The sequence below is a fragment of the Nicotiana sylvestris genome, chromosome 9 (assembly GCF_000393655.2).
Source record: "Nicotiana sylvestris chromosome 9, ASM39365v2, whole genome shotgun sequence".
In the NCBI taxonomy this organism is placed as follows: Eukaryota; Viridiplantae; Streptophyta; class Magnoliopsida; order Solanales; family Solanaceae; genus Nicotiana; species Nicotiana sylvestris.
This window is the reverse complement of record NC_091065.1, coordinates 55629834-55701922: the sequence shown is the minus strand read 5'-3', so window position 1 is coordinate 55701922 and position 72089 is coordinate 55629834. Positions and strand designations below refer to the sequence as shown.

The following is a 72089-nucleotide window of genomic DNA, read 5'->3' as shown; positions in this document are numbered from 1 at the left end:
GGAAAAAGATCATTTGTCAGACCAATGTTTGTTGGGTACGAATGAGAAGAAAAGAGGGTCAAGTATAAAAATGAAGCAAGTAGGGCCCATTTTGTTTTTCTTTCACAATTTTTTCAAAAAAAAATGAAAAATTAAAGAAAATTTCCAAAAAGATTTTACATCTTCACACCATTTTTACAAAAAAAATTAATAAAGAAGCAACTCATTTTTCAAATATAATTGACCATTTTATAAGTCTTTTCAATTTTGGCCAATCTTCCCGAACTACGCAAACCTGATTCTCGTCTTTCGGGGGAAATACATAGGCAGCTCATATAGGGTCCGATCTTCCTAGTAAGTCTTAAGTTCTTGGCTTCGGGTGTCGTTGCCAAATCTTGCATGTCTAGCCGCATTTGGCCACATTGGTCATTTTGCAAAATAGGGATATTTTCTCAAAGTGGCTTGTTATCCCATGTCTTAGAGCCATAAGTCCACAACAAGGTGTCCACTCAGTTTTAAGGTCCATCCCTATTGAATTTGCATGTCTAGCCACTTTTGGCCACATCGGTCATGCTTGCAAAATGGGGGTCATTTTCGTGAAAGTGGTTCAGTAACTCATGTCATAGAATCTTGAGTCCTAAACTAGGTATAATATTACTTTAAGGCTCGTCCTTGTTGAATATGCATCTCTAGTCGCGTTTGGCCTTATCGGCCATTTTTGTGAAATGGGTCATTTTTGCGAATTAATTTATAGGGCCATAATTATTGGCAGTTTGAAGCCATATAAGCCTTAGTGAGGTATTTCTATATCTTTGAGGTCACCTTTGTTGAGTTTGCACTAATATCCACCCTTGGCCACGTAAGCCATTTTGCAAAAATAGCCCGATCATGTCTTGCATGTGTCTAATAGGAGGTGTTGTGGTCTCACATAGTGTCTCGAGTCACTAATCTATTTGGTTTTATTTTTTTCATTCAGGTATGGATTCATTTACCAGAGCTCGAACATGACAGATACCCGAGGACCATCGCATTTGGGAGCTTGTTTGAGGAAACTTTTCGTGTTTGGAGTCTACTTTTGTGGTGTTTTTCTTTTTACTTTCTAGTCTTGTCTAGTAGTATTCTTGCTTTTAGTTGGTGTCAGATTTTGTCGTAGTATAGTTGAGATTGTCGAGTCTCTCGTTATTCCTGTTTTGTATTTGAAAATTAAAAAAAAAGTTATAAATGAAAAATCCAAAAAGATTTTGTTTTTAGTTTATTTTGTTCATTACTTTTCCAGAACTACGCTTGGTCTGATTCATGTGGAACATGATACGTAGACAACCTACATTGGGTTCGATCGAATCATTTTTAAAATTAAAACAAAAAAGAATGAAGTTGTGGGATGTAAGAAATGAGAGGAAAGGAAAGAGTAATAATCAGAAAGAAAAAGAGAGGAAAGAAAATAAAAAATCAAGGAATGCTAAAAAGGAAAATAAAGAGGAAAAGGGCAAGGAGAGTAAAATTGGGATGATGCCAAGATGACTTTCGTATCCTCGAAGTCATTTTAGAATCGATAATTGTGATTAGGTGCATTGCATATAATATGATATTATTTGCTATTAAATTCCCTAACGCTAACGCGATGACTTCATTTTGTTCTTCTTTGTTATTTTCATTACAGCAGAATGGTGGTTGGTTTGCGGTTCTTAAACTGGTAACTCTTCCCTACAACATAAAGTCGAAAAGCAATGGCAGAAGACAACGGAATTGAGTTGGTTGATATTGGTGCCCAAAAGCAATTGGTTGAACGAGAAACTTGGTTGGTTGAAGAGGTAAGGATGTTAAGACAACACATGGTGGACATGTATCAGTCTTGGATGACTGGTAAGGCACCACCCCCGCCACCACCTAGCTTCCTAGATGCTACCACACCCAAGCTCCGGTTGTAGTGTCAGATGATCCACCATATTCTCCAGATTTCCCTGCTTATCATAACTTTCTTAACCTCTCTAGTAACTCCATCTGAGGGGTTATTACAGTGAATGAGAAGTGTTGGTAGGAAAGATGAGTTGTTGATGGCGTATTTCAGTGAGAGCTTGAGTGGGACAACCTTAGAATGGTATACTCGTCAAAATATCAGTAAGTGATATGTATAAGATGACATGGCTCAAAATTTTGTTCGACACTCAGTACAATATAGACATTATCCCAGACCGCTCCTCCCTATCTAAGATGGAAAAGAAACCCGAGGAAAGTTTTTAGGGAGTTTGGGCTCAGATGGAGGGAACAAGCTGCTCGGGTCAGTCCCCCGATTGATGAAGAAGAGATGGTTAAGCTTTTCCTACAAGCTTAGGGACCCACCTACTTCAGTTATTTGATCCCAGTTTTACGTAAACCTTTCAATGATGTAGTAAAAATGGGGGAGATGGTAGAAGAAGGAATCAAGTCAGGAAAAATCATGAGCTATTCTGCATTGAAAGATACTGCGAAAGACATTCAGAACATCTTAGTAAATTTTGGGGGGAAGAAAGAGAAATAGAAAGACGTTGTTGAGCCCCAAAAACAACAAGATCCAGTGGGCATTCTTACTCAACGCTTTCAGCCTCAATATCGACTCCATGAATATCCTCGTACTCCAGATAATCCTCCCCAATGCTATTTCTCTCCAAAGAATCCCCAAAGTTATACATCACCTTCCTAGTACTCTGTCCATAATGCACCACCATATGCTCCATCTCATCAAGACCCGCAATGGCCTGTACCACTTCCATAAATTCTTACCCACCTCTACAAGCATATCAACTACCTACCCGCAAGAGGTTCCAACCGAGGTCCGCGTACAAAAGGAAAAGTCTTCACTCCTATTGGAGAATCATATGCTAGTTTGTTCCAAAAGTTGAGGCAATCAGACATGTTGAAGCCGATTCAGATAAAAATATCGAACCCACCTCCAAAGAATTTTAATTATTCTCAAAGGTGCGCATATTGTTCTAATGCCACAGGGCATAGCATAGAAGGATGTTGGAATTTGAAAAGAGCAGTCCAGAAACTTATTGATGCAGGTGATATTATCATGCAAAATCCAGATGCGACGAATACTAGCCAACGTTCATTGCTTGTTTATCATGAGACACATATGGTGGGCATGATTTGTGTTGAAAAGGAATATGAGAACTCTTCTGAGTTCCATGGAGGGACACTTGTCGCAAAGTTTTCAGCGCTATCAGTCTCGATTCCAGAAGTTGATCTTAACAATGAGTTGGCAAAAGGGACCCAAAAACTATTTGCTAAGGTCGATGTGATGGAGACTTGCGAAGGTCCTGGTAATGTCGATGTGCGACTTAGTGGCTAAGATGTCGAGCTTAGTAATTGGAAAGACATTCATTCTTTGCTAGCTAGGGAGGAGTTTTGGTGGTTTATTTTATTATCATTTTTGTTGTCCGGATTATTTCAGGGTTTAAATCCGGATATTGTCTTGTGGCTCAAATCCTTCTTTCTTTTATTTTGCCTAGTTCGTTTAGTCGTAATAACTCGTCTAGTGTTATCTAGAATTGTTCCAGGGTTGTAACCGAAGTTTATTTTTCTTGTTTTGTTTTTCAAACTCCTTCACCATCTGTCTAATGCAATCTCCTGTTTTCTATTATTTCTAGTCAGTTTTTGTTTAGTTCTCTTTTCCTTTTTACAGTTCTTTTCACTGTAACTCTAGTGACATGACATGCACGTGAAATTCTTATTCTGGTCTTAAAAGTTAGTCTAATCATGAAACAATGAAACGAGGTTTGAACATGACAGGGACATTTGGAGGAAATAAATAAAGATTTGGACATTTTGTGATTATTTAAAGCCCGAATTGTGTGAAACTGGGCCAAATATTTTGTGAAGTTAATAGGACGACAAGAATTTGTTACAAGAGAGCGCTTCCCAGACAATTTGAAGCAAGCAACTTTGAGTTTAAGTACATCTCAAGTTACAAGATAAAGCCAAGGGAGTTTGTCCCAAACTGACAGAGGACATCCATTGTGAAGAAGAAATCACCCAACAATAGCTCTGTACTTGACAAGGCACTAAATAAAAGGTGGAAGGCATATCTGTGATATCGATGTCGATGCTGCAAAAGAAATGTTATGCATGATCTTCATTTTTCATCTTCAAGTTGCATGTGTTATAATTGGCATTTTCAGAGATTGGGAGGTCCTCTTTCAGCTATCCAAACACTTTATACCCTTCGGTACCCTTTTGAGCCTCTGTTGATTTCTTTGACCTCCCCTCTTTCGAAATTAAGTTAGAGTCATTTTTAAAAAAAATCATGTTCCCATAAGGTTTGTTTTAGAAGGTTTACCACAAAAGAAAAATAGAAAAAAATGAAAAGAAAAGCAAAAGAGATAAAAGAAGTCAAAAAGAAAAAAAGACGAAAAAGAAAAAAAGAAGAAAAATAAAAAATAGCAAAAACAAATAATATTCCTTTGAACTATGTTCAACCTGATTCTTGTCACCACAAGATACGTAGGCTGCCTTACGGTTCGGTCGCACCAAATAAAATATTTCATAACCCCACGAAGTCAAGAGTGGGGCAATGTTTCTTAGAAATTCCATCTAAAAATACAGAATCAAATTCTCTTGTTTTAGAAAATGGGGTAGAGTTTTAAATTAGATTCCAAAAGTTGTAAATAAATTAACCTTGTTGTCTTAGTTATTTTGAGCCTTTATGATATCCTTTCTTTCTAACCCTGTCCAAAAGCCACATTACAATCCAAAAAAGACTTCCAGATAATCTTTGAAAGTACTGAGTTAGACATGCCAGGAGTATATGATATTTCTACCATGGTTAATGCCTTGTCATCTGCAGAATCAGAGGAAAAAAGAAGAAAAGAACAAAATAAGAGAGTCTTAATGGTGAAAACGCTCATGGGCACCATAAGGCGACGGTGAGTTGAGAGAAAGAACAAGGAGAGTCTTGATGTTGAAAATATTTTCGGGCACTACAAGTCGAATAAGGATCGTGAATCAGATAGGATAGGTGGAGCATTGAAGCCTAGTCTCACAGCTTGGAGGTATAACAAGAGTTGAACATTAGACTTACTTGACAAATTAGGCCACTTAATCCAAAAATGCATGTCATGGTCATTAGAGTTGATATCCACATTTGATAAGTTCCACTTCGTAATTTTCTTGTTAGATATCATCTCTTTCCATTGTCCCCTTACTAGGCTCATCTTGCTTTGTTTAAGTCCACTTTTTGAGTCTGTTTGGTCAGAACAAGTGAGAAATGACTTCAAAATTTGCTATCAGCTTTCCAATAAAGTGAAGTCTGACTAGCACATCAAAGTGGCATAAGTTAGAGAAGAGTAGTATGCGAACTGAGTTAGTAACAATTGACGTGCTTTGGAATTCATGCAAAATGCAAAGGTTCGGTAAATGTCACACAATGCAACAGATAGAGCGTATTGGGCTTAAACGGATCAAAAATGTTTTCTATGATAAGGGTTGACAGAAAAGTGGTTAGCCAATAACAAGCAAGATCTTCCAAGTTGAAATCAAAGTTATCATGGCAAGTGAAGGAGAAATCGCCCTCAAGATCCAGGCCACAAACCAACTACCATGTTTTAAACTCACAAGTTTTCTTTGTTTGAAACAGGTACGAAGACTATGTCCGAATCAAAGTTTGGAAGCTTGAATTTTTTTAGGTGTCGTGCCCAAATTTTGTTAGCACAAAGGCTGTTTGAGAAGGTTTTTACTTGCTAGGTATTCCCCTATTTGAGAAGATCATTACCTCTCAATAATTTTCCTTATTTGAAAAGGCCATTACCTTCTAGGCATTTTTCCTAGTGGAGAAGAACCGTACCTCCTAGGCATTCTCCCTAGTCGGAAGAGTCTTTAGTTTTCCTTAAGTTCAAGGGTCCCACCTGGAAAATAGGGTCAGTTTTTTTCTTAAGTTGTTAGTCTTTAGTTTTTCTTGAGTTCAGGGGTCCCATCTGGAAAATAGGGTTAGTTTATAGTTCCTTAAGTCGTTAATCTTTAGTTTTCCTTAAGTTCAGGGGTCCCACCTGAAAATAAGGCCAGTTTTTAGTTTTCTTAAGTCGTTAATCTTTAGTTTTCCTTAAGTTCAGGTGTCCCACCTGGAGAATAGGGTCAATTTTAGTTTCCTTAAGTTTTTAACCTTTAGCTTTCCTTGAGTTCAAGGGTCCCTCTTGGAAAATAGGGTCAGTTTTTAGTTCTTTTTAGCTTTCCTTAAGTTCGTTTAACGACCCAACTGGTCATTTTGAACATTTGCACTTCGCTCGCCAGTGCTGAGGCATGAATAGCCCCGTATGATGTATTATGACTTATATAAATTGTTGATTTTGGTTTTCAGGATAATCGGAATAGATTTGGAAGAACAATTGTTAGCTTGAAGTTTTAAATTTGAAAGGTTTGACCAAGTCTTGACTTTTTAGTATTTGATCTCTGATTTGAATTTTTATGATTTGGTTAGCTCCGTTAGGTGATTTTGGACTTGGGAGCGCATCCGGAATGTATTTTGGAGGTCCGTGGAAGAATTAAGCTTGAATTGACGAAGTTGGAAATTTGGCATTTTTCGGTCGGCAGTGGAAATCTTGATATCGGGATTGGAATGGAATTCCAAAAATTAGAGTAGGTCTGTTGTGTCATTTGGGACGTGTGTGCAAAATTTCAGGTCATTCGGATGAGGTTTGATAGACTTTTTGATCGAATTCGGAAGTTTTGAAATCCTTAGGCTTGAATCCGAGGGTGATTTGATATTTTGATGTTGTTTTGAGCATTCCGAAGGTTGGAACAAGTTTGAATGATGTTATGGGATATGTCGGCATGTTTGGTTGAGGTCCCAAGGGCCTCGGGTGAGTTTCGGGTGGTTAACGGACCAATTCTTGGTTTTGAGTGTTAGGAGATTTTGCTGGTTTTCTATTGCAGAAAGGTTGTTCATCGCGTTCGCGGAAGGGCCTCGCGTTCGCAAAAAGTGTTTTATGAGATGGTAAATTTTATTCTTCGTGTTCGCGAAGGTTGATCTGAGTATACATCACGTTCGCGAGTGGGTTATCGCGTTCACGTAGAAGGATTTCTGGGTCAGAGGCAATTTTGCTTCGCGAACGCGAGGGAGCTACCGCGTTCGCAAAGGGTTAAATCTGGGCAGTTGTGTTAAATATTAAAATCGAGGGTTTGAACCCATTTATCATATTTTGGGCTAGAGACCACGAAATTGGGCGATTGTTTAAGGAAATTTTAGAGAGGTGGTTGAGGTAAGTGATTTTCACTTGTTTTTGGTTAAATTCCATGATTATGTCTTGATTTTCATCATCTAAATTGGAAATTGGGGTGTAAAATTGGGAGAAAATGGAAGAGAATTAAAGAGTTTGATTTGAAGATTTGAGGGACCATTTGATGTCGGATTTTGATGAATTTTGTATGTATAGACTTGTGAGTGAATGTGTTTTCTATTTTTGTGATTTTTGTCAGATTTCGAGACATGGGCCCGGGGGACGGGTTTGGCCAATTTCGAGATTTTGAGTTTAATTTGATAATTTTCGCGTGAGCTTTGTCCCTTTAGCTTCTATTGATGCTATAATATTGATTTTGGATAGATTCGGGGCGATTTATGGCCGAGTCGAGCGGTAAGGGCATTGCGAAGTTGATTTTTCGTCAGGTTCAAGGTAAGTAATGATTGTAAATGTTGACCTGAGGGTATGAAACCCCGAATTTCACATCGTTGTGCAACTTTGAGGTGATGCACACGCTAGATGACGAGCGTGAGGGCATGCATCATTGGGGATTGTGACTTGGTCCGTCCCGTATGACTATTAAGTCACGTATTTGATACTATTGTGTTTTGGAAAGTATTATTATGTTTGAGCTGAATGCCATATTTGGGCCTCGTGCCAACTGTTTGGACCCTTAGGGGCTTTTTACTACTATTCCTTATTGTTTTGACTTAATATTTGTATTCAATCATGCTGTGTTTTACTGATTTCATAAATGAGCCTTATTTACCTAGTTTTGATGCTATAAATGATATTTTGGGGTGAATGCCCTATTTATGGATCGGGCTGCACGCCGCAGCGATATAGCGCTTGGGCTGTAGGAGCCCCTCTGGAATCTGCACACCCCAGTGAGCACAGTCGACTATATATATATGGATTGGGTTGCACGCCGCAACGGTTATTATAAGGTACCTATTGAGCGTGAGTGTTGAGTGTGAGCGTTGATTAATGGGAGTTGAGTCATGAGTGACCGAGAGACTTGCCGATGGGCTATATATACATATATGCGAGTGATGCTTTGCTTGAGAGGCTTGTTATGAAATTACTATTTTCACTCCTCCTTAAAGTGAGTCTCTATTGAATATGTTGATTAAATTACTGATTTCACTCATCTTTATATTGAGCCTCTATTGAAAATGTTAAACAAATATTTTGAACAACTTTCATTTAAACTGCAGTTTTTACGAGATGTTCGGAATTTAATTATTGATTTGATTTTGTTATTTCCACTGAGATTTTCATGTTATGAGATGTATATGAGTACCTGAGAGGTTTGCCCGAGGGGCTGTTTATGATTTATGTTTGCCTGAGAACTATATACGAACTATGTTTTGCCTAGGGGCCGATTATGATTTTCATCACTTTCACTATAAATTACATTGAACCTCTACTGAAATGGTTAGAAAGACATTTTTCAAAGGATTTTTACTGAAATTGGAATTTAACAAGATGATTTGATTTGTATGCTATTTGGGAAACATACTGTACTCACTGTGGTGCTATGACATTGTTTACGTGATTTCTTACTGCTCAGTCTTTATTTACTTTTATTATTTACTGAGTTGGTGTACTCACCTTACTCCCTGCACCTTGTGTGCAGATTCAGGTATTTCTGAACCCGGTGGCGGGTGTTGATTACTCAGTGGCAGGGTCATCGATGTTAGCAAGGTAGCTGCCCGGCGTTCCCAGCCCTGCTGTTCTCCCTCTTATCTTCCTTAGACTGTTTTAGTATATTTTTAGACTCTTCGTTGTATTCAGGCCTTAGTAGATGCTCGTGACTTGTGACACCTCGATGTCGGACTTGTGTTATATTTTTGCACTGGTTCTTTAGACTCATATTATGAGATTTTGTTAATTAATGGCTTAAAAATGACTTTCATAGAATAATAGTTTGATTTGGGAATTGTGTCGGCTGGCCTAGTTTCACGATAGGCGCCATCACGACTGGGTCGTTTTTAGGGTCGTGACAGTTCAGGGGTCCCGATTGGAAAATAGGATTAGCTTTTAGTTTTCTTAAGTTGTTAGTCTTTAGTTTTTATTGATTTCAGGTGTCCCGCCTGGAGAATAGGGTCAGTTTTAGTTTCCTTAAGTTTTAATCTCTAGTTTTTCTCGAGTTCAGGGGTCCCGCCTGGAGAATAGGGTCAGTTTTTACTTTAATCAAGCTTAGTTTATAGTTTTCCTCAAGCTCAGTCTCACACCTAGGAGACGCACTTCCTAGTCTGGGTCTTTCAGGATATACTTTTAGGAGACGCACTGCCAAAATTGAGATTTCACCCCTAGGAGATGCACTTCCTAGTTTGGTTTATTAATGTTTCACCCATAGGAGACGTACTTCCTAATTTGGGTCGTTCAGGTTATTCTTTTAGGAGACGCACTTCCTAAATTGAGATTTCACTCCTAGGAGATGCACTTCCTAGTTTGGGTCATTTAAGTTCATCCCTCGGAGACATACTTCCTAGTTTGAGTCATTAAAGTTTCACACCTAGGAGATGCACTTCCTAGTGTGGGTCTTTCAGGATATACCTTTAGGAGACGCACTTCCTAAATTGAGATTTAACCCCTAGGAGACGCATTTCCTAGTTTGGTTCATTCAAATTTCACCCGTAGGAGATGCACTTCCTAATCTGGGTCTTTCAGGTTATTATTTTAGGAGACACACTACCTAAATTGAGATTTCACTCCTAGGAGATGCACTTCCTAGTTTTGGGTCGTTTGAGTTCATCCCTAGGAGACACACTTCCTAGTTTGGGTCATTCAGGTTTTATTTTTAGCAGACGCATTTGCTAGTCAAAATTTTCTTGGTTTTACTCGCATGAGACGCATATCCTAGTCGAATCTTTAGTTTTACTCTCATCATTGCATCAATAGCATAGGTGATTTACAGTTTTGCTAACAACTCACAAATCCTCCTAATGCAAACTGTGGCAGAAAATTTTGTTCGTCTTACTTGTTTTGATTGCAGGCACCCACTTGGAGAACGAGGGTCAATGTTTCAGAAATAAGTTTCAGGTTCAAATCAGAGAAATGCCAGGAGCCCGCTTGAAGAGCAGGGTCAACTTTCAGTTTCTTTCAAGATCAAGCAGGAGGATCTCGCCTGAAGAACAAGGTCAACTTTCATTTTTCAAGTTCGAGTCAGAGGCACCAGGAGCCCGCCTAAAGAACAGGGTCAACTTTAAGTTTTAAAGTTAAAGTTAGAGGAGCATCAGGAGCCCGCCTGAAGAACAATGTCAATTTTCAGTTTTCAAGTTCAAGTCAAAGGCAGGAGGATCCCTCCTGAAGAATAGGGTTAACCTCCAATTTTTTCAATTCAAATCAGAAGTAGCACGAGCTGCTTGAAGAACAAGGTTTGCAAGCTCAAGTCCACTCCAAGTTCAAGTTAATTTCATGTGCTAGCAGCAGGATGCCTGCCTGAAGAATAGGGTCAACTCTCAATTTTCTTCAAGTTCAAGTCAGCAGGAGCCCATATAAAGAATAGGGTTGATTTTCAGTTTCATGTTAAAGGATCAAGTGGAGACTCAAGGAAGATGCAAGACAAGGAATAGATAGGATTTTGAATTATTTTTTTTGGCTGTAAATTTTGCTTTTAATTTTGATGTAATGACAGGAACCGCAGACCGGAGCCTCGAACGGTACCTCGCTTGACTCTTTTATCCTCTCCATATACTCCATCACTTCATTCACTTCTGAGCTACCTGTCATCTAATTTTTTTTTATAGCCAAGGATATGTAGGCAGCTCAGATACTAGGGCTCGGTCATAATCTTTTGCCCATCTTTGTTTCGTTTTGAATAAGCGTCGAGTCATAAATCAATTACGTTGCTTATTGTTCTTTGCTACGAAAACTCTTTGTGTTTTCAAGCAAAGAGAGGCAGTTGTAAGCACGTAATTTTTGACCCACATAACTTTTAAAAGTAGTAATTTAAAAATATTTACTTATTTTCATTTTAATAGGATTTCAGTCAACTTTATTTTTTAATTTTCTAACATACGTTTAAAAATACAAAAATAGTTTTATAATATTTCTTCTCTTATTATATATCATTTTATTTATATTTTTTATTTATTTAAGCTTATTAGTATTTTATAATGATAATAATTTAATTTTACCATTACTTTAGCATAGTTTTCTTTACCTTTTTATAACATTTAAAAAGATACCAAAAATATGTTCATTTTAATATATAGTTCACTTTAATAGTTTATTCTTATTAAAAGATTAATTAGTATATTTTGGTGGTATTTTTATTTTTATTTTTGTTCAATGATAAAGAATTGAATTTGGGCCAATTGGGAACTCATTGCCCAGCAAGACAAAGGCCCATTCTTCCAAATCCCTTTTAACCCAAACCCTTTTCTGACCCATCAAACCCCTTCCTTAATCATATCCATTAATATACTTTGATCCAATGGCCTATGTCAATTCTCCTAACCACATAAAATTTTAATATACATCAAACCCTAAATCCATATTCGAACCCAGCGACCCTCCTCCAATTCCAGCCGCCACCCATACCTAGCGACCCTCCTCCAATTCCAGTCGCCAGACTTCACAACTGACCAAGCTTTCAGCGGCCTTCAGCCTCCACTCCAAACAGAAACGAAAAACTAGGAGAGCTTCAGCTGCAAATCACCCAAAAAAAGAGGGACTCGGACTCTTTCATCTTCTTCCTCGTGAAAAGCAGCTCCAAGCACCCAACTCTCCAGACCCAGCCGCAACACACACACAAAAAAAGGGACGGGCAAAGAGAAAATAACGGGAAATAAGGGTTAGAATTTTAGAAGGATTAACTCTTTTTCCATAGATGGAGTCCAAGAAATAGAGAGGAGTTTAGACAGAGTAATTGGGTTGAAAGCTAGATTTTCTATAAAGGTTTTGGGTTTCATCCGTGGCTTCGAAATTTAGAGAAGTTTTCCAAACTCCCTTCAAAGTTTTTGTTCTCTTTTGGATTTCAAAAGAAGAGAAATACATAAAAAAACGTCTCTGTTTTAGGATGAATTAGATTTCTGATTGGCTTTCAGAAAATATGCAAAAATATTTTGTTTCTTCTTTTAATTTTTAATTTCAAAGTAAGAGTTAGTGTTTGAGTTTAAGGAGAAGAATTATCAAAAATATATCTTAGTTACTTCCACTTTGGTTTTCGGTTTCAAACCATGAATTTTGATCAAGATTGAAGTCTATTTGAGTTCGTTCAGTCGAGGTGTCGTTCGAGGTTGAAAGTCGTAGTTTCCATTGGCATTTTCATTCCCGGTCCTTCGAGGTCATTAAAAGGTCCATCTCTTTTCCTTTATTTCATTAATCCATAGATATACTTCATGTATTCGTAAGTTTGAACCTGCTATGATTTTAATCTTGGTTAGTGATGTTCGGCCAAAAATACATATATTTAACCATTATTGCATCATATTATAGCACCTTTTAATCGTCTTTTGAGTCTTAATTATAGTACTTTGTGCTTAATATTTTATTTTAACTGTGTAGGAATAAAGCGGTATAAAAATAAAGAGATTTTGGAGCAAAATTAAAAAAACACGGAAGAAAAAAAATTAAAATAGGGGGACACCCTTTGGGTTTTGTCCCCCAAGTGGAAGACAAGAAAAAATGATATATAATTGAATTGTGTTATAAATAGAATTTTATTTATGGTGAATGTCTTTATTTAGAGAGATTTTAGGACTTGTTACTTGGTGGCTAAGTCACTTTTTCCTATAAATAGAGGGTTTTATTCCATTGTAATTGATCCCAAATCAATAAGAATTCTCTCTCCCTACTTTTCTCCGCAATACTCTTCTTCTTCTTTTATTATTTTATAATACGTTATCAGCACGAGACTCTAACCAATTGAGTAGAAGTTTTGGAATTGAGTATAATGATGTCAATTGTTCCATGAACTTCCTTGATAATTAAATTTTGGATTTAAGGTAAGTATTTTACTTTATTTTCTCTTTTAAATTCTTGAAATTCTATAACTTGATTTTAAACACAAGCAAAGACGATAAATTTTGATTGTAACTCTAATGAAGTTTGAAAGAAATTATAACCACCCAAAGTGGTAAAAATTTCTATGTCTTGCCATGATCAAATTCATGTATGATTGTGGGCAAAGAATTGAAAACATGTCCCATTGAATTTGCTTCATTCTCATTTCCTTAGGAGAATATGATAGCAATATGTGATAAGTCTGAAAGAAGACAAAATTATTACTATGAATGTATAAATGGATGTGGATGTGGCAATAGACGAAATTATAATCGTCTCATTGTGGTAATAAGAACAATAAGGATTCTCAAAATAATTTTTCACTTTGTGAAAGTAATATTTTTCATCAATTTGGCATGAGATGTTGTAAAGCACATATAGATGATTATGGTCCATTCATGATGTGAATGTGACAACATGTGATTTATGAATACATATTCATTCTTGGAAGTGAACGTGCTAGTGGTAGTGAATATACTACACTCACCTCTAGAATGAGGTTTTAGGGGATATAAGAAAATAATGTCATTACAATGGTATGAATGGTCATTGGTCACATACCTATTGTACGCCAAAATATTTTGGCGATGTGATTATTAAAGGGCAACAATAATGCAAGGAACAGATCTTGTATAAAATTCTGACCATGACCATAGTGGTATAACTTTCTCTTTAAAAGAGATATTCACCATATGGATGTTGATGAATATGTGATAGTACCAAATTAATTGAGAGCTCTGGAAGAGCCAATTATTATTATTTTGGAGGAATAAAATTGATTATCAATAAGGCATTATGTTGTAGTAAGTCTCAAAGAAACTTAATTGAGTTTCTAAAGTATTCGCGAAAGCGGTTGGTCATACTGAGACTATAAATAAAGGAAAGATTTAATATCTTCTATTACTACAACTTGCAGCGGGTAATATGTATGTGAAAAGCTACCCGTTTTATTCTCCAATTTTTACTACACAAACAAAAGAATGCCACAATAAAGTAGAAGTTTATTAATATAAAACCTCATATCATAATAAACTTAGAGTTTATTCATACTTGCACACGCCATGATGTAAACGTGAAGTTTATCAATACTGATAATTTATTCAGTTGGCATAATTGGTTTAGCCATGTTAATTTAAGTATGATGTGCAAAAAATAAAAGAGAATTCACATGGGTAAATATTAAAGAACTAGAAAGTTCTTTACAAATTCTCTTACATTGCTTGTTCTCATTAATTAATTGACCAACTAAAATTAGGATTGAATCCCATGAATGCTGGAAATATCAAAGGTGAATATGGGCCCATTCACCTGCCATGTATACCACATAAGATGCATCTATGAGATGGTTACATGTGTTATTAACCTGCAACATGGTGTTTTGCGAGGTAACTTTCTCAATAATTTAATTTCGAGCATAATTTTCAGAATTTCTATTCAAAAAGGTCATCTTGATAAGTTGGTTTACATCACAGTTGGTTTAGCAAAATAATTTATTGAGTGCATCCACTTGATAGCTAAATTATTGCTTATGAGAACAAAGTTATCTATATCAGTTTGATATAGGTTATATACGAAAGTATATTACATTCTCCCCTCACAAGTGGTTCAGGGTCAGGAACCAAATAATTTCATCTTATTATTATTGATGTGCGGTGCATATTTTGATTAAAACCATAACACACAAAGGTGAGTTTCCAAAATTGAAGAAGAAAGTTAGTTTTTCTAACATGAGGGGGAGACATGATAAACAGTTGAGAAAACGTTACGTGGAATGAATTATCATGTGTACATCTAAATCCTCGAATGAAATAATATGAACTTGAAGTTCATAAAAGGATAATTCATTTGCAATATATTGCAAAGCATGTCAGACGTATTTGCTGACCCAAAGAAAGTAATTATATTCTCATTGCAAATGCTCATATTAAGTCCTAGAATGACAAAGTCTATGATACGCTTAATGCGTATAGACAGATCGGTTTCAAATAAACTTCTTGATAAAGAAGATGAGAAAATGATCATAATAAAGGAGGCAAGTGATCTAGAAGATCACATGACATAAAACTACATAAAATCTCAGGAGAGATTCAGGTGCCTGAAAACATGAATGAAGAGATCTCCATGTTATGTCTTTATGAAAAGAATATTGGAACCGATATAAAATGTTCGTCGACGACATCTATGATAACGCTAAATATATGAGGATCTTAAGTCTGGAGAAACAATTTGAATAGAATTGGTTTCATATGAAAGACATGTCGATTTGAACATGTAGTTCAAACACTTGAAAGTATAAAGTCAATGATATGTGCAATAAGTTTTCGACATCTTATTTGTCTAACATGACATGAAAACTTGATATGCATCTAATTAAAGTCCATTCATATGACTTATATGACTTAACTTATATGACAATCCTTGAAGGATTTAAATCGCTTGAAGCATATACAATTTTTGGTCCCGAAGCACCATATGATAAGTGTAATTTATGCACATATGTATCTTGCTATAACTATAAGCATGACAATGTGATAGCGGGAATTTTTACCTCTATGGAGATATTGAAAAGTCATTCCACAATATTATATGAAGACATTATATATCTATCGAGAAGGATGATTTCAAGATGCAATATATTCATTGAAGTTAATATGGCTGATTTGTTTATCAAATCTCTACCAACGATCTTTTGAAGATGGTGCACAAGATTGGAATGCAAAAGCTTAAAGATGTGAATTGATGCTCTCATTAGGGGGAGTTAATACGCGTTATACTCTTTTTCCCTTACAAGGTTTTGTCCCACTGGGTTTTCCTTCCAATGTGTTTTTAACGAGGCAACCAAAAGGCGTATTGTTAGATATGTGTACTCTTTTTCCTTCTCTAGAATTTTTTTCCCACTGGATTTTATTTAGTTAAGGTTTTAACGAGGCACATTATCTGTTGAATAGACATTCAAGGGGAAGCGTTATAAATAGAATTTTATTTATGGTGAATGTCTATAGTTAGAGAGATTTAGGGCTTGTTACTTGGTGGCTAAGTCACTTTTCCCCTATAAATATAGGGTTCTATTTCATTGTAATTGATCCCAAATCAATAAGAATTCTCTCTCCTACGTTTCTCTGTAATACACTTCTTCTTCTTTTATTATTTTCTAACAAATTGCATTTAGAATGCAATATATGGATGAAAGTGACGCATCCAAGCAAGTAATGTAAAACTTACTGGTTTCAGCGCCAGGTCCAACGCTAGGCGCTACCCTGGACGCTGTGTGTGACGGAATTTTTCCTATTTCATTCAGGACAAGGTTATTTCAGCCCAAGACCCTCCCAACTCGTATATAAAGAGTTATAAACCTAATTTGGAGGAGATCAAACTTACTTTGAAGGAGAACTCATGTGGAGGAACACACACCACGCTTGGAGGAGGCTTCTAACTAGTGTTTCTTCTCTTCTCTTCTTTTAGTTTCATAGTTTAGTTCTAGAGTTGTGGGGTGCAACATGAGCGTTGTGGTTTAAAGCTTGAAATGTTCTTATTATTTTATCATATTGTTTATTTATTCAATCTTGCGCTTAATTATTTGATTGCTTGATCACCAATTGAATACCATCTACGAATCTAGGATTGAACTCGGGAGAGGGAATTCAAGATTACATATAAGATTGAGTAGAGCAACATCTTAACTCTGAGTAGGGGCGGATTAGCGGTTAGGATAGGAATATACATAATCGCGTTGCTTGGTTATTATACGGGAATTATAAATGTGTTCTCGTTAATCCTAATTCCATAGGAATATATGCGTTAGGTTAGCTTAAATAGGCGAGTTGTACTTCAGGAGAAGGTTACGAACAATATTAACCTTGTCAACCAATAAACCAGATAATTAATTAGACGATTTAAGTGAAAAACTCAACGAGATTGTTAGCTAACCCATAGCTCTAGAATATTCACTCACATTGAATTCGTCTCTATGATTCGCCAACTTGTTTTCTTTAATCTCTTAATTTATTACTCTAGAGTAATTTTAGTTAAATATCCATACGTTAGGATTCGCTTGAATAGATTAATTGTTTGGTTTAATTTAGTTGATAGTTAATTACAAGTCTCTGTGGGTACGATATCTGGACTTACAATCCTATATTACTTATCGACCATATATACTTGCGTGTGCATTTGGGAGCAACAAGTTGCTTCACTATTACTTTGCTTAATTTGTTCTTTGAATGATTGAATTAATCTGTTATGATTTTGATCTTGGTTAGCTTCACTGAATTATGTTTTATAAGATCTGTTCTATACATTTTTAGAATGAAGACATAGAAAGAATTTTGAATGAAAATGGCGACATTTTGAAGGGTTGGGTCGGGGAAATAATCTATGAAAATAAAAAATGGCTCTTGGTCATAAACTGTGAATCAAACTTAATATCATTTTATTTTATTCTTATTATTTTTAATCGCTAGGATTATGTTTAGGCCGTTATCACTTGGGTAGGCAAGCCTTTGGATTTTGTTTGAGCTTTGAGACAAGAGGTTGTTCCCTTTAGTTCATTATTTTATCTAGGGAATGCCACGTAGACTTTGTGCGGGACTCGCGGAATGTCTAACACCTTCTCCCCGAGTCAAATGAACCCCTTTATCTAGAATCTCCGGTGCAGTCAGTTTTAGAGTCAAACATGTTTTGAAGGAAAACTATTTTTAAAACGGTGACCTAGCACATCGAATCCAAATGCCAGGTGGCGACTCTGAAAAATCCTTCGAAACACAATTTTTTTATCACTTTGAATTTGAAAATCCGTTTGAGCTTCAAAAAATCACTTTTTATTATTTTAAAGGGGTCAGTGAAGTAAAAAAAAAGGGTGTGACACTTGTATCTTTTGACATGAAAGATGATCATTGCATTACACAATGAAATGAGTTTCAAGTTTCCTCAATTATTCTTGCCCTCTAACCCCTCTCTCTAAAAGCTCAATTCAAAACACATCAATTATCCAGTATCATTAGTACGAAATAAATGAAATAAATTTTGATGGTAATGTGGTTTGCGACACATGAAAGAAGCGCAGAAGCTTAATGCATGATCATCAGCATAATCCAACAGCGATTATGATTTTTTAACTATCACAATAAAATGGTCCCTTGCTCAAAAACTTGAGCATTGTACTCAAAACGTTCATTTACTAAGTTTAGTCGAGTTTGATAACTCAAAAGAAAATGAAATGTCGATTGTATTACTAACAAATTGTGGTATAAGCGAAGAATTATTGCCATATCCATAGCATCAGTAAATATGCAGGACACACGAATTAGAAGTTTCACCCCTTTGCCACGATGAGATTCAGGAGGCACACGAAATGTTGAATACTAATGCTTGAATTTTCTGCTCGTCTTTAACCTGAAGGGCATGGAAATGGAAGTAGACCCTTTCCTTCTCAACTTCTGGCAGCGCCTCTTGCAAAAAGGTACTTAAATATCAGGACTCCTCCTTGTTCAGATTGTGGACACTTCTGTATAGTTGCTCTTCCCGGGCACGTTTTGCTGCAAGAGCTTCCTCATCAAGCACTTTGATTGGCGACCACTCAGACAATTTTAACCAATCATCTTTCCTATTGACAATAGAGTCATAGAAACTTCTCAAGGCTGGTTTTATTTTGATGGTAGCATAATCAACTGTCGTTCCAGCAACTGCAAAAATGACTGAATAACGAACAGCACCAAGTTGACCACCTAACAATTTCATCAAGAAGCACAGGTAAGGCAATTATCGGGTTCATAAACATCAACCATGATGAATAGCATGGCTTTAAGACAGAGGCATAGGATATCTTAGATTAAGAAATCAGAACCCATAGATGAAAGGCGGTCATCTCATTTTCAAATTGCTTCGAAACACAAAGGATTTTAAATAGCGGCATGACCATGGAAAAATGGAAGTGATGAAAAATGAAATCAGATATTGGTAGCAGAACTTTTACTTTCACATTGAAAGGGCGGCGATCTGGAACAAAATTGGAGAGTCAAAGGGAAATACACAAAGCTTCAGATCAGCACTGAGTTTTGTCACTTCAAGATCAATGATTGAGAAACAAAAAATACTAAAGATGACCCATTATAGCCTTTTCAAGATTTTAGGGCCCAATCTTCTAATATCAATGGTCTTTTTGCACAAGCATATATCAAATCTCGAAATGAATGAAGCTTTTTACTGGGTAGTAACAACTTCACCAGCAATGTGGTTGTTTGCATAAGCGCCTTCATCATTACATAATAACCTAGTACTTAAGTGTCACGACCCAATCCCCGAACCGGATCGTAATGGCGCCTCTCGTGAAGACAAGGCCAGCCAGACCAAAATGGAACACCTCTTTTAAACAGTTTATCATCATAACGGTAATAACATATAATATAATGCTCATAAATTGCGGAATTTAACGATAATAACAGTAGGAACCATCCCGACACAGCCCAAATCGGGGTGTCACAAGTCATGAGCTACTACAGAATCTGCTATAGGTCTACAAAGTACGGAATCTGATACAACAGTCTGAAGAAAACATAAATGATAGAGGATAAGAGAGACAAGGGGCTGCGGACGTCAACAGCTACCTCGTAACTACAAATCCCTGCCTAGCCTGGAAGGAATCAGCGCTCAAGTGCGGACTCTGATATACCTGAATCAGCACACATGGTGCAGGGAGTAATGTGAGTACTCCGACTCAGTGAGTAATAATTACAAATAATGGCTGAAAGTATGAAAACACGTAAAGGCACAAAGCAATTCCATATCAAGCAGTAAAATCACTTAAAGCAGTAAATCAGTGAAGAAATCAAATGATATTCCTTTTTAAAACAAGTAAAACATGTAATTTAACAGGTAATTGACAAGAAGAAATCCGCCCCTCGGGCACAGTATCAATCGCTCAACATAGTATCAGCCCATCAGGCTCACTCTTAGTACAGTATCGGCCCCTCGAGCTACCTCACAATCACTCAACATAATGGTCAGTCATTGTTACCTGACCAAATTGCATCATACAGTGTCATTGTTACCACTATTTTCGAATCACATAGGTAACCGCGCTCACTGTGGGTGTGCAGACTCCGGAGGGGCCCCTTACGGCCCAAGCTCTATATCAAGCCACCTCGTGGCATCATCACTCAGCATATCCTCACATCACTCAAGTCACCGCATGGCATAAATAGTATCTCAGGCCCTCGGCCTCATATCACTCAGCATATCCTCACATATGGCCCTCGGCCTCACTCAGTCCAGAAATCATCATAAGCCCCTTGGGCATTAGTAAAACAGTAGTTCTCAGCAAAAAACATGATGTAAAAATATCATTTAACTTTCAAATCTGAATAAAAGTGGCTGAGTTTGTAAAACAGTAGATATCAACAGGAATGAGTTCAAATAATAAGTCAAGTAATGAGGAAACAGTGATAAAAATCCCCGAAGGGTTCAAATAGTTGGCACGAAGCCCAAATATGGCAATTAGCCCAAATCATGATGGTAACGAATGAATTTCAGTCAAATATTCGGTAAAATCATCAATCGAGATGGACCAAGTCACAATCCCCAGTAGTGAAAGACCCTACGCTCATCATCCAGCGTGTATCTTGCCTCAATATAGCACTACGATGTGCAATCCGGGGTTTCAAACCCTCAGGACATCATTTACAACCATTACTCACCTCGAAATGGCTAATTATCTAGCTCGCGACGCCTTTGCCCCTCGAATTGGCCTCCACGCACGTCGAATCTACCCAAAATCAGAACGAATACGTCACAATATGCTAAGGGAACAAAGCCCAAGCGAAAACATTCGAAAAATATCAAAAATCTCGAAATTAGTAAAACCCGAGCCCCGGGCCCACGTCTCAGAATCGGGTAAAATTTACATTTTCAGAATCCTCATACCTTCACGAGTCTAACCATACCAAAATTATCCAATTCTGATACCATTTGGTCCTTCAAATCATCATTTTACATTTTTGAAATGTTTCACAATTTTCTTCCCAAATTCCATCTCAAATCACGAATTAAATGATGATTTCAGTGATAGATTCATGTATCCTAGCCAAATCTGAGTTAAAATCACTTACCCCGATGAATTTCTTGAAAAACCTTCGAAAAATCGCCAAAATCCGAGTTCTCTAGGTCAAAATATTAAATAAAACCCAAAACCTCGTATTTATAGGTACCCCTCAGGTTTCAGCTCACGCGGGCCGCACCAAAATGCACGTGGTCCGCGCAAGCCAGTGCGATCCGCGCAAAGGCGACGAGCGGCAGCACAGGCCTCCCTCTACAGTGACAGGCTTTAGTATTTTGGCCATAACGTTTTCTACAGATGTCCAAATTGCGATATCTTTACCTTTTTGGAAACTAGACACGAGGGCTACAACTTTCGTTTTTGAATCACCTCAAAATTCCTTGTGGATCAAAAGATATGAGCTTCCGAAGTAGGACCAGCGGATCGTTCCCCACCGCGGCCGCACACCACTTTGTGCGGTCCGCATGACACCTACCGCGGCCGCATCCGACTTTGTGCGGTCCGCACGGAACTCACCGCGGGCGCACTCATTTTTGTGCGGACCGCATGGTTGAGTTCTGGGGCCTGCTACAACTATAATTTTTGCACTAAAACATCCCAGAACCTACCCGGAACTTCAAACCAATTGTACCAACGCATCTCATGACATCGTTCAAACTTGCTCAAAACTTAGGAACGCTCACAACAACATCAAATCACCAAATTAATATAGGATTCAGGCCTAAGAACTCCAAGAACTCTTAAATTATGCTTTCGATCAAAAGGTCTATCAAATCCCGTCCGAATGACCTAAAATTTTGCACACACATCCCAAATGACACAATGAAGCTACTGCAACTCTCGAAATTCCATTCCGACCCCTATATCAAAATCTCGCCTATCAACCGAAATTTGCCAAAATATCAATTTCGTCAATTCAAGCCTAAATCTTCTCTGCAACTCCAAAACCCATTCCGATCGCGCTCCTAAGTCACAAGTCACCTCCCGAAGCTAACCGAACCCTCAGAACTCACTTCCGAGCCTCCTAACACATAAGTCAACATCCGATTGACTTTTCCAATTTAAGCCTTCTTAAAAGAGACTAAGTGTCTCATTTCTTACCAAATCCTCTCCGAACTCGAACTAATAAACTCGATCACATAAAACACGGATAACGAAGCGTAAAGAAGCTGAAATGGGGAAATGGAGCGGTAACTCATGAGACGACTGGCCGGGTCGTCACATCTTCCCCAACTTAAACAAACGTTCGTCCTCGAACGAGTCAAGAAACATACCTGAAGCCTCAAATAGATGAGGATATCTGCTCCGTATCTCCCGCTCGGTCTCCCAGGTAGCCTCCTCTACGGGCCGACCTCTCCACTGCACCTTCACTGAAGCTATATCCTTTGACCTCAACTTCCGAACCTGGCGACCCAAAATAGCTACTGGCTCCACATCAAAGGTCAAATCGTCATCCAACTGAACCGTGTTGAAGTCCAAAACATGAGACGGATCCCCAATATACTTTCGGAGCATAGAAACATAAAATACCGGATGCACACTCGACAGGCTGGATGGCAAAGCAAGCTCATAAGCCACCTCCCCAATCCTCCGAAGCACCTCAAAAGGCCCAATGAACCGAGGACTCAACTTGCCTTTCTTCCCAAATCTCATAACACCCTTCATGGGCGAAACCTTCAGCAAGACCTTCTCACCGACCATGTAGGACACATCTCGAACCTTCCGGTCCGCATAACTCTTCTGACGTGACTGCATTGTACGAAGCCTCTCCTGAATCACCTTCACCTTCTCTAAGGCATCCTGAACCAAATCTGTCCCCAATAGTCTAGCCTCACCGGGCTCGAACCAACCAACCGGAGATCTACACCGCCTCCCGTACAAAGCCTCATATGGAGCCATCTGAATACTCGACTGGTAGTTGTTGTTGTAAGCAAACTCTGCAAGTGGTAGAAACTTATCCATGGACCTCCAAAGTCAATAACACAAGCACGCAACATGTCCTCCAATATTTGAATAGTACGCTCGGACTGTCCGTCCGTCTGAGGATGGAACGTTGTGCTCAACTCTACCTGAGTACCCAACTCTCTCTGCACGGCTCTCCAAAACTGCGAAGTAAACTAAGTACCTCTATCTGAGATGATGGAAACAGAAACACCATGCAACCGAACAATCTCCCGGATATAAATCCCTGCCAACCGCTCTGAAGAATAGGTAGTACACACAGGAATGAAGTGCGCAGACTTGGTCAGCCGATCCACAATCACCCAAATAGCATCGAACTTCTTCAAAGTCCGAGGAAGTCCAACCACAAAGTCCATAGTGATTCTCTCCCACTTCCACTCGGGAATAACCATTTGCTGAAACAAGCCACCCAGTCTCTGATGCTCATACTTCACCTGCTGACAGTTGAGACACCGAGCTACAAATCCCACAATATCTTTCTTCATTCTTCTCCACCAATAGTGCTGCCTCAAATCCTGATACATCTTCGCGGCACCCGGATGAATGGAATACCGCGAGCTATGGGCCTCCTCCAGAATCAGCTCTCTAAGCCCATCCACATTGAGCACACAAATTCGGCCCTGCATCCTCAACATACCATCATCACCGACGGTCACATCTCTGGCATCATCATGCTGGACTCTGTCCCTAAGGACAACCAAATGCGGATCATCATACTGGCGCTCTCTGATGCGATCATATAAAGAAGACCGAGAAACCACACAAGCCAACACTCGACTGGGCTCCGAAATATCCAACCTCACGAACCGATTGGCCAAGGCCTGAACAACAACCGCAAGAGGTCTCTCCCCAACTGGAATATATGCCAAACTCCCCATACTCACTGCCTTTCGGCTCAAAGCATCGGTCACCACATTGGCCTTTCCCGGATGGTACAATATAGTGATATCATAATCCTTAAGCAACTCCAATCATCTCCGCTGCCTCAAATTAAGATCCTTTTGCTTGAACAAATGCTGAAGACTGCGATGATCAGTGAACATCTCACAAGATACACCATACAAGTAATGCCTCCAAATCTTCAATGCGTGAACTATGGCAGCCAACTCCAAATCATGAACGGGGTAGTTCTTCTCATGGGGCTTCAACTGCCGAGAAGCATAAGCAATAACTCTACCCTCCTGCATCAACACACAACCAATCCCAACTCTTGAAGCATCATAATACACAGTATATGAACCTGAGGCTGATGGCAAAACCAACACTGGAGTTGTGATCAAGGCTGTCTTGAGCTTCTGAAAGCTCTCCTCACACTCGTCCGACCATACGAATGGAGCACCCTTCTGAGTCAACTTGGTCAAGGGCGATGCTATGGATGAAAATCTCTAAACAAACCGGCGATAATAGCCTGTTAACCCAAGAAAGTTACGAATCTTTGTGGCTGAGGACGGTCTGGGCCAACTCTGAACCGCCTCTATCTTCTTCGGATCAACCTGTATACCCTCGTTGGACACCACGTGCCCCAAGAAAGCCACTAAACTGAGCCAAAACTCACACTTGGAGAATTTTGCATAAAGCTTCTCCTCCCTCAGTCTCTGTAACACAACTCTCAAATGTGCTGCGTGCTCCTCCTGACTACGCGAGTACACCAGAATATCATCAGTGAATACAATAACGAACGAATCCAGATAAGGCCGAAATACACTGTTCATCAGATGCATGAATGCTGCTGGGGCATTGGTTAGCCCGAAAGACATAACAAGAAACTCATAATGACCATATCTGGTCCTGAAAGCAGTCTTAAGAATATCTGAATCCCTGATCTTCAACTGGTGATAACCCGAACGGAGATCAATCTTGGAGAACACCCTCGCTCCCTGAAGCTGATCAAATAAATCATCAATGCGAGACAAAGGATATTTGTTCTTGATTGTTACTTTGTTCAATTGTCTATAATCAATGCACATTCTCATCGTGTCATCCTTCTTCTTCACAAACAAAACCGGTGCACCCCAAGGGGACACACTAGGCCGAATGAACCCCTTATCTAGGAGTTCCTGAAGTTGTTCTTTCAATTCCTTCAACTCTGCTGGTTCCATACGATATGGCGGAATAGAAATGGGTTGAGTGTCCAACACCAAGTCAATACCAAAATCAATATCCCTGTCCGGTGGCATGCCCGACAGGTCTGCAGGAAAAACATCGGGAAAATCCCTTACAACTGGGACAGAATCAATACTAGGAGTCTCAGCTCCAACATCCCTCACAAATGCTAGATATGAAAGGCAACTCTTCCCAACCATACGCTGGGCCTTCAAGAAATAGATCACTCTACTAGGGATATAATCAGTCACACCACGCCACTCGATCCGCGGTACACCCGGCATAGCCAAAGTGACTGTCTTAGCATGGGAGTCTAGAATAGCACGACACTGAGATAGCCAATCCATGTCCAAAATGACATCAAAATCCACCATGCTCAATAGCAATAGATCCACTCGGGTCTCCAGACCCCCAATAGTTACCACACATGACCGGTACACACGGTCTACAATAACAGTATCGCTCACTGGGGTAGATACATGAACAGGTAAAGCAAGAAACTCATGGGGCGTACCCAAATAACGAGCAAAGTATGATGACACATAAGAAAAGGTGGAACCGGGATCAAATAATACAGAGGCATCTCTGTGGCAGACTGAAACAATACCTGTAATGACAACATCTGAAACAATAGCATCTGGCCTGCCAGGAAGTGCATAGAAACGGGCCTGACCGCCCCCTGATCGACCTCCCCCTCTAGGGAGACCCCTAGCTGCATGACCTCCACCCCTAGCTGGCTGGGCGGGTGGTGAGGTAACTGGAGTAGTAGTCGAGGGCTGACCCCTCTGCTGAGATGAACCAGCCATACGACGAGGACATTGCCTCCACACATGTCCAAACTCTCCACACTCATAACAACTCCCAGGTGCTGGAGAAGGGGACTGAAGGGAACCCCTTACACCGGAGTGACCAGCTGATGCACTCGGCATAGAAGAACCCTGAACTGACGGGGCATGAAATGAACTCTGGGCTGGAAGGGCACTGAGTGATGACTGGACCCGCTGAGATCCATGATGACCATGACCCAAAGATGCCCCGCGATACTCTGGGCGGGCTGACTGAGCATGCCTGAAAGAACGGCCTCTACCATGCTGAAACTGGCCCCTCAAAGAAGCACCACTATAACTGCCAGATCCTCGAGGCTTCTTGGCCTCCGTCTCCTCTCGACCCTGACGGCGAACTGTCTCAATCTCGCGAGCAATATCGACCACCTCCTCGAACGTAGCACCCAACACCCTCTCTCGGGTCATAAGAATACGGAGGTGATAGTTAAGGCCATCAACAAATCCCCTGATCCTCTCACAATCTGTCGGAACCATCCAAATGGCATGACGGGCCAACTCAGAAAACCTCGAATCATACTGTGACACAGTCATATCCCCCTGTCGCAACCACTCAAACTGCCTACGCAGCTCCTCTCTGCGGGACTGCAGCACATACTTCTCCAAGAAGAGAGTGGAGAACTGCTGCCAAGGGGCGCTGCTCCAACCGGCCTACGCCTCTCATACGCCTCCCACCATGTGAAGGCAGCCCCAGTAAACTGAAAGGTGATAAATGCCACACCACTAGTCTCAAGAATCCCAGCTGTACGGAGCATCCGCTGACACTTATCAGGAAAACCCTGAGCATCCTCGCCTTCGGTACCACTGAATGACGGAGGCTGGAGTCTACCAAACCTCTCAAGACGACGATGCTCATCATCCGGCATAACTGGTACAATAAACTCCTGAGTTGGTGCAACCGGCTGAGTTGGAGGTGCCCCCGATGTCTGTAGTCCCAGCACTACCTGCTCAGGTGTGCGAGCAGCGGGGGTCTGATTGCCTCCCCCCGGCTTGTGAAGTGGCTGCTGCTGTAGTGGCTGAAACTGCCTGAGCCAAGTCAGTGCAAACTGATAAGATCTGTGCCAAGGCCCCCTGAAGACCCGGAACCACGATAGGCACAACTGGTGCCTGAACTGGTGTTGCTGGAGCGTCCATAGCGGGAGCCTGATTCGGAGCCGGCGCAGTCGATGCATCAACAGGTGTTGCCCTCGCTGCTCTGCCCCTACCACGTCCACGACCGCGTCCACGGCCTCTGGTGGCTTCAGTGGGTGGCATTGGTGGTCGTCCACCTCGTCCGGTAGCTCGCGTCCTCGCCATCTGTGAGAGAATGGAATATCAGAAGTTTAGTACTCGGACCAACAAGTTCGCACGACAAGAGTTTCAAGAATATGAAATTTTTCCTAAAGGTTCTGCGGCCTCTCGAGGATAAAAATAGACGTCTCCGTACCGATCCGCGAGACTCTACTAAACCTGCTCATGACTCGTGAGACCTAAGTAACCTAGACTCTGATACCAACTTGTCACGACCCAATTCCTGAAGTCGATCGTGATGGCGCCTCTCTTGAAGACAAGGCCAGCTAGACCAAAACGGAACACCTCTTTTAAACAGTTTATCATCATAACGGTAATAACATATAATATAATGCTCACAAATTGCGGAATTTAACAATAATAACAGTATGAACCATCCTGACACAGCTTAAACCGGGGTGTCACAAGTCATGAGCTACTACAGAATCTGCTATAGGTCTACAAAGTACGGAATCCGATACAACAGTCTGAAGAAAACATAAATGATAGAGGATAAGAGAGACAAGGGGCTGCGGACGTCAACAGCTACCTCGTAACTCCAAATCACTGCCTAGCCTGGAAGGAATCAGCGCTCAGGTGCGGACTCTGCTATGCCTGAATTTGCACACATGGTGCAGGGAGTAATGTGAATACTCCGACTCAGTGAGTAATAATTACAAATAATGGTTGAAAGTATGAAAACACGTAAAGGCACAAAGCAATTCCATATCAAGCAGTAAAATCACTTAAACCAGTAAATCAGTGAAGAAATCAAATGATATTCCTTTTTAAAACAAGTAAAATAGGTAATTTAACAGGTAATTAACAAGTAGAAATCTGCCCCTCGGGCATAGTATCAATCGCTCAGCATAGTATCAGCCCCTGGGGCTCACTCTCAGTACAGTATCGACCCCTTGGGCTACCTCACAATCACTCAACATAAGTAAGTGATGTTGGTTCTAGTGAAAGTTTACCTATTACGGTATATAGTAACACCAACACCATTGATACTCAAGATTCCAAGAAAAGGAAAGCAATGCAACCTAGGTCTGACGTTTGGAACCATTTTGATAAATTTGAGGTTAATGGGGTTGGGAAAGCACGGTGTCGATATTGTAAACAAGCTTATGCTGCTAATTCATCTAAGAATGGAACAACAGGATTGAAGAATCATTTGCTTAGATGCAAAGAATACCCACTTAAAATTGCAGAAGATAATAGTCAAACAAAGATAAATTTTCAATCTTGCCAAAATGATGAAGGATCAATTTGGAAATTTGATCAAAAAGTGGTTAGGAGGGCCTTAATTGAGATGATAGTTACTGATGAACTACCATTTAGCTTTGTAGAAAATGAAGGCTTTATGAAGTTTATGAGAAAAACTCAACCACTATTTCGTCTTCCTTCTCGTAGAACAATAACAAGGAATTGTTATGAAGTTTACGGTGAATTGAGGCAAAATCTAAGAAGTTCTTTTAGAGAAGCACAACCAAAAATTTGCCTAACAACAGACACTTGGACTTCATTACAAAGAATAAATTATATGTGTTTGACAGCCCACTTCATCGATAGGGATTGGAAGTTGCATAAAAGAATACTTAATTTTTGCCCTATCACTAGTCATAAGGGTGAAGAGATGGCTAAAGCTATTAGGGATTGTTTGCTTGAATGGAAATTAGACAAGGTTTTCACTATTACTGTGGACAATGCTTCTTCAAATGATGTCACTGTCAAAGAATTGTCTAAACAGTTAGATATGTGGAAAACTAATATGATGAGTGGTAAACATCTTCATGTGAGATGCATGGCTCATATACTAAATCTAATTGTGCAAGATGGTTTGAAAGAACTTGATGCTTCTGTGACACGTGTTAGAAATATTGTGAGGTATGTGAGATCTTCGCCTGCAAGGACCTTAAAGTTTAAACAGTGTTGTGCACATGTAAAGGTAGAATGTACCAAAACGTTGTGTTTGGATGTTCCTACCAGGTGGAATTCCACCTATTTGATGTTGGATACAGCACAACACTTTGAAAAAGCCTTTGACAAGTTGCATCTTTTTTATGATGGATTTTCTGCTTATCAATGTTCTCATCTTTGTAAAGATGGTGGAAATGCAGGTCCTCTTGAATCTGATGATTGGGTGAATGTGAGGAATGTGATAGAGTTTCTTGCAAGATTTCACGAGCTAACTAAAACAGTTTCAGGTTCACGTTATGTCACTTGTAATTCTCATTTTGAGGATGTATCTGAACTTTATTGTCATTTGAAAATGTGTTTAGCTAGTGAGGATGAGCATTTGAGAAAAATGTCTCAGCAAATGCAAGAAAAGTTCAAGAAGTATTGGGGTGAGCCTGAAAAGATGAATAAAATGATTTTTATTGCTTCCGTCTTGGATCCACGTAACAAATTTGAATATGTTGAGGGAGCACTTGAAGAACTTTGTAGGGAGGAAAAAGGGAAGAAAATAAATGTTGAGGTGTATGCTTATATGAATTCTTTGTTTGGAGAGTATCTAAAAAAGCATTCAACCGAATCTTGTCCTCAATCTCCATCTAGTTCTACTTCATCTAACAACACATCTAATACATCTAGTGGAAGTGTTATAAGTGCATCAAAAATAAGGACTAAGCTTAGCTTGAAGAAAAAAAAGGAAGACAATGGAAGTTGGGGTGCTAAATCGAAGTTGGATAAATACATTAGTGAAGAACAAGAGCCTTTTAGTGAAGAATTTGATATCTTGAGTTGGTGGAAATCACATCCTAAATTTCCTATTCTTTCGGAGTTGGCTCGTGATGTGTTGGCAATTCCAATTTCTAGTGTGGCGTCGGAATGCGTGTTTAGCACTGGTGGCCGTATTCTTGATTCATTTAGAAGTTCATTGACTCCTAAATGTGTGCAAGCTCTTATTTGTGTTCAAGATTGGCTTAGAGAAGAGAAGAATCCTATTAGTGTTGAAGAAGACTTGAAGTATCTTGAGGAACTCGAGCTTGGTAAGCTTTATTATTTTGTGTGTATTTTAATTCAAAATAATATATCATGCTTTTTCATTTGTATGACATATTTGGTCGTATTATCTTTAGATATGGAAAATAATGGAAGCACTACTAGCATTGTTTAATGTATAGTTGCAACTTGCATCTTGAGTGGTAAGTTTAATACTCTATTTGTTTGGTGATAATGATATACTTAATATTTTGTAGTTTTGTTTTATTATCATCAAACTATAATATTCTAACTTATGATTTATATTTTTTTTAGGTTCAAGTGCAATCATGCCCCGTGCTACTGCTCAACGCTCCGATATTTGGGAATACTTTGTGGTGAAAGAAGATAACGGAGAAGTTCGCAAAGTAGAGTGCAAACATTGTGGTCAAGTATATAATGTTAATCCAAAGAGTTGTTTAAGTTACTTTGCGCGTCTTCCTGGAATTCATGTTTAAGAATTAAGACTGTTTGTTGACTGTTGAGGGATGCCCTCTCTGTTTTTGTTGCTCTATATTTAACTGTTTAAGTGTTAAGACTGTTGCAGTTGGCCAGTTGCACTGTGTTTAAGTGTTAAGACTGTTTTTGTTGGACTGTATTTTTATTGCACAGTGTTTAAGTGTTAAGTGTTAAGTTGTGTAATGTGTTGTGTAGTTGTGTACAGATTCAATTGTGTACTGTGTTAAGTGTTAAGTTGTGTAATGTGCAGTTGGCCAGTTGATTGCAGTATTGAACTGTCAACTGTGTTTAAGTTGTTTAATATAGTTGTGTAATGTGCATTGTGCAGTTGGCCAGCTTTTGCTTTTCACTTGTATTAGTGTATACTAATACTGGCGTGCAGAATGCAGATTGTAATATTGTATAATATGACATACAGTATATTGGCGTGCAACTGCAGATTGCCAGATTGTAAAGAAGTTGTTGTCTTGTTCAGCTTTTGCTTTTCACTTATTCTTAAGCCATGTGAATTGGTTATCACAGGAGTTTCAGCCAGAATTGCCAGAATATAATATGTTATTCTTGTTTCAGCCATGTGCAGTTGTGCACTGTTATATATCGAAAAACAGATTCTTTTAGAGTGAAAATTTCAATTGTGCATGTGCACTGTTAGCATTGATTATTCATTGATTGTTAAACCGAAACCGTACCGAACCAAAATAAGAAATACTGAACCGTACCGAAATATTTTGGTATGGTATTTGGTATACACAATTGATAAACCGAATACCAAAATACCGAACCGAAATTCTTACATACCGAACCGAAATACCGAACGCCCACCCCTAATACAGTGTCATTGTTACCACTGTTTTCAAATCACATGGGTACTCGCGCTCACTGTGGGTGTGCAGACTCCGGAGGGGCCCCTTACGGCCCAAGCGTTATATCAAGCCACCTCGTGGCATCATCACTCAGCATATCCTCACATCACTCAAGCCACCGCATGGCATAAATAGTATCTCAGGCCCTCGGCCTCATATCACTCAACATATCCTCACATATGGCCCTCGGCCTCACTCAGTCCAGAAATCATCATAAGCCCCTTGGGCATTAGTAAACAGTAGTTCTCAGCCCAAAACATGATGTAAAAATATCATTTAAATTTCAAATCTGAGTAAAAGTGGCTGAGTTTGTAAAACAGTAGACATAAACAGGACTGAGTTCAAATAATAAGCCAAGTAGTGAGGAAACAGTGATAAAAATCCCCGAAGGGTTCAAATAGTTGGTCTGAAGCCCAAATATGGCAATCAGCCCAAATCATGATGGTAACGAATGAATTTCAGTCAAATATTCGGTAAAATCATCAATCGGGATGGACCAAGTCACAATTCCCAGTAATGAAAGACCTCACGCTCATCATCCAGCGCGTATCTTGCCTCAATATAGCACTACGATGTGCAATCCAGGGTTTCAAACCCTCAGGACATCATTTACAACCATTACTCACCTCGAACTGGCTAATTCTCAAGCTCGCGACGCCTTTGCCCCTCGAATTGGCCTCCACGCGCGTCGAATCTACCCAAAATCAGAACGAATACGTCACAATATGCTAAGGGAACAAAGCCCAAGCGAAAACATTCGAAAAATATCAAAAATCTCGAAATTAGCAAAACCCGAGCCCCGGGCCCACGTCTCGGAATCGGGTAAAATTTACATTTTCAGAATCCCCATACCCTCACGAGTCTAACCATACCAAAATTATCCAATTCTGATACCATTTGGTCCTTCAAATCATCATTTTACATTTTTGAAAGGTTTCACAATTTTCTTCCCAAATTTCATCTCAAATCACGAATTAAATGATGAATTCAGTGATAGATTCATGTATTCTAGCCAAATCTGAGTTAAAATCACTTACCCCGATGAATTTCTTGAAAAACCTTCGAAAAATCGCCAAAATCCGAGCTCTCTAGGTCAAAATATTAAATAAAACCCAAAACCTCGTATTTATAGGTACCCCTCAGGTTTCAGCTCATGCGGGCCGCACCAAAACGCACGTGGTCCGCGCAAGCCAGTGCGGTCCGCGCAAAGGCGACGTGCGGCCGCACAGGCCTCCCTCTACAGTGACAGGCTTTAGTATTTTGGCCATAACTTTTGCTACAGATGTCCAAATTGCGATATCTTTACCTTTCTGGAAACTAGACACGAAGGGCTACAACTTTCGTTTTTGAATCACCTCAAAATTCCTTGTGGATCAAAAGATATGAGCTTCCGAAGTAGGACCAGCGGATCGTTCCCCACCGCGGTCGCACACCACTTTGCGCGGTCCGCACAGCACTCAACAAGGGGCCGCATCCGACTTTGTGCGGTCCGCACGGAACTCACCGCGGGCGCACTCATTTTTGTGCGGACCACATGGTTGAGTTCTGGGGCCTGCAACCCCTGTAGGCCTGCTACAGCTATGATTTTTGCACTAAAATATCCCGGAACCTACCCGGAACTCCCAGAACTTCAAACCAATTGTACCAACACATCTCATGACATCGTTCAAACTTGCTCAAAACTTCGGAATGCTCACAACAACATCAAATCACCAATTTAACATAGGATTCAGGCCTAAGAACTCCAAGAACTCTTAAATTATACTTTCGATCAAAAGGTCTATCAAATCTCGTCCGAATGACCTGAAATTTTGCGCACACATCCCAAATGACACAATGAAGCTACTGCAACTCTCGGAATTCCATTCCGACCCCTATATCAAAATCTCGCCTATCAACCGGAATTTGCCAAAATATCAATTTCGTCAATTCAAGCCTAAATCTTCTCTACAACTCCAAAACCCATTTCGATCGCGCTCCTAAGTCACAAATCACCTCCCGAAGCTAACCGAACCCTCAGAACTCACTTTCGAGCCTCCTAACACATAAGTCAACATCCTGTTGACTTTTCCAACTTAAGCCTTCTTAAAAGAGACTAAGTGTCTTATTTCTTACCAAATCCTCTCCGAACTCGAACTAATAAATTCGATCACATAAAACACGGATAACGAAGCGTAAAGAAGCTGAAATGGGGAAATGGAGCGGTAACTCATGAGACGATTGGCCGGGTCGTCACATTAAGTTAAAGCAGGAACCTAACCTAGGTAAGAATACACATGGAGCACAAATATTTGAAGTGATATTACAAAGATTTAACACTGATTGCATAGAACAACTGTTTCATGAGAAGGATGCATAGAGAAACTGTTTTAGAGACAAACTAGGGCAAATGGAAATGCGTCCTTCAGTTATTGGGACTAGTCACGAACAGAGTCGAGGAAAATAGGGAGTAAGCAGACCACTTCCTAAATGGGCCTAGTAAAACATCTTTAGCATACTTAAAGTGATGCGCGGATTCCTGAAGTAGTTGAAAATGAAAGCCATTGAACAAGTATCCATAACCTCTAATGAGGTCATCTTTAAAAAAAACATAAACCTCTTGTTTTTCAAAGAACCACTTCTCGTTAAACGGTCTCCTGGATTTGGAACTTCCGCTCGAATGGACAATGTCGGGAATCAAGTAACTACGACTTATGCAAGTTTAGTTGCTCTTGTTTGGCTTCAACAAGCAAAAACCATGTCGATGGAAAATCAGACCACCGGCTACTTCAATTAGACTACAATTACAATGACAAATTAACAACTGAACATTTTTTTCCTTTTTTCATAGGTAAAAACATGATCATATGAGATTTGAAAAGAATGGACCAGATCTTGAGTTAATGTTCACAGTAGCCCCCTTTTGCACAGGAACTACTAAGATAGAGGCACATGAAAAGAGAGAGAGAGAGTTGTAAATCTGACCTTGCAGGCGTCCAAGAATAGCACCACTGCCAAAACCTCCTATTGTTGAGTTTAGCAAATCATCAGGCCTTCCAGTTCTACTTACTCTTACAAACTCACGAGCACCTACCTTAGAAAGAAACGAGCATATATGTTAAGCTCGGTATTCACTCTTTTCAACAACATCAACCATAAGGCACCTTTCTACTTAAATGCAGTGAATATAGAAAGAATGTTTCAAGTTCAAATAAAGAAGCATATGTTAGAGTCTTATATGGACAGAGCAGCAGAAGATCTAGTGTCTTGGCTACCTTCACTTTGTTGACCACAATTGACCCATGGGATTCTTTTCTTTTTACTAGAGAAGGAAAACCCGTGCTTAGCACGGGCCCAACATAGGCAAACTATTCCATAAGTGTTTTGAGGTACTACTGTAATAATCCAATTTAAAGTATTAACTTGTCTTTATGTTCATAATGTGCCACACAGACATCCTTCAAATTGAAATACATATGTAGAACATGCATTTCTGCACATACGCAAATGGGTCATAAGACTTGGTTCCAGTTGAATACGTTCTGCTAAAGAATTGCCAAATATCAAACATAGACTATGGAACCTTCACATGAGTTTAGACCTTGAATTACAACACTGTGGACCATGGCTGGTTGTTTGGTACTAAAAAAGTTAACTTGGAAGATTGTCCCCATCTTCAAGACACCTTCACACGAGTTTAGAACTTGATTTATAATATTGTAGACCATGGCCGGTTGTTTGGTACCAAAAAAGTTAACATGGAAGACTGTCCCCATCTCCAAGTACAACGAAGGCTATTATTGCCCATAACTGTAAACCACAGCTTCTAGCTTAACAATCCACATGTTATCCTTCAGAAGTGTAAAATAAGTACCTCCAGAGAGCATATATCTATCAGATTTACAGTTAGAGAAATGTACAGATGTGTAAGATCAATTGGTATAATGGGAGGAAGTATCATGTTGTAGAATGAAGTCTTGTAATTGCAGGATTTAGCAACATCTAAGTCTTGTAATTGCAGGATTGAGCAACATCCTCCAACCGCCATCTCCACTCCTGGTTGCGCTAAAGTGGCTAACTGTTTAGCACGTTTAAGAATACCACATCACACCCAATTTCTCTAACATGGAAAGAGAAAGAGACCACGGCAAAATATGTACACTTAAACATTGTAAGGAACCTGGTATATATAGAATAGAATAAGAACTTTCTTCAGCTATATGTGGATTATGGTTGTCACATTTTATGAGAGCGATCACCAAGGATAAAGTTACTCACCTACTGAAAAAGTAAATGCAAATAGTAATTTATACCTCTATATATTCACACAAATAATCTGTTATAACTATTTAACCTTGTCATATATTGTTGATAACCTTATAATATTAAGATCATAACAACACTGTATCTTAATATACGACCCCATTTATCATCCTGAAAAGGTAGTTGAGGAAAAACTTTATATTAACCCTAAAGAAAAGGTAAATAACATAAATCTCACAGCAAGAACTATGTTAAGAAACATTATAGAACATTATCATCATCAATATTGTAATTCAAATGAATGCAGGAAAGATGATAACACTTACAACAAAACTATAAACAATTGTTAACTTAAAAATGTTGCTGCATATTGTTTCAAAGGGATAATCAACTCTTGAATAAACATGGTTAAAGTTGATAACTAAAACATAATAGGCACCAATATTTTGGATTGGCAAAGGCATCAAGGAGCTTCAATATTAGCAAGCCCCGAAAGTACATAGTGATATTGCCAAATACTCTGATAAGCTAACTATCACACAAGAAAAAGACTGAGCAGAAAAAAATGGAAGATTTAATGAGTCAATGCCAGATTAGACAGGTTTTCGCTGCATCTTTCATGAGTCCGTGACTCCTAAAGAAGATTATGATTCTCTTTCTTGAATCAATTACTCTTCCTCTCATTTTAACAAATATTGAAATTCAATGACATCGCTTCCATAACCCCAACTTTGACTCTTAAGAAAAGGTATAAAGAAACATGAAAAGTCTTGAGAAAGGACAAAAGAAAATGACATAAAGACAAACGAACATGACACCGTTGATTTTTCCATCAACATCCGCACCCAATACATCCATAACTCAAAGGTGTCCACCCCAAGTATCAAGATAAAATAAAATTACATACAGTGACATCAAGTCCTTACCATCACATTCGCATCAATGGATAAGAAGCCATTTGCCACACCAATTATGTATTAAGTATTTTTTTTTCTTCACCGGATATAATTTTGTATTGCTCCTTGGACTTGTAAGTGCTCACTGATAGTTCTATTGCATCTTCAAGTAATACAGCTAAAACTGGAGTTCTGAATTCCTTGTTGGTTGCAAAGATATTGAAACATATATTGTATCCTGAAAAGTAGGTAGATCATTTCATCATAAAATGTTATATTAGCAGCATTTATGTGATTAATGTAGATATATTGAGGATTTAGATACTATTAAATAGTAAAAGATTTACTTTATTTGAGTGAAGCTGCATTCTCTGATCTTTTAAATAGTGTAGGACATATCACTATATAGATCATAAATGCATAAAAGATTTTGTGAATGGATGGACTAATGTAGTGAAAACCTAAAGCCTCTCCGATCTATTTTTTTACTCAGAAGCATCATGATTCAGGATTCTAAGTAGAGCATTGCAAATATCCTTCATTTTGAGTAATCAAGTTCACCAATACCTTATCCCAACAAAAAAATAAATTCAACTTCTTTTTAATGTAAGAGAAGGTTATCGTTTCGCTTAAATTCTATCAGAGAATGTCAATCATAGATGCAAAAGTAGCTGGCATCTAATTTTCTTATACTATTCTATATGAAAACTCAAGAATTTAAAAGGTGTTTTTTTCATTAAATTCTAACAGAGAACATCAGCTGTTGATGCAAAAGAGTTCAGCACATTTCAACCACATCTTAGTTCCACAATGACCTTTGTTTTATTACTTTTTTAACAAAATAATACAAATATTTTTGATAGGAACTATAGTGAACATGAAAAAGTGCATATAACAAATTTAATGGCATTGAAATGAAATAAGTAATTTTTCGCGAGAAATCAGTAAAGACCAAGCAATCACAATACCTAGGAGTAATATTTTTGACCGAAGCACAAGACATGATTACTTTTGTAGTTGTGATTATAATAATGTAATAGATAGGGAAACCATCAGTAGAGATGAATTTAAACAGTGAAAATCTATTCTTATCAACTACAGATCTTCTACGATGTCCAATTTCAAATGCAGGAACCTAAAAGGTTTTATTTACTAATAAAATTATTAATGTTTATTCAGGCATATCATCAACCATCTTAGAGTCATTTGCATCGTGTCAACTAAATTAAGAATGAAAAATATTAGATAACTGGAAATTGGAAGCAAAACCAAAATTAGACATTAGGAAAGAAACTATCACTAACTATAACATTCACACATATTGAACACCATGAAAGTATGCCAACTGATAGTGAAATGTGGTTACTCGTACTGCAAGACTTAATCTTCCAATGGCAAAGCACTGAAGGAGAAGAAGAATCGCAGTTTCAAAAATGAACAAACATTGAAAGATATGCATGTGCCGGTTAGATAGAATTATTGATATATGTAAATCTAGCAAAAATCTACCATAAATCAAGTGTAATAAGCAAAAGATTAATTAAACAAAAAACTTTCCAGAACTTCGAACCGGGACGATAACAAATTAGCCAAAAGGAAGAATCTCTGAAGAAAATACACAAAATGGAAAAGCTTTGAAGAGAAATCTAGTGAAGACCACAAAGATGCAAAAGAAATTCGAAGAAAATTGAAAATAGGTAAGAAGGTTCAAGAGAGAGTGAGAAAGCAGCATAACTGTGTGAATGAGGGTGAATTTTTTTGAGTGGAATACACGTGTGAATTAGAGGGTGAGTCTTTCTGACTGAATGGAGTACAATCCACAGTAGCAGTTTGTACCACTTCCATACGCAGTGTTCGTCCACCTTAGTCACTTATGTATAGTAGAAATAGAAAAATGCAATGAGTATTGTAGTTTAAAGCTGAGAATTTTAAAAAGTTACTAGGTTGAGTGTCCTTGCAACAAAATAGGAAGCAATCTAGAAAGCACAAATGACAAATGATGTGAAGTAATTTGATGCAGGATAAGCTGTCAAATGAAAAGCAATTGAACAGAAGCATTTGGAAGATATCCCGTGGATTGAAGGATGACTACAACACCTCACAACCGAATTGATATAAGAGCAAGAGTTAATTAAAACCACCACATGTCCGGCTATATAAAAGGCCACTACTTTTTCAGATAAACCCATTACCGCCATTTCTAAGGCGGTATTGTGGTCCGGGCCCAGGCCTAAACGGGCCGGGCCTAATGGTCCCAATGGGTGAAATCGGCCCACTATGGTCCTAAGTCCACATGGTCTCGGGCCAAACGGGCTTTTTCGTTCTGGGCTATTTTTTAAAAAAAATATTTTTATTTAAGGCAATTTTTTGTAAACTATATATGTATATACTAATATAAATTGTTTATATATAACTATATATATATAATTATATATTGCCTTATATATGTATTATATATATATATATATTGCCTTATATATAGCTTATATGTATATATATATATATATATATATATATTGCCACACCTCCTTTTTACATACACCCCCGAGAGGGTGTATAAGGGAGTTTTTCCAATTAAAGGACAATTGAAACGGGATTATTTATTAAAAGATTCAGAGTCGCCACTTGGGAGATTTATGGTGTCCCAAGTCACCGGTTCAAATCCCGAATCGAGGAAAAGATTGACTCAGTATTACAGTCCGCGAACACAGAAATCCGGGTAAGGAATTCTGTTAACCCGGGAGAAGGTGTTAGGCATTCCCGAGTTCCGTGATTCTAGCACGGTCGCTCAACTGTTATATTCGACTTAACTATCTGATTTTAGAAACACGTTTTAACCTATGATGTCATTTTAAACTTTTAACCGCTTTTAATTAATTTTTAAAGAAGATTGAACGTCGTTTTAAAACGTGCCTTTGGATCGCGCCACATGAAATGCACCCGCAATCCTAAACACATTTTAGTCAACGTTTTAAGATTTTGATTTGGGTCACATAAAATGCACACGCGAGTTTATGAAGGTAATATTATTAAAATACGCGCCTAAAGCAACTACGCGTTTTAACTTTGCGAAGGCCATGGAAATTTGCTAAATGACATGCCTCGAGTTCTAAGTATTTTGGAAGAAACAATTAAATGAGGGCCACGCATTTAAGGTCTTATTTGGCGCGGCGCACCTCAATTCCATTTTGAAGGGTATTTAAACTAAAAGCTCGGAGGGCCATAGACTATGTCTTATCTAGGATGGCACTCCTCAATTATTTGAAATAGTCTAACTTAAGTAAAGTGGAAGCTCGAAAAAAAAACCTCAACAGACATTTATGTTGACATTTAAGACTTAAAATGAAATAAATAAACAATGATATGTTTCCCCTTGAAGCTAAACCCCATGACGTACTGCAATTATAGAACTCACGAGTTTAAATAATTTGGGCCAAACTCGAAAACAGGCCCAATTGGTACACAATGGAGCGGCAAAGTGGAGATTCAAGATCTTAATGTCTTATCCCCATTCCATGTCGGCTCTTTGCGTTCAGGCCCAATAGACCTGAATCGAGCCACACAACGCATAAGCTAAAGATTTCTGGGTGCCATGTCGAACCCGTGTAGCAGCAGAAATCATCAAATTTGAGAAATGGCAACAAACGATTCTAGGCATCATTACCTTTGTAAATGACAAAACCATCGAATTAATTGATCAAAACTGTTGGGTATCAAAAGCTGACTAAAACCAATTGAGCATTTCTCTAAGCCATTTTACTCAGAAAACATATTCAGATGCCAAATGAAGAAACCATAAATTTGTAATTATCGAAAACTATGAAGCTCAAATAATTATGCTCAGTCCTTGACTTTCAACATCTGAAAATACTGTGTAAACCCTTCAACTTTCTACCATTTTTAGTTAAACTCATTCACACGCCAAAATTACTTCATGAAGAAGAGGAACTCTAACCCAGCAAGAATGGCATTTAAACAGTCCCTTTGTAGTTAATTTACATGATGAAAAGCTGGTCTAAATGCTTAATACCTTTACACACTTTAACATGGTGCCTAGCAAATTCAAAATTATTCCAACTCTCACAGAATTAACTCACAAAAAATATTCAACTGAACATGTGTTATATAAAAAGGCAAGATACATAAAAACAGACATATAACTAACTAGATTGCAAGTTTAACATCACATTGCAAGTTTCAGGAATCTATACCTGATTTGACAAACAAAACCACGAGAAAATGAGAAATCAAGAGGCAGCAACAGTAACGCAGGGTCAACAGAATCAGCTCAAACCAAGGAGTAGGGAAGCAACATAACAATTTCACTTAAACTAGCACCAAAGCAGCTTCGAAAATCAATTAAAACACTCAATTTCACTCCATCTTGAACACCAAAGAGAATCAGGGATTTGTTTAGGAAATTAAAGCTCCCAAAGACTGCATAAAAGACCAATGGAACAGTATTCTATTCAAGTTTTCAGTCGTCTCTCTTTTCTGGATTTTTAGCCCTTTTTTCCAATCTCATTCAGCTGCAAGTAACTATGCCTTTATAGGCAAGTCACTAGGGCAGCTTTTAAGAGTTTGGTTTTTTCATTTTAGACCTTTTCAGCTTCTTTTTTTTTTTTGCTTTTTAGTCCTGATTTTTTGACTTGTTAACCAAGTAAGTGTACTATGCAGCTTCTAGGAAGCTTCATGAGTGATTACTTGAGAGATTCTCTCAGTAACTTTCCCAGTTTACCCTTAATACCCCCTGAATTTTACTTTGAGAACCAGACCAAGATGGGTCAAAATTTGACCCAATACTAAACTAAATCAGGTGGCCTGCTCCTTGCCAAATGGATCGGAGACAACCCAAAGCCCAAGCGAGCACTTATCCAATTGAAAAGAATATACTACAGACGCAGATATCATGAAATAATTTCAACAACAATCCTAATTCAATCACAACTAGGTAAGGGATTAACTAAATTACTAAATCAACATAAACTAATTAACCTAAATTAAAGAACTAACAAGAAGAAAATCAGAGACTTAACTCTAAAACTAAACAAACGGGCAAACAAGGTTAGTGACCAAGTTTTAGGAGTTAAAAAGAAAATTAAAAACGACCAGAATTAAATACCAAGCCTAAATTAATCTAAAGGAGGGAAAACTAAACCTAAGTCTATTCACAGAAGACAAAATTAGCCAAGGCAAACGGGAAAAGAAAAGAAGAAGATCAAGAGATAAAACGGATAGAAAGAAGAACTCACCAAGCAAATTCGAAACCAAACCGAATTTCTTGGTTTAATGAAATTGATGCTATTCACTTGTTCTTAATAAAGAACAAGTGAACTGCATCGATTTTGCGTCGAACCAATCCTTCGAAATGTGACAACCAAGAAGCCTGGGCTAGTGCACGCTCAGAACTGAAGGTGAAGAGATTTGGGGTTTTAGGGTCTCTCATTTGATTTGAGATTCGAGTAACCCTGTGAGGATTTGAGAGAAACTCGTTGTGGATTAGGGAAGAATGAGCCATGAGGGTTATCTAATGTTAATTTAGGGTGATTTGAGAAAGGTTAGGTTTTTAGTCTAGTCTTTGATTGAAGATTCGACAAGTTCCATGGTGATTCGAATGAAACAAACGACGAATTCGACATGAGGGGAGGAAGAGGGTGCTATGGTGTAAATCTGGTGTGGATTGGAGGTGGCGCCGCCACTAATGGCGGTGGGAATTTAATGGCGGCTTCTATAGTTTTCAGTGGTTAGGGTCTTTGAGATTGTGAAAGAGACGATGGGGGTAAGGGGTCTTCGGACACTTTTATACGAGTGATATCCCACTTCCTAGCCGTTAGATCATCTAACCTAGACGGCTAGGATTAATCCTCACTAAATCAAACGAGGTCGTTGGGTTAACTAACGGGTGAGACCGGGTTCGGGCTTGGGGCTGGGCGATTTGGGCCGATTTGGGCTAATTTGAGCATTCCTAACCTGGGTTGGGGTGGGAAAAACTAAGACTGGCCCAAATAATTGGATTTTCAACAAAGACACCATCTCTTCATTCCCTTTTTCAAAATTAATTCCCAAAATTCTTTTCTTCTTCTTTTCTTTTTCTTTCTTTTTTTCAAAATTAGATAAATTCCTAAATTAATTCTTAGAACCTAATTAACTTAAACAAAATACTAATTAAACCTGAATGATAATTAACACATTTAATTAGAAGAACTACTAAAAGTTAAAATTGAAAAATGCAAATTAAACAATATTGTTTTTTGATTTTCCCTTTTTTATAAAATAATTCAATTATTTACTTAATCCTAACATATCGAAATTAACTCCTAAATGCAAATGCACATATTTGTGATATTTTTTATTAATTAAACAAAAATAAAATGCATAGACAAATGCAAATAATTAACACAAAATTCACAAAATTGCAAATAATAAAAAGAAATTATTTTATTTTGAAATTATGGGAGTAATTCATATAGGGCAAAAATCACGTGCTCACAGCTGCCCCTCTTTGTTCGAAAACACGAAGAGTTTTTGTGCAAAGATAAAGTGAGCGGATACGAGCAATTTTTGCCCGTTTGAATACTCCATGGGAAGCACTTTTGAAAGATTTGACTGCACCCTACTTCCGAGGTTGCCTATATATCCTTGGCTAAAAAGGAATCATGTCAGTGTAGTTCAGGAATGTTTGGTAGCTGGGACTACCAAGAAGCTGTGACTTCACTGTTGTTGTCGTTGCTGCTACTGCTTACTGAACCCCCTTATTACACCATGTCAAAAATAAAAGAAGCTAGACTAGACTATGATCTATGAGTTTACAAGAGATCCTATCTATATCTTCAAACTTGCTTCTTGTGGTTCTTGTTGCCTTGTTGACTTGTATTCTCCCGGTGAAATCCCTTTGTTGCCGCCTTGAATTGTAATCTAAGATGTTTTCCCTTTCTCCAGGTGGATGCCTAACTACCAACTACACTTTGAGATGTTTTTCCTTTCTCCAGGTGGACGCCTGACTGCTGAACTTGAATGTATTCCCTGCTCTCCAGGCGGGCTCCTGATTACTGAACTTGAAATGTATTCACATGCTCTCCAAGCGGGCTCCTGATTGTTGAACTTGAAATGTATTCCCATGCTCTCCAGGCGGGCTCTTGATTTCTGAACTTGAATGTATTCCCATGCTCTCCAGGCGGGCTTCTGACTGCTAAACTTGAATGTATTCCCACGCTCTCCAGGCGGGCTCCTGATTGCTGAACTTGAAATGTATTCTCATGCTTTCTAGGCGGGCTCCTGACTGCTAAACTTGAAATGCATTCCCTGCTCTCCAGGCGGGCTCATGACTGCTAACTTGAAATGTATTCTCATGCTCTCCAGGCGGGCTCCTGACTGCTAACTTGAAATGTATTCCCTGCTCTCTAGGCGGGCTCCTGACTGCTAAGTTGAAATGTATTCCCTGCTCTCCAGGCGGACTCCTGACTGCTAACTTGAAATGTATTCCCTGCTCTCCAGGCGGGCTCCTGACTTCAACAAAATAGACAAAAACAAAGAAAATTTTTCTGCCCCAATTTGGGTATCTGGGCACATATGTAAGTGTAAAACGAACCACATTACCATATATCAATAAGAACTTGAAAGCTAAAACTTGAGTTATACTTCCTTGTTCTCCAGGTGGGCTCCTGACTGCTAACTTGAAATGTATTCTCATGCTCTCCAGACGGGCTCCTAACTGCTAACTTGAAATGTATTCCCTGCTCTCCAGGCGGGCTCCTAACTTAAAAGATGATTTTTACAAATGCTTAATGACATATTCAATGACATTTTTTTTGTGCTTAATGACATATTTTCTTCACTTTTCATGTCTATATAAAGGCCTTGTAATATATAGGAAAATACACACAATTGAAGAAGAAATAAATTCTCTTCCTTCTTTCTATCTCTATTATCTTGTTCAAGTTTATAGTAAATTACTTTTAGTTTTATAACACGTTATCAGCACGATTGTCACCTCTATTTTTCACAATCACATCCTAGTTGTGTTCGATTCTCCTTCAGGTATATCACTATATATTCTTTTAGTTTATGGTAATATATATGCACCAATATGCTATTTATTAACAAATTCATATATTGTTAAGCATTTATTTTAGCAGATCATGTTACAGAAGTTCTCTTACCTTGCTTATTGTTAAAGAAAATATAAGATATAGATCTTAAGTGCGTTAAACTAACAAAATAAAATAGTGATAACTAAGGTGACTAAATAATAATTGTAAATACTAGTTTAAATTGCTTTACAATTGGTGGAAAGTAATATTTGAATATATTCACTCTTATCACCATATATGATTATTCCTCAAGTCTCTGTTTATAATAAATTGCTTTTCTTTTACCATACTGAATATATTTGTTTATGTTTATTTATATATTATATAATTCTTATTTATTTGACATATATATTGTATGTTACTTACATTTCTATTTATACTACATGTTTGAAGTGATCAACTTCTTAATTAGTTGTCTGATTTTTCTAGAAGTATATTTTCATTGAAAATTATTTTTATTCTTTCTAACCCATTTATTTTGTGATTAGTTTCAATATGTAAAACTTGTCAAAACTTGAATTCGTGGCACTAGACATTACCAGAAAGAATTACTTATCATGGGTGCTTGATGCTGAAATTCGCCTTGCTGCAAAAGCTCTTGAAAATACTATTATACAAGGAAATGAAACATCAAGCCAGGATAAAGCAAAGGCTATGATTTTTCTTCGTCATCTTCTTGATGAAGGATTAAAAACTGAATACTTAACCCTAAAGAATCCATTTGAACTATGGAGTAGTTTGAAGGAACGATATGACCATTTTAAGGCAATGATATTACCAAGAGCTAGATATGAATGGATTCACTTGCGGTTACAATATTTTAAAACTGTAAGTGAATATAATTCTGCTATATTTAGGATAACTTCCCAACTTAAATTATGTGGGGAAATTGTGAATGATGAGGATTTACTAGAAAAGACTCTTTCTACCTTTCATGCATCAAATATGGTATTGCAACAACAAGACCGTGAAAAGGGTTTAAAGAAATATTCTGAATTAATCTCATGCCTCTTGGTGGCTGAGCAACATAATACCCTTTTAATGAAAAATCATGAAGCACGTCCTACTGGTTCTGCACTATTTTCTGAAGTTAATATGGTAACAACCACCCAAAAGTCTAAAAGAAAACAAAATTATTATCGTGGTCGTGGTCGTGGTCGTGGCCATAGTCGTAGGCGTGGACGTGGACATGGAAGGGGGCGAAATAATTATCGTTGTCATGGTAGAAATAAACAAGAGAACAATAAGAATCCTCAAAATAATCCTTTAAAAGGTAGAATTAATAATTGTCACAGGTGTGGTACGAGAGGTCATTGGGCACACATTTGTCGTACGTTAAATCATTTTGTCAAACTTTATCAAGCCTCCCTTAGAAAGAAAGAAAACAATATGAAGGCACATTTGACCTTTCAAAATAATGATGAAGAAGCATGCCCATCAAACAAATATGATTCTGAGACACATCTTGCATATAAAGATGATAATTTTGGAGGCCTAACAAATATTACTCATTTAGAAGCCGGAGACTTCTTTGAGGATATTGACTGAAGAACTAATCATCTTACTAGTTTTCATTTTTTATGTTTGCAACTAATTTATTTTTCTTGAGTGTGTTTCCTAATGCATCATGTGTTGCTAGTCTCTACCTTCGTAATGTAATTTTTAATATTTTTTTTGTTTGTCTTTCATATTTCTTATAATATACTTTTTGATTTTTTTTGAAGAATATGAAAATTTGTCAATCTTCAGTTGGACTCAAGATTAATAAAGATGATATATGTCTTCTGGATAGTGCTACAACACATACTATTTTAAGAGATAAGAGATATTTCTCTTATTTGGTAATGAAAGAAGCCAATGTTAATGCAATATCCGGTAGTACAAGATTAATTGAAGGTTCTGGAAAAGCCAATTTATTACTACCAGGAAGAAATAAATTTGGCTATTGTTGAAGCATTATATTGTAGTAAATTTCAAAGAAACTTATTAAGCTTCAAAGATATTTGCCAAAATGGATATCACATTGAGAGTACAAATAATAAAAAGATTGAATATCTTTATATTACTACAATAAATTCGGGTAAGAAATATGTGCTTGAAATGTTACCTGCTCTTTCCTCTGGTTTATATTACACAAGTATTAGCAGGATTGAAATACATGCCATAGTAAATGAGAAGTTTACTAATCAAGATAATTTTATTATTTGGCATGACTGATTGGGTCATCCTGACTCTAGTATGATGCATAAAATAATTGAGAATTCACATGGACATTCAATGAAGAATCAAAAGATTCTTCAATTTAAGGAATTCTCTTGTGCTGCATGTTCTCAAGGCAAATTAATTATTAGACCATCAACGATTAAAGTTAAGATGGAATCCCCTATATTTCTGGAATGTATACAAGGTGATATATATGGGCTCATTCACCCTCCATGTGGACCATTTAGATATTATATGATTTTGGTAGATGCATCTACAAGATGGTCACATGTGTGCTTACTATCAACTCGCAATATGGCATTTGCGAGATTGTTGACTCAAATAATAAAGCTAAGAGCACAATTTCCAGATTATGCAATTAAGACAATTCGTCTTGATAATGCCGGTGAATTTACATCCCAAGCATTTAATGATTATTGTATATCAACTGGGATAATAATTGAGCATCTGGTCGCTCATGTTCATACACAAAATGGTCTAGCAGAATCATTAATCAAACGCCTCCAATTAATTGTTAGACCAATGCTTATGAGAATAAAACTTCCCATTTTAGTATGGGGTCATGCTATTTTACATGCGACATCTCTTGTGCGGATAAGGCCCATAAGTTATCATAAAGTCTCTTCATTGTAATTGGCTTTTGGCCAGGAGCCAAATATTTCCCATCTTAGAATCTTTGGTTGTGCGGTATATGTACCAATTGCTCCACCACAACGCACAAAGATGGGGCCCCAAAGAAGGTTGGGGATATATGTTGGGTATGAATATCCTTCTATTATAAAATATCTGGAGCTTATGACTGGAGATTTATTTACAGCGAGATTTTCTGATTGTCATTTTGATGAATCAATATACCCAACATTAGGGGGAGAAAATAAGCAGCTGAGAAAGGAGATAGATTGGAATGTATTATCACTATCTCATTTAGATCCTCGAACAAATCAATGTGAACAAGAGGTTCAAAAGATAATTTATTTGCAAAATATTGCAAAATATTGCAAATCAACTGCCAGATGCGTTCACTGACCTACCAAGGGTGACTAAGTCATATATTCCAGCTGTTAATGCGCCAGTTCGAGTTGATATCCTGGTAGGACAATCAATTAAAGCAAATGAGTTTAAACCACGCTTGAAACGTGGTAGACTAGTCGGTTCTAAAGATAAAAATCCTCAGAAAAGAAAAGGAGTAAATAATCAAAGTGATCATACTACGGAGGTAGTGGCTCAAGAAGAGTACATAGACATAACAAATGATAAGACCTCAAGGGAGGTTCAGGTACCTGAAAATGATGATGATGGAGAGATCTCAATAAGTTATGTCTCAACGTGGAAAAGATGGAACCGAAATAATATTGTTATTAATAACGTTTTTGCTTATAATGTTGCTATTGAAATAATGCAACAAGACGAGGATCTTGAACCAAAATCTGTCGATGAATGTAGACAGAGAGATGATTGGCCAAAATGGAAAGACGTTATCCAGGCAGAATTAACTTCACTTGCGAAACGTGAAGTTTTTGGACCTGTAGTGCAAACACCTAATGGTGTTAAGCCTGTTGCATATAAATGGGTCTTTGTACGTAAAAGGAATGAGAAAAATGAGGTACAAAGATATAAGGCACATCTAGTTGCACAAGGATTTTTACAAAGGACCGGTATCGATTATGAAGAGACATATTCTCCTGTTATGGATGCTATAACATTCCGTTATCTCATTAGTTTTACTGTCCATGAAAAGCTTGACATGCATTTAATTGATGTGGTTACAACCTACCTTTACGGTTCACTTGATAATGAGATATACATGAAAATTTCCGAGGGATTTAAAATACCTGACACACATAATTCAAAGTCCCGGAAAATGTTTTCAATCAAATTGCAAAGATCTTTGTATGGTCTAAAGCAATCAGGAAGAATGTGGTATAACCGCCTTAATGAGTATTTATTAAAGGAAGGTTATATAAATGATGTCATTTGTCTATGTATTTTTATAAAGAAAACAACATCGGAGTTTGTTGTACTTGCTGTATATGTTGATGACATAAACTTTATTGGAACTCCTACAGAACTCCAAAAGGCAATTGATTATTTAAAGAAGGAATTCGAGATGAAAGATCTCGGAAAGACAAAATTATATCTTGGTTTGCAAATTAAACATTTGGCAAATGGGACTTTTGTTCATCAATATACCTACATAGAAAAGGTATTAAAATGATTTTACATGGATAAAGCACATCCATTAAGTACTCCGATGATTGTTTGATCACTTGATGTAAATAAGGACCCGTTCCGACCTCAAGAAAAGAATGAAGAGCTTCTTGGTCCTGAAGTACCATATCTTAGTGCAATTGGTGCACTAATGTATCTTGCTAACTCTACAAGGCATGACGTAACTTTTTCAGTTAATGTCTTAGCAAGATATAGCTCTGCTCCTACAAGGAGACATTGGAATAGAATCAAACACATATTGCGGTATCTAAAAGGGACTACCGATATGAGATTATTTTATGGCAATGATTGCAGTCCTGATCTTGTTGGTTATGCCGATACTGGGTATTTATCTGACCCACTCAAGGCTCGATCTCAAATAGGCTATGTGTTTACATGTGGAGGCACTGCCATATCTTGGCGATCGACTAAGCAATCAATCGTGGCTACTTCATCTAATCATGCTGAGATAATTGTTATTTTTGAAGCAAGTCGAGAATGTATATGGTTAAGGTATATAATACATTTTATTCAGGACAAATGTGGTTTGAACTGTGACAAATTACCCATAATTTTGTATGAAGACAATGCAACATGCATAGCCCAATTGAAGGGGGGATTCGTAAAAGGAGATAGGACAAAACATATTTCACCAAAGTTATTTTTCACACATGATCTTCAAAAGAATGGTGATATTAATGTGCAACAGATTCGTTCAAGTGATAATATGGCTGATTTGTTCACCAAATCTCTACCGACATCAACCTTCAAGAAACTAGTGTACAAGATTGGGATGCGAAGGCTCAAGGATGTGAATTGATGCTCTCATCAGGGGGAGTTAATACGCGCTGTACTCTTTTTCCCTTACAAGGTTTTGTCCCACTTGGTTTTCCTTGCAAGATTTTTAACGAGGCAACCAAAAGACGTATTTCTAAACATGTGTACTCTTTTTCCTTCATTAGGATTTTTTTCCATAGGGTTTTTTCCTAATAAGGTTTTAACGAGGCACATTATCTATGGACATCCAAGGGGGAGTGTTATAAGATAAATCTTATGGTGGATGTCTACTCCTCCTCCATGATTTTTACAAATGCCTAATGACATATTCAATGATATATTTTCTATGTTTAATGACATACTCAATGACATATTTTCTTCACTTTTCATGCCTATAAATGCCTTGTAATAGATAGGAAAATACACACAATTGAAGAAGAAATAAATTCTCTTCCTTCTTTCTATCTCTATTATCTTGTTCAAGTTTATAGTAAATTGCTTTTAGTTTTATAACAATCCATGCTAAAAATTTTAATACTCCTACAAGGTATATGATTGAAATCAGGGAGTTGCTAAACTTACCTGCTAGTAGAGTCGGATTAAGAATCCTTTCTTTCCAATTTAGTAATGAAGAAGAAATTTCATCAACTGGCTTGTCATTCGTAGCCGAAGAAGCCATGTGATTCAATGGCTTCTTTTGAAAATTCTGGTAGAGGACTTGAATTCGATGTGAGATGTGGACTGTTTGACAAAGTTTTGTTTTAGACTAAAAGAACTGGGCCTAATTAAGATCCTATAATCCTGGCACTGTAGAATTATTGGGCTTGTCTTCTTCATGGGCTTCCCATTTCTGTGCAGCGTGAAATCAGACACAAAAAATAGGAATGATATATTTTCTCAGTTTTGTTAGGTGATAAGAAGATATAACATTTCCCCCTTGTCCAAACTCAGAGCACGTTTGGATTGACTTAATTTAAGTGCTTTTAAGCTAGAAAAATTGGCATCTTATAACAACTTATAATAGGAATTGGCAATTTTTTAGCCTTATATTAGGTTTGGCAACGATACCCCCAAATAGTTGGTATTATATAGCCAAATCCTAAAAACCTACTCTCTTTTATATTCTCTCTAAAAAAAAAACTACACGCTTATTTTGGCTTCCCTCCCCCTTTCTCTCCTTGTACTTCTTCTATCTCTTCTCTTTTGCTCTCATAGTTTAACAAAAATTCTTGCAAATTATGCAAAAAAAAAAATCAGTGGGGTGAAAAGGTAAGGTTGATCTCACATCAGAGAAAATCAGAAGCAAAAACTAAGAGAGAAAAAATATATTTCAACTTTATTTTTCTTCTCTCTTCTTTTTTTTGTTGGATTGAATGAGTGAGTGTGATTGAAATTGATTGAAAATGCCTAAACGAGGCTATATACAAAATTTGAGCAAGATTAGCAAAAACTAAGAGAGAAAAAATATATTTCAACTTTTTTTTTCTTTTCTCTTCCTTTTTTTGGTTGGATTTTAATGGGTGAGTGCGATTCAAATTGGTTGAAAATACCTAAACGAGACTATATACAAATTTTGAGCAAGATTAGAAGTGATTTACACTGGTTTCACGCAAAAAATCAGACCTAAAAATCCAACTGCGACATGTGTATATCATGTTATATATCGTGTACATCAGTGTATATCACACACAAATTTTTAAGGACGTCTGTATATATCACTTTGTATATCGGTATACAACATAATTCTTTCATGGACGCCCATGTATATCACATTGTATATCGTATATATAACACAAATTTTCATGGATATACACAGATACACATAATACATGAGATATCACTGATGTACATGAAGATATACATGGGTTACAATAGGGGATACACATGTGGAGTCGTCTTGAACTTGAGTTTTCAATCTGAAATATATACAAAGAAGGAAAATAAAATTTTAATAATTTTTTTTTTGATAAACACATTATTATTATGTTATACACTGTGATATATAAATAATATAATTATTAATTATTGATCAAAAAAGGAATTTTATATTTGATATAGCATGTTTAAGCAAGTTCTAAAATATAAAAGTAATAAATATAATTGTGGGAGTAAATAATATTTTAGTATATAAAGAAAATTAATTTTTGATGTACCCAAAGAAGAAAAATAAATTTATGATATCTATTTTGGTATACATATGTCTGATGTGCTATACATTGTGATATACAAATAATATAATATTTTTATTGAAATATACATTGATATAAATGCAGCAATAACTATATATATAATTTTATATTATTGATATACAAAGAATAATATTATTTATATACAAAGAATGAAAATAAAATTTTAATATACATGTTGGTAGAGACAAAGAAGAAGAAAAAAAGTTGTGATATACATATTATTATTGTGATATACATTTATTGGCTTTTTTATGCCAATATCTATAACTAGGGCTATTTTCTGCCAATTATATGAGTATGTTGTTATACCATGCCAAAACCCCTTTAAGCTATTTTGTAGTGTTTGGATAAAGTGTTAAGTGCTTTTAAGCACTTGTGTTTAAGCTAAAATGACAAAAATAAGCCAAAAGCTAGAATTTCTAATTTACAATTTTTGGCTTAAAAGTCACTTAAAACAAGCTCATCCAAACTGGTTCTCAACGTTTAGTTGTTGTGGTATCACATGCATGAAAACGAAATTTGAGCAATCTTTTTAATAACTCTTCATCCATTTCCAATGGAAGATCAGGTAAGATAATTAACAAATAATAGAGAGCTCTCACCATTAAACTGTCTTACCGTGTAGTTCAGACTTTCTTTCCGCTCCTACTAACTATGTAGAAGAAAAGGACAAAAGGGTTATAGATCTTTTATAATCTTGGATAATTATTTCTTTTCTTTACAACAACCTTTGTCTAAAGCAATCTACCCATTTCGTTTTCACGAATATATGTGCAAATAAAACAGCCTAACGATATGATTTTTAAGATGAAACCATTTAAAACGATATGAAATACTTGCATGCATACGTTAACAGCCTCTCTACGAAAGATTAATTGTAATTGCGGTCAAGTGATTACACTTTCACATTGTACCACTTAGTGCAAGAAAGATTTTTTGGACACAAGGACTTGAGTGGCTGAAAATAAATGTCCAATCAGAAAAACTTTCACAATTAAAGTTGCGAGTGAAAGGTAGTCATTGCTCAATGATAGACCAGTTGATGAGGGCGGTCAATCCAAGAATTTATTGGCAAAGTCATTGCAGTATAACGTGGAAAATTCCTTGCTTTGTCTATTTTCTATTCCAACAGAAACTGGCCCATATGATGTTAACATTGCTATCCAAGGAAATTGCAACTGCCTTCCCTCCATACATCTTTTAATTCTATCCTTCATTTCAAAATTCAAACATTTTTTTAAAAAAAAGAAGCATTTGTATGATTGTATCTCATCATTTCACGGAGATCTTAATGATGTCATGCTTATATGTCGATCATCAAAGTCTCGTTTGAGTGTTTTATGCTGACTGTCTACCTACTTAATCGATCCCCAAATTTCTTTATTTCCCTTTCGTATTCCATTTATACGTAAGTTAGGAATGCTAATCAACGTTGCTTCCATGCATCAAAGTTCACTTCATCAAGCATGACAATACATCTCAAGATATGCATAATAACATACTTGTGATCAAACTCAATTACCTTAAACAATAGGAAGAGTACATATCATCATCTTGCCCTAATAGGGGCACCTATACTTAGCGTGTAAATAAATCTATACGAATGATAGAACCATGGAGTTGTAAGTACGTGGCTGAACAGCTTAACAATACCATTAGCACTATTTCTTTCAGCATTCTTCCTAATCAGAGAAAGGAAGGGGGGACAGGATCAAGAGAGCGATAAGTCTTGTTCTATATCTTCAGAGGCTGAAAAACTATTGCTTTCTGGCTCCCCTCCGTCGTCCTCTTCGTCGTCCTCCTCCTCCTCACTATTCAGTGTTGAACTTAAAGGTTCAGATTTCCTCCGTGCACCAACCCCACTTCTTCTACGAGTTTCTGCAAAAATATTTTGTCTGATTAGTACTATAGCCCACTAAGAACTGCTACAAAGACTAGGAAAGTATTGGAACTTTACTCTTATTAGTAATTGCGGAGCGTGTAAATGCTAAAAATTCATCCCATTTGAATTGTCTTAGTTCCTGCTTCTCCTCCTCTGAGATTTCAAAATTCGGTTCCCTCCCACACATAAAAGCAGCCCTACAAATTTAAAAGGAAAAAGAAAAACTCCGTCCACATTAAGTTTCCATCCAAGAATCAAATTGCAATAGAACTAAACAAGGATCCTGTAAGGTATGAGGTTATCACACATTTGGAAATATTTTAACATCACATAGTAGGAGGAGCAAATTAACAAAGGTCAAGAGAAATAAATTTGGAGCAGTATGATACCTGTCATACAGTCTAGCAGCTTCTTCTTGAGTCCCAACTGTACCCAAGTGGATTTGTTTCTTATCAACTTTTATTGCGGCTTGCCATTTCATATTCTTAAAGTAGACACCTCTCATGAGACATGGTTCTTGGTTTTCAAAGTGCTTCCTCCTGTGTCGCTTTCTGCGTTTAACTTCTGGAATAACAAATGCACAACTGTTGTTTAAAAAGAATACAAGTGGCACTTCTACAAACACAAGAGATTCCCCACAAAATGCTCGACTAAAATATTCTTGCACTAGGATTTGTGGATCTTCCGGACAAGTCGAGACCTGTTAGTTAAAGTAGGAGTATCCAAATACCATCCAGCTAATTCACAAGTTCATTCATGTAAAGAGCAAAATGGAGCAACTCATCATTTGATGGAACTTTTCGATGATATGCTGATGACAATTGACAGAAAGCAGCAGCTATGTTTCAAACGACATATCCCACAAACATGAAATAATATGGGCACGACTTGCTATACAAGAATATGAACTAGATATAATAGCAACATATGGCTTTTGAAAAAGCTTGATGAAGCAGATGAAGCTGCTTAATTATTCAAGGTGGTTCTTTGTTTTGCATTTTACAAGTACAGAAGCAGAGAAATCACACATATAAGTAGAAAAAGAATATCATATATGTATGTGCTTCATGTCATTGAGCTTTTGTCTGCAACAGACGCTTCATGTCATTGTTTACTTACTTATCATGTTTCATTCAAATATACTTCAGAAAATTCTTCAAGTACTTTTATAGGATGCTACTGTCTGTCCTCATCAATATTTTAACCACCTCTCCCCTCCACAAACAAAGTTTCTGCCTTAGGTAATTCTTATGTACCCTAGCTTTCTCCTTTAGACCTGTCATTAATGAACAAGCAGCTCTCAAAAGACTTTATAAAGCACCATATTGGCCATCAGTTGAGATGAACTAAAAACTTTGTTCCAGAAGCAACAATATCTTAAAGTCAGCTAAACCAAATGCTGGGCTGAACAATTATGTGCAGTCATGTAGAAGACACCAGAATGGACATATTTAACTTTGCTGTATTATAAAGATCGGTACAATCTATAATTACATAATGAGAGAGAAGAACAGACAACTAGGTGAATTAAAATTATCATTAATGTATAAGAAAAGACCTGGAAATTGTTGGGCGGTTTGCTCAATCAAGGAGCCAGAGGCATGGCCATTTGATGATCCAGGAACAACCTTTACAGCAGTTTTCTGGAGAGCATTTGAAACAACAGATTAGGATTTAAAGAATGCCTGCAAAAATAATTTAGTGTTTACAAGAAAAAAAGAACATTTAATTCAATGGGTCAGGTAGAAGATTCCACATGATGATCCTTTGTGAATTAACATTAAATCAACTGGAAAGAGACCATACATGTCGATCTGCTCATCAACCATAAGATAGATGGTAAGAATAAGGTCTGGGTTAGATTTTCAATTTTCCCATGAACTTTTACTTAATAGCCAATACCACAATAGTTTTAGCTGAGCATAATTCATTAGTAATCAGATTATTCTTTGCTTGTCCATTGCTGTAGCTGAAGCAGAAGAAAATATCTGGAGAGAATTATTGTCCAAATTCAGTCAAACCTGGACAGAACCCTAAAAATTTAAAGATTTGACTTCAATTACAGGGTGATAACCAAACTACCAAGCCGACAAAAGAAAGCTGCAGTTCTCCCCTCTCGATAATCAGTAAAAGGGAACTGCTACATAGGCATAGAAATAAGGGGATGAACACTTCGATACTTATTCGTCTAACTTTCTTTCCCTTTCATCTGCTTTTTTCTCATTATTCCAACTAACCAATATTTTATGATAGTCAGAATGTTATCAGTTCTAGTAGACGATGCAAGTAAGTCCATAGGAAGTGTTAAAGGAACAACAAACATGGTCGAGTATCCACTTAAATCTCATTGCTTCGGGACTTTTTGAAAGACCTCCTCCAGTGGACATATTTGTTGTTTCTCCTTTTGTGCCATTGCCAGTATTAATTAACACAGCAAAGCTAGTGAATGTGAATTTTGCATCCATCAGACATAAATATCGTTTTCCATATTAAGCACTTTCTCCACAGAATCTAGAGGACCCGTTTCTTTTTCTGCATGGAAGGATCTGAGGAACAAGCTGAAACACAGAAATACTTCACAGGATATATCAGCACAATAACACTTGTCATATTTTTTACAGTTTTACTTGAACCAATCCTGCCAACATATGCACAAACTGAATCATGCAGACATATACTGATTGCCAAACGCGGTAAAACTTTCACTTGATCTTTCCTTTCCAAGAAACCAAATAACTATCTACTCTGGGAGAGCCACTTCCACTAATTTGATCAGTATTCTGGGAAATGTTTTTACATAGTTCAGATAATAAGAATCACCACGTAAATAGCATAGAATTTCCGAACATCCAGACTATGCAAACTAGTGACTATGAAGTAGGAGGTATAATAAAAAATAACATTTGAATTAGGTTGAATTCTAGCAGATTAAGTTACTGTTATTGAAACGAGTCGATCTTTCACAAAATAGAAGGAAATGGATCAGAGAGTCTCCGTTTGGATCGTAGGTTAGAGAAGTGGCATCACCAACTGCTACTTCAATTTCATTATGTAAATAAACCATTCGGCTGAAGAAAATCTTCATTTGCTGATTCGAGACATAGTTGACTACAGTGGAAAGACCTATAGAAGAACTCAACCTCATCACACATTAGAAAGAACAGGGTGGGAGTTAGGATAAAGGCTGTCTTAAAATTGTTAAAGGTGACACCACATTGCTTCTATCTCATTTAGCCATTGGCGTCTAAACCAATACATCCTTCTAGTCGTCAATGATTTTGACAAGCCTTTATTCTAGAAACAGAATCCGGTAAATCTAGACATTCATGCTTATACAACATACTAGCACCAATAAAACTGTTCTTACCTCTTTTGACTCATCATTATCAGTTGACGGCATTGGATGGACACTTGTGTGTTTGTTGTTCAGGAAACGATTTTCGGCAATGTGTCCATTCTCAGAAAACTTTGGAAGTGGAACCAAGAACGAGCTTCGTCCTTCATAATCATTTGGATATCAAAAAATAAAAATGATCCAAAGATATTGCAAAACTTCTTAAGTAAATTCATCCGAGAGTGAGGGCATTCTAGTTGAGAAGAGATAGAAAAATTGACAACTATATTTAGAAACTATAGAAACTACAGGTCTATCCAACTTAAATGATGCACTTTCCATACCAGAGCAAAGTCCTAACAGCTTACGCCTTCGGATGCTCACCATAGCTCGCAAAATTTATGCCTACAGCAGAGTAACACAATTTAAAAGAAGAAGACTGTATAATCAAATGTATACTGCAATGAGAAAGCGGAATTCCAACAAAAGGAATTTAGAAGAGGGATGGGGGGTTGGGGGGTTTGGGGGGGGGGGGGAAGAAAGGTCGAGGCACAATTCCATTTGAACATAGTAGAAGGACGCCAACTTTTAAGCCAAAGTAGAAGAAACACTTAAAGAAGATGGATTTGTTGATATCACAAATAAAAAATGAAATCTGAACCGCAATTCTTGATACATTATTAACATAATCCATATGATTACTTCCACAACAAAGTCAGCAGCCTCTGGCTGAGAAGATATTGCTAAAGCTGACAATACCTATGGCTAAGCTTAATACTAATTCGGTACAGAAATCAAGGGACCAATATTATGACCCTGGGGAAATTTCACATTTTATAAAGAATCCAAGCGACAAAACAAAGGTGACAACAGACAAAAAAAAACCATGAAACCCCCAAGTTCGCAGCTTTCACAAGCCCAGAACAAAAGAAGAAAGGTGAAGATTCCCGATTAATCTAGCAGGCATTGAAGATAATATTTCCATAAAGCAACAATAGATTTGAATGAGAATATACAGAAATACACAATCCCTTTTGGAAGATAAGGTTATGTCTGTGCTTGTAGACCAAGTCAACTCTCACCAACCTACCACCTTTTTTGTGGAGAAAACAGCAGAAGAAAGAACCCAAGAACCAACTTTCCAACAATCAACATAATTAGAACAAGAAACTATGAGAAAACCTCAAGTACTAGTCTACCACCCACATGTAAAAGAGTACCATTTGTCATCTATCATCCAAAACACAATGACCGAGGCAGTCACAAAATCTCAGTACAACAAATTTTCCCACTTCCCACATGTTAAACTATAATTAGTCAACAGTTAGCAGTATTGTGAGCGATAGTACCTTAAAAACTACAACAACTGTAAGGAGAAGAAGAGAGGAAAGTGGTTGGTGAAGCAAGCGTGGGAACCGAGGAGGAAAATCAAGAATTTGGAATCTAGAATTTGGTAAGACTAGAAGGTTAATACAACAAGAAAGGGAAGGTGGGGAAGGTGGTGGTGAAGGGAGAAGAGAGGCTGTGGGTGGTAGGAAAAGAAAGAGAAAAGAAAGAGGTGGAGATTGTGTTTGTAATTGTAGTAGTTGTTGTTGTTGTTACTCACTCATGCATCTATCTACCTCTACCACCTTTTGTTTTTATTTCTTTCTACTGTTCATATTCCTCATTATGTTTATTTCTTTGTTTTGTAGAGAGGGTGGTGCTGATGCTATAAGGGCCTCCTCCCTAAGCTTGCCGGGGGAGGGGGGGGGGCGGGAGTAGATAGAGAAAGAAACAAAGAGTTAATATAGAGAGAGAATTAGAGACAAGAGAGTTGAAACTTCTTCCATAATTATAAACAGTACTCCATATGTACTTAAGCTATTGTTAAAATGACTGTTTTACCCATCTGAATCTTTGGAAGGTGTTGCTATCTTCTGTATATTTATGTTGTGATGACCAGAATGCCCTTGATTAATCTATAGCCTCTTATCTTTTTGGAAAAAGATCCAAAAAGAATCTTATTTCCTCAAGGGAAAAGGAAACGCGATATCAGTAGAGTGGTAGATCAGTTATCCCTGCTCGAATTATTTTCCCTTAAGTTTTTGGTATTATAAAACTTTTAATTAGTAAAGTTATTCAAAAAAAAAAAATTAGCTTTTTAAAATTCTGAACTTTCATTCAACCTAGGCAAATTGGCTTTGTTGATGGTCCAATGCACCCCAGTTGTTACACTTTCTTTTCCTAGACATCAACATTATGGGAGAATTTTCCGTTTTCACCGAACAGGTATGGGAATTCCTTTTTTCTACTCAACTCCATTTCAAAGTATATGTGACATATTCTTCTTTTATGATTTCAACTATGTGATTTTTTGACATTTTAAAACGTATTCTTACCATTTTATTTAATTTAATGAAGTTGCACCTTATGCTATTGAATTTTTGGATGTCCAAAATTTAATCTAAAAGTAAATCAGTTTAGTCAATCATTTTTATAAAGTTAAAATTGATCAAATTAACTCTCGATAAGCGAAAAATATTAAACAAATTAGAATAGAGAAATCTCATACTCTCTACATAGTTAACAAAATATACCACCCTTTAATGTGGTGGATGATAAGTACTCCTTCATTTTTGGTCAAAAGTCAAGAACTGAAATGAAGTGGTATTTAATAGAGAGCGGTTTTCTTCTAAAGTGAGACTTTTGGCGCGAATTGAAATTAGTCGGGTCCCAAAGACGCTTGATGAAAAACAAAAAGAATATTCTATAAGAAAACGAAGGGGTAAAAATTATTTACATCCTTAAATTTACTTTAAAAATCAAACTCATCCTCCCAAATTTTGAACAACTATTATTCTCCTCCTTATATCAAAGTTGGCTTTTTTTTTTAAATGCGAGTTTTACATATTTTATATTATTTATTCATTCGAAAAAGGGCTAAAATTGCCCCTAACCTATTCGATCAAGTTTAAAAATACCCTCCGTCTACTTATTTTGTAAAAATGACCTTCACCGTTAAAAATCTGGCTCGTCCATGCCCTTATTTTTACCAAAAATAAAGATTTGTTTAATGGCATTTCAGGCACTGTGTAGTGTGTAGTAGTACTTCACAACGGATCTAATGGTGGATAATGGTTTTGCCTTTTCTAGAGGCTGATATCTGATTCCCTAGCAGTAGGAAAATAAGGAAAGAAAGTTCGTATTTGAGAAGGTACTTTCAAAGTTTTCTGTCTAGCACCAGAGGAAAATGCTACTAAATGGAGTATTAAAATAGACCTACCATCTTAGGCTGAAATTGAAAATAAATAAAAGGTGATATAAATGTATGTTAGTTGAAAGCCTGGGTAACCAACTAGGAACAAATAATCACTTCCTCCTTTTTCTTTTTCTTTTTTTGTTATATAAGGCACATACTCTCTTTTTCCAATTCATTATTCAAATTTTATTGGTCCGGCTAACCCATATGTGCATTAGAAAGATCCACTTAAAAGAGTAAAGCATTTCTATTAAATGTTCTCCATTCTGAGGATTCAATTTGAAACTCCCGAATAGAGGTGTACATAGGCCGGGTTGGTTCAGATTTCACAATTACTAAACCAAACTAATTGTGTCGGGTTTTTAAATCTAAAGACCAAACCAAACCAATAAAACTCGGGGGTTTCAATCTTGGTTTATCTCGGGTTTTCGATTTTTTCGAGGTTTTTTCCGGTAAAATCTTCGTAGAACAAAACATATAACGTATGCTCAAAATATTTCTTTAATCCTAGTAAGATACAACTATATAAAGTATTTTTCAAAAAAATAATACAAAATATGAGATGTGTCATGGCATTATCCTAAAATATTCAACAATAAAAACAATAAAATTATGTAATATAAATATTGCTAATTAAAAAGCCATAATAAAAATAAACATAATCTAAAAGTATTAAGTCGTGCTAAAATAAATAGACTAATAAGGGAATATTAATTACATGACTAAACACTAAAGAAAAATAAAAATAGGTTTTACATTTTTTATCTAAATTATTGCAAAACAAAAAATAGATATTCAATACGTTCTCGTTCGTAATATTGAATTGATTGTCTTTTGTTAGCATTAGTATTGATTTGATTTTGGTTTGGGCTTTTGTTAGCATTATTTAATTTACTAATATTAATGGCTATAAAACTTATTGGAGCATTCAAAAGTTCTAAGTCAAACCTTGAAATAATATCTTAAAACATAAAATTATGAAAAAATTTAAGAAATATTTATCAATTACATCACAATAAGTATATTTATATATTAAATATATCTAAAATTTCTATATATGTAATGTCGGGTTGGTTTGGTTTTGGTTTGACTTTCTTTAGTTAAAACCAAACCAAACCAAACCAATTATGGTCGGGTTTTGTTTTTTCAACACCAAACCAAATCAAACCAAATCAAACCAAATCATAGTCGAATTTTTTCTCTCGAATTATAGAATTGGTGCAATTTATCGATTTCCTTTGTACACCCCTACTCCCGATTAGGAACAAAATATTCTAACTATTCCATCACACAACCACATAATTTTAATGAATGAAGGAGATAGAAATATAGCATTTCATTCCAAAGTGATGTTTTACCTACTCTATTTGGGATCGAGCACTCATGCGTGTGATCGCCACACACGTGCCATGTGCATGATGCACGTGCCAACTTGCCATTATCTAACCTTGATAATGTTCGTGACTTTCTTCAAAGAGGACAGCTCACAAAAAAAAAAAAAAAAAAAAGGCCCTACAACTGAATTAATTAATTAACATCTGAAAATAGAAGCTTTGTGCTCATTCCTATGTTTTAAATAACTCAACTTCCACTTTTTGTTCTTTGTTGACTGCCTTAGACTTCTTTACCACTTCTTTAACAAAGCTTAGCTTCCTCTATGAGTTAAAAGTTTTCGGTTTACTTAAAAGAAAAAATGGATTAACGAAAGAACACTGTATTTAATTTATGTAAACAGAGCCTACCTCCAACTACATAGAATCTTCCTTTGTAATATAGGTTTAGTAGGAAAAATAGGTTTTGTATGGGTCGAAATTTGGACGACCACGACCGAAACCAAGTGTAGCACAGAGCGAGGTCCTTACGATGTTGCTTCATAAAAATCGTCGTGATGAATGACGATCGACAGTGGCTAGCGAATGCTCGACGTTTGCAATCGTGTTAGCATGATAGGAAGCAATGAGAATATGCCTTTGGAATATTCTTTAAGTTGTACTTTTTTCTTTTGAGATTAAGAAGGGAGATTGTCCCCTATAAAAGGGGACCGAACACTCTGTAAAAGGGGGAACATTTTCTAAGATCTATATACGACTTTTACTTGAAGCTGAGTATCTATGGCAAAATCTCTCTACATTCAAAGCAATCATATTTATAATTTGCCGTTCAACTCTGAAATACAGAGAAATATTGTTCATCTTGTTCATCTTTAGCATCCTTCAAGCTAAATCTTATTATACTAGACTGAGATTTACCCCTTCAACTTTCTTAATTGATTTAATCAAAAAGGTTTCAATATCTTTGGGTCAAACAAATTGGCGTCGTCTGTGGGGATTTCTTTAGCTAAGATCTTAGTCTCATCTAGACTCTTGAAAGGGATAACCACATCTTCCTAGCTTTGTGTAAACTAACAATGGCAGGGAAAGGAGATGCAAGACTGAAAGCGATAGTAGGCGTCACAACCAACCTTCTGAACACCATCAACGAAGATAGCAGGGAAGATAACAAAAATAAAACGTCTGGCATCACACCCATGGGAGACGATTCACCTCCCCCGCACGAAAGTGTAACTGCTTCACGCGAGAAGGAAGCCTCCACATCTGCAACAGGAGAGGCACCAGCAGTAGTGTGAAGATTGCTGGAAGAATGACTAACGAGTACTCTGAACACCATACTTGACAAACCCGCCCAAAGGGATAACAGGAATGTTGCACACACAGATATCACGATAAACGATGATGAGCAGGATGCCCCACCACACAGGTAAAACTTATGTCGCTAATGACGCAGGTAATGACACACTTGCAGCTGTTTTAAAGAAAATGGAGGAGATAGAAAATGAGAATAAAATACTTCGCGACCAAATGAAGGAACACCAAGAGAGGGTGGACAAAATATCAAGCGCTCCAAAGTTGTTGCCAAAGTGCGATGTTGGTCGATTCATCGAGCAACCATACAGTGAAGAAGCAGCCACTTACGCCATCCTAAAGACCTTCAAAAGGCTACCCTACCTAAAGATATATGATGGTACTACCGATCTAGAGGATCATATCATCCATTATGTTAAACCCATGAAAGGTAGCGATCTTTCAAAAGAGTAGGTACCAATGGTATTATTGAAAAAGTATGGCGAAACCCTAATAGGGGAGCCTTGACATAGTACTCTCAACTGCCAGCACGCTCGATAACAACGTTCGAGGAAATGGCAGATATATTTATTACCGCCCATGCAGGAGCCAAAAAGGCACAAGCTAGGGTAAATGATATATTTTTCATAAGGCAAATGCACAACGGGGGACTCAGAGACTTCTTAGCTCGGTTCAACCGGGTAAGAATGAGCCTGCCGAATGTGTCATAAGGAATGGCAATAGCAGCCTTCCAGAACGGGCTAAACAGGAATGGGTCGAGAGCGACCAGAAAATTTCTAAGCAGGCTCATGAAATACCCTCCAACTACTTGGGAAGAAATCTGTAATGCTTACTATGTCGAGGTACGAGCCAACAAGGATGACCTCAACGGTCTGACCCAATAGTTTACATCACTTCAAGCTGAAGCAAGGAACGATCATCGCATTGATGGTCGAAGAGATCAGTTGGGGACCCGCCTCGACCGAGAAAGACATCAGCCTTACATCAGGACGTCTGCCCCGCCTCCACCATGACACACAAATGCTCCCCCTCGACACACAACACCATATCGACACGAGAAAGGTATGCCTTCACTCCTATCTGCTCACAATTTTTGTGTTTCTCCTTCAGAAATAGTGTACCCACTAGAGAAACTCGGTCCAAAGGTGCAATGGCCGCAAAAAATGAGTTCGGATCCCAGCACCTGGAAGTCAAGTGCTTTCTACAAATTTCACCAAGAAAGGGTCACAAAACCGAAGATTGCATAAGACTGCGACAGGAGGTAGTGCGAATGCTGGGCCAGGGATACCTGAAAGAGTTTCTAAGTGATCGAGGACGGGCTAACTTCGCCCGCAGACGCGAACAGCCCCAGGGACCTCCAAAACTTCCTTCTCCCACTCTCACTATACAAATGATCATCGGAGGAGGTGATGGCACAGTAATCAATCATGTCAAATTCACCACCACACATAAACTCAAACGATCAATCACCCACGAACGGTATGATGACCTCGAAGACAATATCATCTTCAATAAGTCAGATGCCGACGGTTTGTCCTTCCCTCACTATGATGCTCTTGTTATCAATTTACGTATCACAGATACTGATGTAAAAAGAATAATGGTAGATGATGGGAGCGGTGCTTGTATTATCTATCCTCGAGTCCTTGTGCAGATGAGACTTAAAGATAAAATAATACCGCGCTATATAACGCTAACAGGTTTTAATTATGCAGTTGAACGAACTTCTGGAGAAATAGTGATGCCCGTCTTAGCCGGAAGAGTCACTCTGGAAACGACATTTCACGTCATGAACCAGGAAACAACTTACAACGCCATCATAGGAATGGAGCGGTCCCTTCCAGTCTCTATCAAGTGATCAAGTTTCCAACCCCATAGGGAATATTCAGCATTCGAGGGTAGCAGCGCACCACACAAGATTGTTATCGCATTGCCCAAGATTGCGCACATACCAAACAACTCAAAAGAGCGAGTGCGGAAGCATAGCAATCAGCGATGTCGGTGTTGATACCCAATTTTTCCCCAAAATATTTTAAAATTACATATATACCTTCAAAATCATGCATTAATAGCAATCGGTATTTTTCTATAATTTTTTATTAATTTACCCAACATTTTATTTTCAATAAATAATTACAAAATGGCATTACAAATGATTTCAAAAGCATCTCTGGATTTAATTTATTATTTTATGGTCCTATTTAAACAAAATTATTTCATAATTAGTCAAATTGGCATCTTTTGGCTATAATTGCAATAACTTTACAATTATAGCCCAATCATATGATTTTATACTATTTTTTGACTGAAAATTAATCATTTGTATTTTTAAATACTAAATAATCATTTTTAAAATGTTTCTATGCATGAAATTCATTTTCTATAATTGGTAGCTATTTTATATTTTGATTGGGTATTTAACAAATAGCCCCATTTTATTTCAGTTATAACCTATTGAAACCGGCCCAAATCACCTAATTACACTAGCCCAAAGACCCAGGCCCAAACCTAAATCCTACCCGACCTAGTTCCGCCCAAATCCTGGTCGTTGATCATTTTTGATCAACGGTCCAGGTTAATTCCTTCCTTAATTAACCTAATAGACTACCCCCCCCCAACCCTCATTTCCTCTCTTTCACTTCGCCGGTACGCTTCTCATTCTCTCTCAAGCCCTCTACTAAACCTAAGCTTCTACTCACCGGCCATTGGCTCGCCGGTATCAATGGTGGTTCCACCACTACCCCTAGCCTTCATGGCTCCATCACATGCCGGATCCTTGCTACCTTGAGGCCCTCAAGGGAACCAGAAGGCGGTTCACTCACCTCCCATAGTTTCTATGTCGTTTTCCGGTCACCTTGGCCTGTTTGAGTAAGATTTTTCTATTTTCCGGCTAGATCCATGGCTTCTAAGACGGAATCTCTCCATCTCTGGGTCATTTTTCTCGAAACCCTAATTCCCTCTCTTAACTCTTTAAATTTATAACAGATCTGAGAACATTTGAACTATTTTTTTTGCTTGCTTTATGAAAACCTTTTGATTTTCAAAGCGTCACTTAATTTTCCTTCATAACTAGGGTTTCTGAAACTTTCTTTAAGGACGATTTTGATTTCTAAGTGGTGTTCTCTGATCCCTGAGTGTTTAATCGAGTTTTGTTAAGCTTTCTCTTTAAACCTAACTAGTTATGTTGAAAACCCTAACTTTTGGCATTCGTCTTTACTGTTTGTTCATTCGATTTGTCTGTATGTTTGATTCTCATGAATATGCTTCGATTAATTAGAGTATTTTATGATTTTCACCCTAGTAATATCTTATTAAGGTTTCCGATTTGGTTCTTCTTGTTTGTACTCCATTTATTGGTTTATTCATGGAAGTCTATATTATTTCCCTTAATATTAGTACTATTTTTCGATTCTTGAATCCTTGATTTACTGTGTTGATGCTCTTATACCGATTTTCGGCTATTTTCCCCCTATTTTCATAACCCTTAATTTTTTTTACCTTATTATGTGGTTGACTGTATTATTAATTGATTCTTACTGTTATTTCCTTAATTACATCCTTATGTATCTATCCCTAATTAAATACTCTGTATCTGTGTTGTTTGAATTCTTTCCTTATTTGTTACCTGCTTTCTACCGTTGGTAAATTACTCCCTTAATTATGTGAGACTTGGCTGATTTTCGTTCTTAATTGATTTTGTAGTTCTATAATTGTTGAACAATGGATTCTTGCCTTATTTACCTAGCTTTCAAACTATTATATATACTCTTTTCTCTTTTCACTACACATACGAGCACATTGGTTCAACTCTTTCTCTCCCACTCAAAACTTTCTGCTCTCTTTCTATGATTACTTACTACTGTTCTAAGTTAACTGGATGCAAGCCAAGGCTAACTATTGTGCTCTCCTATTCTTCCCTTTGTGTTTACTGTCTCTTTACTGGTATGTTCTTATTTCAATTCAAGTCTCAAAATCAATATGTTTCTTTTACTGCTTCAGTTTATCATGTTTCCTATTTGTTTCTATCTATGGTTCTGTTGTTCAACATGTGATTGACATGTTTATATTATTGTTTCATCTAGCATGCTAGTCTAACCCTCTTAGGGCATCTCAAAACATGTTCTACTCCCCTGGTAGTCTGTTTCAATATGACTCTATCCTATTTTGAATACTTGTCTACTTGTTATCCAGTTTTGATATGCATTTACTTTGCAAACTGATCTGTCACTTTAAATGTTTGATTCTATGATTGTTTCTGAAATCCATACTGTGTTGATATCACTAGTTATTCCTTAATCCCATAAACCTCCACAAGGACTGCTATGCTCCTATAAATATGTGTTTACCTATATGATATATGTGTCCCCAAATCCCTTTACCCCTGTTTGTGGTTGCTGAACCTACCTTGGTTCTATGTTCTCTGGCTGTGTATGAACCTGTTTTAGGGTGTTGTGTTTGGACTGTTGCTTATTACTCTACTCTCTTTTCAAAACTATCTCTGTTGTCTTTTACAAAACTATTTAAAACAAGTCCCTTTTCAAATTGTTTCCCTGCTTAAATCTTTTCAAGCACTTTTACATCTACTCTTATGTTTTAAGTTCTGACCCTCTAATGTGTGACTGCTTAGGGATCCCTATGAGATCCCTCTGAACTCTGATACATTAGAGTTGGCCCTTCCATACTGCACTTACTCAACTATAACTATGAAATCTGGGTGTGAGCACTGCCCGGGATCCCTTGAGGTCCTTAGGAAACTCTGACACACCCGAATTATATGAAAGGTTGTGAGGCAATCTGGCATTGGAAACTTTGAAAATCTGGGCCTATTTGTAGGCTCCCTATAGAGTAACTTCTTATTTTTCTTATCTACTTATGTAATTCATTCGATATTGACATGTAATAATTTGTAAACGAATATTGAGGTTGGATAGTGAAAATGGGAGGGTATATATGCATGTTATAGACATCAAAGGGGTAGAAACCATGCTTTAGGTTTATATTTCCTATATGCGCAATAGAATCCATGTTTAGAAACAACATGTACAAAGCATATCATGTATCAGAAACCATGCTCTTAGGTTTCATGTATATTGTTTTCATCATCTCATTTTGGCATCCTTATTATCACTTAGAAATCTTGTTTCTAGGATAAACGACAACATTAAAAAAACTGTCACTTATGCATATTTTGAAATCATGTTGGATCTGCTGTGCATTTAGAAATCCTGCTTTAGGAATTCTGCATATAAATCATTCTGCATTTATACGTGCATATTAGATACCATGCTTTAGGATCTCATTCGTACTTGCTCAGTCACACATAGTGTAAACTACTGATTATGGAAGATGTAAAAATAGCTTCACATTTGATTATCTTGTTTAAAATAAACTGGTAATAATTCCTGTATTTTATAATAATTAGAACAATGTGCTTTTTATGTAAAATAACTCCTTCATTGTTCTAATGGTTCTGGTAATAATTGTGCATTATCCTACGCCTAGGTAAGCCTTAGGTAATTCAATTTCTTATAAAACTAGATACTGCGTCTCTATGTGTACTGCTTAATGATTAACGGTCTTTAAAAAATTAGTAGGCAAACTGATTAGAGCCCCTGCTTTTGTGTTTATAAAACAAAGCTGCATATCTGATGTGTTATGATATTCACTCAAACATCATGCCGTAGGACCCTGTCTAATAAAATGCCTCTTGTTTGTGTTTGATACGTGTTGCTTATGTGCGTCATTTGTGGAGATAAACATGGGCCTCTTAACTGCTTCTTTCCTGTCTTTATATGTTGAATCCTACGTGTTCTTGCCTGTCGCCTAGAATTTCCTCATTTTAAACACCGTAGAGGTTGTCTAGAACTGCCCAGATTTAGAGGTCCTAAAATACCTTCAGGACTATAATGAATGGACGGGTAGTGCACGCATAGGACACTATCAAGGTAATTAGAACACTTTAGGCTATGACCAAGGGGTGTGAATGGGTAGATATGGATATTATGACTACGCGCTAATGTCACATGTAGCCCCTCATTGAAAAGTGTTTACCGGGTATTGCGTGGGGTGATCCTATAGGCTAACCAACCTAGGACCCTTCCTTCCCAAGTTCCCATTGCCTAAAACTCTACTTTTCTATATAACTTGTTCAAATCCTTTGTCTTATTATTTGAGTCATACAATGTCCAACATGCTTTATCTGCAATTATGTATTTCAATTACATGTTAAAGGACTAATTCATAAGTACAAGTTTCGTCGGGACCCATAGTTGTGGACCAAGAGGGGTGCCTAACACCTTCTCCTAAAGGTTATTTCGAGCCCTTACCCTAAATCTCTGGTAATGCAAACCAATCCAAGAGTTAATCGATCTAAGTGCCCTAGCGCACCATAACCCATTAGGTAACGACTCTTCAAAATACCCAATTCCCAAAAGGAAATGAGTTATTACCCCCATGAATGTCGAAACCCGAACCTTTCTTCCCCGTAAAAAAGGGGGCGTGACAATGGAGAGTCAGACTTGATGTGCGGACAGACATTATCAAGAAACCCAACATCGTGGAAGCATCAGAATCAACGATAGAAAATCTTGATCCCATCCTGCTAGACGATAACGACAACACAAAAAAGGCTTATATCGGGCACAACCTCTGGGAACCAGGTAAGTTTCATAAGTTCTTGACTGATCATGCCGATCTGTTTGCCTTTTCCCACGTAGATATGACGGGCATACCAAAAGATATCGCCACCCATAAGCTAAATGCGGACCCCCTCTACTCGGCGGTGCAGCAAATGAGAAGGAAGTTCAATGTTGCTATTAACGAAGCCATTAGCGAAGAGGTCGATAAGCTGCTCGCGAATGGTTCGGTCCAGGAATCAAAATATCCTCAATGGGTCGCCAATGTGGTCATGGTGAAAAAGAAGAACGAAAAGTGGTGGATGTGTGTAGATTTCACTGATCTAAACAAGGCATGCCCGAAAGACTCTTTTCCATTACCACATATCGACCAGCTCATCGACGTAACAACAGGGCACGAGTTGCTAAGCTTCTTAGATGCCTATTCGGGTTACAATTAGATCCTCATGGAAGAAGAGGACCAGGAGAAAACCACTTTCATCACTCACCAAGGAACATATTGCTATAAAGTGATGTCGTTCGGGCTAAAGAATGCGGGGGCGACATATCAGAGATTGGTCACCAAAATGTTCAAAAACCAACTGGGTAGAACAATATAAGTATTCATCGATGATATGCTGGTTAAGTCGAAAAGGAAAGAAGATTATATTGATCATCTGAAGGAAGCCTTCGATATACTAACACGGTACGTCATGAAGCTAAACCCCGAAAAATACGCCTTCAGTGTAAGTTCGGGTAAGTTCCTCGGTTTCCTGGTATCCCAAAGAGGCATTGAGGTCAACCCAGAACAGATTAAGGCAATCAAAGGAATACCCAAAATGCTGACCAGCAAAATGTAGGTGCAGAAGCTGACAGGGCGGATAGCCGCCTTATCAAGGTTCATCTCACGGTCATCGGATAGATGCCACAAATTCTTTAATGTATTAAGGAAAGACTATGGACTTTAATACAATTCGGAATATGTTGACGCCTTAAGGAAACTAAAGGCATACTTGTCCTCACCACCCTTACTCGCCAAGGCAGATCCAGGAGAATGCCTCCTAGTCTACCTGGCTGTGTTCGAAGTCGCGGTAAGTGTAGTCCTAGTCCGAGAAGACAAAGGTACGCAATCTCCAATTTACTATATCAACAAAACCTTAATTGACGTCGAAATGAGGTACCCCCACCTCGAGAAACTGGCCCTAGCATTAGTCATAGCTTCACGAAAGTTTAGACCGTATTTCTAATGCCACCCCATAAAGGTAGTAACAACATTTCCCCTCAGGAGTATCCTACATAAACTCGAACTATCGGGAAGGTTGACCAAGTGGGCCATAGAATTAAGCGAGCATGATATAACATATCAACCTCGAACCGCGATAAAGTCGCAAGTACTTGCTGACTTCGTCGCTGACTTCAGTGAGGAAATATTGCCCGAAGTCGAACAAGAAGCACTTCGCACTTCACATGACCGATCTAACCTCTCGGTCCTCTACACCGATGGCGCATCTAATGCCTCGATATCGGGACTAGGACTCGTACTCGAAGTCCCGACGGGCGAAGTGATTTGTCAATCTGTACGATGCCCCAAAATGACTAACAATGAGGCCGAGTATAAGGTTGTAATTGCAGGATTAAAGTTGGATCTCAAGTATGGTGCTCGGTGGATCATCCTCCGCTGCGACTCACAGCTCATTGTAAATCAAGTCACTGGAACTTTCTAGATAAAGGAACAAAGGCTACAGAAATACCAGACCGAAATCCACAAACTGCTACCTGAATTCTACGAATACCGATTCGACCAAATTCCCCGAGCGCAATACATCGAAGTGGATGGTCTCGCCAAAATGGCAGCAACAACTAAAAACATCACGAAGGAGAACGTGGTCACCCTGCTCCACTCATCAATAGACCAAATCGAGGTACATTCTATAAATTTAACTTGGAACTGGCGTAATCGCATCATATCATATCTACAGGAACGAAGACTCCCGCAAGATAAAAAAGAAGCCA

General features: G+C 37.5%; 2 protein-coding genes and 1 long non-coding RNA gene across 11 annotated transcripts; 1 reads left to right on the top strand and 2 right to left on the bottom strand.

Annotated features, from left to right (window-relative positions):
- Positions 1-18258: 18258 nt before the first annotated feature.
- Positions 18259-39009, bottom strand: LOC104221118 (uncharacterized). Of its 7 annotated transcripts, none has more exons than XM_070156122.1 (6): positions 37224-39009; positions 36907-37114; positions 34703-34811; positions 25928-27458; positions 19808-19872; positions 18259-18928 (listed from the first exon to the last, which is right to left on the bottom strand). In XM_070156122.1, the coding sequence occupies exons 4-5, from the start codon at positions 26694-26696 to the stop codon at positions 19844-19846; spliced, it is 798 nt and encodes a 265-aa protein (XP_070012223.1). In that variant the 5' UTR covers positions 26697-27458; positions 34703-34811; positions 36907-37114; positions 37224-39009; the 3' UTR covers positions 18259-18928; positions 19808-19843. The 7 variants fall into 7 exon arrangements, 5 of the variants coding, with proteins under 5 accessions (XP_070012223.1, XP_070012224.1, XP_070012225.1 ...); XM_070156123.1 differs by having other exon boundaries at positions 38249-39009; XM_070156124.1 differs by having other exon boundaries at positions 38612-39009.
- On the top strand, positions 30476-30828 carry LOC138877166 (uncharacterized). Its single transcript, XR_011402503.1, has 2 exons — positions 30476-30580; positions 30693-30828. It is a non-coding gene; the product is annotated as an uncharacterized lncRNA (long non-coding RNA).
- Positions 39010-53850: 14841 nt separating the features above from the next.
- Positions 53851-59405, bottom strand: LOC104210793 (ethylene-responsive transcription factor-like protein At4g13040). 3 transcript variants are annotated; one of them, XM_009759761.2, is made up of 7 exons: positions 58929-59405; positions 57924-57984; positions 57613-57743; positions 55804-55888; positions 54635-54809; positions 54321-54442; positions 53851-54241 (listed from the first exon to the last, which is right to left on the bottom strand). In XM_009759761.2, the coding sequence occupies exons 2-7, from the start codon at positions 57964-57966 to the stop codon at positions 54075-54077; spliced, it is 723 nt and encodes a 240-aa protein (XP_009758063.1). In that variant the 5' UTR covers positions 57967-57984; positions 58929-59405; the 3' UTR covers positions 53851-54074. The 3 variants fall into 3 exon arrangements, with proteins under 3 accessions (XP_009758063.1, XP_070012099.1, XP_070012100.1); XM_070155998.1 differs by having other exon boundaries at positions 58800-59240; XM_070155999.1 differs by lacking the exon at positions 58929-59405 and adding an exon at positions 58596-58614.
- Positions 59406-72089: the final 12684 nt, after the last annotated feature.

Coding starts and splice junctions, on each gene's coding strand:
- LOC104221118 (XM_070156121.1), bottom strand. CDS start 26,696: ATGACTGTGTCACAGTATGATTCGAGGTTTTCTGAGTTGGCCCGTCAT. Junction 19,873..25,927: donor TTCAGATGTTGTCATTACAG/GTATTGTTTCAG, acceptor GTGCTGATTCAG/GTATATCAGAGTCCGCACTT.
- LOC104210793 (XM_009759761.2), bottom strand. CDS start 57,966: ATGGTGAGCATCCGAAGGCGTAAGCTGTTAGGACTTTGCTCTG. Junction 55,889..57,612: donor ATAATGATGAGTCAAAAGAG/GTAAGAACAGTT, acceptor AATGCTCTCCAG/AAAACTGCTGTAAAGGTTGT. Junction 54,242..54,320: donor CTCCGCAATTACTAATAAGA/GTAAAGTTCCAA, acceptor ATATTTTTGCAG/AAACTCGTAGAAGAAGTGGG.